At 36.3% G+C, this 72,089-nt stretch overlaps 1 protein-coding gene across 1 annotated transcript; it reads right to left on the bottom strand.

Moving 5' to 3' along the window:
• Positions 1-37,674: 37,674 nt before the first annotated feature.
• On the bottom strand, positions 37,675-38,525 carry LOC108465108 (uncharacterized). The gene is made up of 2 exons (XM_017765423.1): positions 38,123-38,525; positions 37,675-38,003 (listed from the first exon to the last, which is right to left on the bottom strand). Exons 1-2 carry the CDS (start codon positions 38,523-38,525, stop codon positions 37,675-37,677), a joined length of 732 nt encoding a protein of 243 aa, XP_017620912.1.
• Positions 38,526-72,089: the final 33,564 nt, after the last annotated feature.

Raw genomic sequence — 72,089 nt, 5'->3', positions numbered from 1 at the left:
ATGTCTTTGGAAGGGTAAGTGTTGGAACCTAAGTAGATTCTCAGAAGAGGTGAGTTGGATCAAGTCAAACGCATGGATTAAGGAGGGATAAGGGGAGAGATTTTAGGGATTTGAGAGAAGGATAGAGCTTAGCCGTTTGGAAGGGGTTAGAGAGGGGAATTCGGCAGAAGGGTATTAGGTTAGTAATTTCGGCATTAGGGTCTTAGCTGTGCCGTTTTCTCCTTTGTTTTAGTTTTTCTCTTCTTTTTCTTCCCTAGCTGAATCTACCATCCTTCCTCTCATCTTTTCTCCCTTTTCTTTTTCAAAATCCAGCCTATTACTTTCCTCTACTCATTTATTATTTCTTTCTTTAATCTCTACTTCACCAAATACAACAAAAAGCCGAAATCAGTGAAGATAGGTGGGTGCCGATTCTTTGTGACCAGCAACCTTTTCTTTCCTTTTCAATAGTTGGTGTTCAATTCCTTTACCTTTTAGGCATCCGAATTCAAGAGGAGGAAGACTGTGGTAAGTGTTCAAACTCTAAACAATTCCTAGTGTAACTATGGCCAAAAGCCAAACCCTCTAGTTTAGGAGGTGGCGAATGTGGGTGTAGGCCTTATGGGGTCTTTTTAATATTTTTGGTTTATTTATTGAAGGAGCAGCAAGGTGTAGTGTCGAATTGGAGTAGCTTGGATCACCGGATTGGCTAGACCTAGTCATCAATCGCGACAAAGGTAAGATTCCTAAGGCCATTATGGATGGTGGCCGAATGTGTAAGTATTAGTATTAGATGATTTGAGGTTTGGTTCAATTATGGGAAGCTGATTATTAACGATGGATTATAAGAGAAATCGTGTAGGAGATCTCGTCGAGGAATATCGCCAAACAGGTGTGTAACAAACCCTTTTCATAGCTTAAAGCGATAAATGCCGAAAAGCCAAAATGCCGAAATTCTGGCATTTCGAGGACTTGTGAGCAAGCAAACGCTCACTAGTTAGATAGAATCGATGAGATGATGATCGGGAATAATGGAAATGGTAAGGACGTGTTTTTGGCGTTCACGATAAGTTGGGCCTCGAGGGGCTGAATTAGGGCCCAATAGGCTTTCGGGCCCATTTGGGTAAATTTGGTAGGAAATGGAAATCTGTTAAATTGCATGTTAAAACTGTTAATAATGTTATGGATATAGGCTAAATGGGCATAGATGACAGAATCGGCTAAGTAGGGCCCATTAGGGGTTTTTGGCCCAATAACTCGTTTTCACTAAAAATGGGCCAGAATCATTGTTTGCACCCATGAATTGTTTGTAACCGTTAATAAACATGGAAACCCTAATTTTTGGTAAAATTACAAGATTACCCTTATAATATGAAAATGACCGTTTTGCCCCTAGGTAAAAATGACCATTATACCCCTAGGGTTTATATATGAACTTAATGCATGGGATTTTGATAAACATGATATGTATGATATGCACATGACATGTATGATATGCACATGATATGTATGATATGCACACGAGATATTCATAAATGCATTGGGTTGGGTTTTTATATGGATGGAGGAAGTGCAAAAGGGCTTATGCCCCAGTTATTAAAAGGGCTTATGCCCCAGTTATTAAAGGGCTTATGCCCCAGTTATTAAAAAGGGCTTTGCCTCAGTTATTAAAAGAGGCTAGGCCTCCAGTTATATGATAAAGCAGCTATGCTGCCAGTGGAGAGTTATGGCGGGGTGGGTCGAGTTAATCCCCACATGGTGTGTTGGTTGGTACGGGTGGAGAGTAGCGGATGGTGGGTTGAGTAGCCTCCCCAAATGGGTTGCATTCTTTCATTGACATTACATGTGACATAAAATGGGCCTTTGGGCGTCACATTCTGAAGAAAGGCTTGCCCAAGAATATGAAATATGAAAAGGCTTGCCCAGTGTTATGAATTATGAATATGAAAAGGGCTATGGCCCAAGACATGTTTGAGATTGGTTTGGGCTTAGACCCAACAAGCTATTATTGTTTTGGGCTCTGAAAGGGCTTGTTGCACACTGAGTTTCCAAACTCACCCCTTTCCTTAACCTTGCGGTGAGCCTTGATGTGGGGACTTGGGAGGAGGGATTGAGTAGCCACGGTGATTGTCTTTGGACTTTTAAATAAGCGTTGGTTTTCATTAGTTTCCTTTAATTGTTATTTATTTTGGGTTGTAATAAGGCCATTTTAACTTTCCTTTTATTTCTTTTGGGATTATTTTAATTTTAATAACTTCAAACCTGGTTGATAATTATTCAAATGGGCTAAACTTAGGACGTGTTTTCAAAAGCGATACTTGTTTTCAAAAGAGTTCAACACCACGATTAATCGATTTATCAAAGTCGTTCACTTAAACAAATTTAAACTCGATATAACAAAGTGTGGCTATGGTTGTGGGCATGTTTAGGATTGGATCCAATCAAAGAGCTTGGTACTTAAGCAGCCTTCATGGCTCACCTCCTCTATCTCGGATACCTACCTGGTGCCCAGCTTCCATACACCTTGTTAACTCAACAAAATATATGGTTTTTAAAACACTAAAACGGAACGTGGGTTTTCAACTCCAATGTGGCACGTCAGATTCGGCCATAACGTCTGCGCTGGGTTTGGGGTGTTACATATTTCATTAATGGTATAATTAAAACATAAGGACCTTTATTTTAAGGTTCTATAGCAATTAGATACTTTTAGCTAGTAGAACTCTACTTTTGCACTTTATGCAATTTAGTCCTTTTTACCCAATTGACTAACCAAACAATAAAAATTCTTTACGAATCTTTCACACAATCATTTAATCATGTTGCAAACATTAAAATATTAAAAAAATAAATATATTGACCTCAGATTTGTGGTTCTGAAATCACTGTTCCGATTTGACTAAAAAGGGGCTATTACAAGGAACCTCTGACTCACATATTTCTTTTTGAACTTTGTTTAGAAAAATTCCCAGTTTACTAGATCCTTTGGTACTATCGAAATCAATGTATTCCACCACTAACAAGCCGAGTCTTTCAACAAAGAAACAGCACATTTGAAACATTCGACCGGTGTACAATACAATTCATTAAAAACTCTTACTATGTTTTCTAACAAGAACTCAGCCCTCTCTGGATTGTCTTCGGCTGTACCATGGAACTCTTTAGCCCTATACTTTTATATTTTATCAACTAGAGGTTTACTCACTCGCACTGGTTCCAAACCTTGAGGAACTACGAGGACCGATTCAGGAACAGGTGAGGGTGGAGGTCGTTGAGCCATTGGGTTCCTTCACTCAAACTCTAAAAACCACTCGAACATCATCTAGAAGAAGGCTACTTTAGCCTTTCCTCCCTAGCCCACAAACAGAGGTCTACTACTAGTAGATGCTACTCCTTGAATGAAGGTGTGACACCCCTCACCCGTATTTAACTCCAAAATAGGGTTATGGAGCATTACCGAACATATAACACATATAACCATACTTTTCTCATGCATTCAATCAATTGATACAATCATAATTCAATCTTAATCTATTTGTCCCTTATAATAGCCAACGAGGCCTTAAACATGCTTTAGGAGCAGTTCGAGACTAAACCGATAACTTATAAAAGTTTCACGAAACTTTGAAATTTTTTCTCAAAACAGAGGACACACGCACGTGTGGGTAGGCCGTGTGTCTCACACTGTCACTAGACACGCCCGTGTCACTGGCTGTGTGAAAATAGGGGTACATACTAACTTGGGTCACATGGCCAACCACACGCTCATGTGTCTAGCCCGTGTACCCTGCGAAGTGGCCACACACGCCCGTGTTCTAGGCAGTGTGCTAGGCCCTGCTAAACCTGTAGGGTATACTTACTTGTACCACACGGCCAATCACACACCCTATGTGAGACCGTGTAGAGTATACAGTCTTCATTTTAATTTCAACACCAAGGGACACACGGCCATGTAACATGACCGTGTATCACACATGGCCGAGACACACGTTTATGTCTCTGCCTGTGTGGACAAATATAGGCTATTTGCAAAGCCAATTTGCCACCCTATTTTTACATACCTGCACAAGCATAAATTGTAACATTTTATAACTTAATAGGCAGCCAATCCATAACATTTCATACACATATTAAACCAGTTCAACTAAAATCATTTTCTATTCATATACCTATCACATATCAAGACAACATTGCATATTTCTATTTCATTTACTATTTGCCAAAACATACCATATTGAATACTTATACACAACCAAAACATTATATCAAGCTAAGCCAAATCACATGGCTTTATCTTATACCACAACATGTACCAAAATCACAAGCTCAAGTAGCCATAACTATCATCTTTATAACTAGCCTATACATGCCATATTTACATATATCCATAAGTTTAAAGGTACCAATCAGCAACTGGATAATGTGATGCGTAACTTCGACTTATCTGAATCGAGCAAGCTATCGAACCTCTATAAAACATGGAAAAGAAACGAGTAATCTTTATAGCTTAGTAAGCCCGTATAATTCAAAATTTAACATACCATTTATACATAATCAAACAATTAAACAAAGTATATCAAATTCACTTGCCAAATGCCTATACACGAGCATTCATCAACAAGTTAGTCACATAAGTGTATGTAATCATCCATTATCTCAATTTAATACTCAATACAATGTATCATATCAAGTTCATATATCACATACATCATTTGTAACAATTCACTCTCAATCATAAACAATAATTCGTTCGATAACAGTAATTCATCGGTATAAACACATAGCTTTTTCACATAACTAATAACAAAATTTATGCCCGGTAAACCTATTAGAATTTCAAGGGATACTCGGGTGATATGCATTATGTATACAAATCAGTCATCAATCAATTCATTATCATTTCTGCTTTTTCAAACTATGATCAGTAAGCTCCTCCTAAGCTGATGGATAGTAAGCTCTATTGAGCTGAAACGGTAAGCTTTGACGAGCTGAAAACAGTAAGCTCTTATAAGCTGATATATCGGTAAGCTCATTCGAGCTATGGTGAGTCTGCAACACATGCAGGATCTCAACCTAAACGGTAACCTTAGTGACATGTCACTCGTATCCTACGAATTTCTACGGTTCAAACGGGGCACGGTAGCCATCAGATTATATCAATAAGGCATTCGTATTTCAAGTAGATCAATTACTCAATTATATATATTCATTTCAAATAATTACAAGTGTTTAAAAGTTTAATTCTAATTATATGAACTTACCTCGAGTTGCTCGGATGGAAATTATTGACTATTTGTCCACTTTTCCTTTTCCCCGATCTAATCCCAATCTCGATTTATCTTGATCTATATATTATCAAAATTAGCTTATGTAATCAACTATTTATTCAATTTAGTCCAAAACACACATTAGAGATATTTTACACATTTTCCCCTAAACTTTCACATTTTTACAATTTGGTCCTTATCACAAAAAATTGCAAATTCATGCAATTTAGTACAAACCCATGCTTAGCCAAATTTAATACATGTTACTAGCAGCCCATATTTTCAATTTATTCACACTTTTACTAACATAATTTTATATTTTCACAAATTAATCCCTTTTTGATATTTTTGTCAAAAATCACTTTACAAAATTAGTTTATCTATCAATAAACCTTCATAATCTGTTATCAACATCAAATTACTCAAACATTCAACAATGGAAACATGATAAACCTTTAACAGTTTCAAAATTTAAGGTATGGGCTAGCTAGAATACGAAGCAACGATCTCAAAAAACATAAAATCATTAAAAACATATCAAAACACATACCTAATTGCTTGAATTTTGCTTAGTCGAATGAAGAACCCTATTTTTCTTCTTGTTCTTCTTTTATTTTCAGTTATAAGATGATAATGGGAACCTTTAATTAACTTTGTTTTATTTATTTTATGTTTAATAATCAAATTACATAATTAACCTTTAATAATAAACCATTTAATACATCTAAAATGTGTCCATATAATTCCACTAATGTTTCAAGTGGTTTAATTACCTCTTAAGGCCATCATATTTAAAAACCAAAGCCATTTGACACCTTTAACTAATAAAACACTAATTTTGCATTTTATGCGATTATGTCCTTTTTCCCGAATTAAGCATTCAAATGATAAAATTATTTCATGAAATTTTTAAAAGTAATACTAAAATAATTATTTTGACTTCAGATTTGTGGATCCGAAACCACTATTCTAATTTGACCAAAAACGGGTTGTTACAATTCTCCGACCTTAGGGATTTTCGTTCCCAAAAATCTTACCAGTGAATAGGTTAGGGTACTATTTTCTTATAGTTTCCTTGGGCTCCTACGTAGCTTCCTTGATCCCTTGTTTATGCCAAAGAACTTTCACTTGGACTATGCATTTATTTCTTAATTCTTTGATTTCACGAGCTAAAATCCTAATCGGTTCTTCACTGTACGTCAAATCAGTCTGTATCTCAATATCTATCAGAGAATTACATTTGATGGATTGGACCTGTATTATCGTAGCATATAAACGTGAAAGACATTATAAATCTTTTCATGTTCTGACGGTAAAGATAGTCGAAGCGCTACAGGCCCTATTCTTTTGATGATCTCATGCGGTTTGATAAATCACAGACTCAACTTTCCTTTTTCTCACTCATTTCAGTCCAGTATAGTGGCGTTTGATATTTGCGACCATATAAAGCTTTGTACGGTGCCCTCTTTATACTAGTTTAAAAACTGTTGTTATACGCAAATTTAATCAACGGTAAGTATTTTTCCCAACTGCCCTCAAACTTTAAAATACAACATCTGAACATGTCTTCCAGAATCTGAATAACTCTCTTGGTCTGACCATCGGTTTGAGGATGAAAAGAAGTACTGAAATTCAACCGTGTTCCCAAAGCTTCTTACAGTTTCTCCTAGAATCGTGACATAAACCTAGGATCTCTATCCGAAATAATAGATAGTGGCACCCCGTGCAATCAAACAATCTCAGAAATGTACAATTCAACTAATTTATCAAGTGAGTAATCTGAACTTACCAATATGAAATGAGTAGATTTCGTTAGTTGATCAACAACAACCCAAATAGCATCTTTCTTTTGTGGAGTTATGGGAAATCTTGACAAAAATCCATTATAATTCTATCCCATTTCCACTCAGGAATCATTACATGCTACAGTAAACCAAATGATACTTGATGTTTAGCTTTGACTTGCTGACAAATAAAATATTTAGAAAAAAACTTTGAGATATTTCGTTTCATGCCTTGCCACCAGTAAAATTATTTCAAATCGTTGTATATTTTAGTACCCCCCGGATGAACCGATAAGCAACTATTATGTGCTTCGTGCAAAATCTTCTAAATGAGTTCTGAATTTCTCGGTATACAAATTCTATTACGAAACCTTAAACAATCATCGGTTCCAATCTAAAACTCTGAATTAGGGATAGTGTCACATTGAATTCGTTTAACTTGCGATTCAAGGTTATCATTCTGAGCTTTACAGATTTGTTGAAGAAATACCGGTTTAGCTTTTAATTCAGCTAAAATAGACCCATCATCACAAATCATCAATTGGATATTCATTGCCCGTAATGCAAATAAAGATTTTAGGCTCAAGGCATCAACAACAACATTAGCTTTTCCCGAGTGATAGTCAATCACAAATTCATAATTTTTCAATAACTCGAGCTATCTTCGTTGTCTTAGATCCAAATCTTTTTGTGACATCAGATATTTTAAGCTTTTGTGATCCGTATAAATGTGGCATTTTTCACCGTATAAGTAGTGTCGCCAAATTTTCAATGCGAACACAATTGCAGCCAACACTAAGTCATGTGTCAAATAGTTCTTTTTACACGGTTTCAATTGTTAGGAAGCATAACCTATAACTTTTCCTTCTTGCATCAGAGCATATCCCAGACCATTTAATGACACATAATTATAAATCAAAAACTCTTTCCCCAATTTAGGTTGAACTAGAACTGGTGCTTCAGTTAACAGTACTTTCAACTGTTCGAAACTCTATTGACTTTTTTCTGACCATTCAAATTTCACATCTTTTTGAAGTAGTCGTGTCATTGGTGTCGCAAACATTGAAAATCCTTTCACGAATCTTCGGTAATAGCCTGCTAAGCCCAGAAAACTATGGACTTTAGACACATTTCTCAGAGATTTCCAATCAACAATAGCAGAATCTTACTCGAGTCAACTCTAATACCTTCAGCTGAAACAATATGCCCCAAAAATCCAACCTCTCGAAGCCAAAACTCACATTTACTGAACTTTGCAAATAATTGGTTAGCACGTAGAGTTTGTAACGCAACTTTCAAGTGCTCGGTATGTTTAGATTCATCTCGCAAATAGATTAGAATGACGTCAATGAATACAACAACGAATCTATCTAAATACGGTCTGAATATTCGGTTCGTCAAATCCATAAAAACTGCAAGAGCATTAGTTAATCCAAAAGGCATAACAAGGAATTCATAATGTCTGTACCTTGTTCTGAATGCAGTTTTCGGTACATCTGACTCTTTAACTCGCAACTGATAATAACCTGATCTCAAATCAATCTTTGAAAATACTGTAGCCTCTTTCAACTGATCAAATAAATCATCAATACACGGTAGAGTGTATTTGTTCTTTATACTCACTTTATTCAGCTGTCTGTAATCAATACACATTCTCAACATGCTGTCTTTCATCTTTACAAACAATACCGGTGCACCCCAGGGAAAAAAAACTCAATCGTGCAAAACCTTTATCTGTCAATTCTTGCAACTGAGCTTTCATCACTTTTAACTATGTTGGAGCCATTCTGTACGAAGCTATCGATATCGGTGTTGTTCCCGATACTAATTCAATACCAAATTCAACCTCTCTGTTCGGTGGCAAACCTGATAATTCTTCTGGAAATTCATCCAAGAACTCACAAACAACAGGTACAGATTCAATCTTTGATTCAGTTACCTTTGTATCCAGTACGTATGTAAGATATGCATCATAGCACTTTTTCATATATTTCTGAGCTAACATAGACAATATCACAGTAGATAATTCACTCGAATCATCAGACTCAACCCGAAGAATTTCTCCATTTTGACATTTCAATTCGATAATCTTCCATCTACAATTCACAACTGCATCATGCATAGTCAGCCAGTTCATACCCAGAATCACATCGAACGGTAGAAGCATCAAGTCAGCCAGAAAGTAGTAACCCCGAGTCATCAAAGGACAATTCTTACAAATTTTATCAACTAAAACAGACTTGCCTAAGGGGTTCGATACTTTAATTACAAACTTTGTAGACTCGACATGTAAACTCTTTTTAAATACTAAATTCATATAGATAAATGAATGGGTTGGTCTAGGATCTATCAATGCAATTATATCAGTATCGAAAAGAAAAAGTACCGGTAATAATGTCTAGCGATGATGCCTCCTCCAGTGCACGAATAGCATAAGCTCGGGTAGGTGCTCGTGCCTCAGATCTCATAGCAGAATCTATTGTAGTACCTCGGTTACCACTCATATTTCTTGTGTTTCGGGATGGTCTCCCTCTAGTAGCCGTATTACTTGCTTTCGCTGGTTGATCTCTTTCAGCTATAAACTTTTCTAGACAGTCCCAGAAATAATGATCAAGAGATCAACATTTAAAACAAGCTCCGCTTATTATTCGACATTCACTATAATGTCGCTTATTGCAGTGTTTTCATTTAGGTCCAACATTTCTAACAATACCCACACCAGCAATAGATATTATTTGAGGTTTAGAACTGAAATGTCTCGCATCTCTATCTCTAATCAAAATCCCCGCAGAAGCAGCAAAACAAGGATGATATTCTCTAGATTTCTTTGATGCTGACTGATGTGATTTGCCTGCAAATCTCTTTCTAAAGTCTCTAGCCTCAGATTTGGCTTTTCTTTTCTCTTTGCTAAGCTCTTTGACTTTGCAAGCTTTGTCAACTAGAATGACAAACTCTTTCAGCTCAAGAATCCCAACCAACAATCTAATTTCTTCATTTAATCCATCTTTGAATCTTTTACACATTATAGCCTCGAAAGAAACACATTCACAAGCGTATTTGCTGAGTCATACAAACTCTCTTTCATATTCGATCATCGACATACGACCCAATTTCAGTTCAAGAAATTCCTTTAGTTTCTAATCTATGAACCGTTGGCTGATGTATTTCTTTTTGAATTCAACTTGAAAGAATTCCTCAGTAACTCTTTCTCGCGGAACTATGGATATCAAGGTATTCCACCACTAATACATAGTGCCTCTCAAGAATGATACAGTACATTTTAAACATTCTTCAGGTGCGTAAGAAAGTTCATCAAATACCCAAATCATGTTCTCAAGCCAAAACTTGGCTCTCTTAGGGTCATCGTTAACAGTGGCTCTGAATTCCTCAGCCCCATGTTTCTGTAACTTTTCAACAGGTGGTTTATTTAGTCACAAAGGATCTATACCTCTAGGAACTCTAGGGATCGGTTGGGGAATAGGAGGGGTGGAGGTTGTTGAGCGGCCAAGTTCGTACGAATGTATTGAGTGAACCACTCGTTCATCATTTGAAAGAAGGATTCTTTAGCCTCACCTCTGTGACTACTAGACACGGGTCTAGATTCAGTAGGCGCTGTTCCTTGAATGGGATCAGGCGCATTACTCTCAACCTCATCAACTACAGCTCGATCAGGATCCATTTACTATATAAAACACATTTGAAAATGTCAGTAGTCATCACACTATCTCAATTTAAATATATAGCATGTATAGCTAGACTCACATATGCTACATTTGTAACACCCCTAACCAGTATCTGTCGCCAGAATAGGGTTACAAGGCATTATCGGTCAATACATATCGTTCAGATTCATACTTCATACGTTGATCACATATATCATCATATTTCATTCATTCATACTCACACTGTCCCTTATATAGGTCTACGAGACCTTAAAACATGCTTAGAAGTGGTTCAAGACTAAACCAATATCATTTGCAAACTTTAAGAAAATTAGAAAATTTTCAGGTTTTCTAGGGTCACACGCCTATGTGAACAGGCCGTTTGCACACACGGTTACCAGACACGCCTGTGTCATAGGCCGTGTGAAAACAGAGCATACATACTAACTTCACCGCACAGCCGAGGATTCGCTTGTTTGTCATGGCTGTGGGAAAATTAGGGAGCTTACTAACTTGGCCACACGATCGACCACACGCCCATGTGCCAACTCGTGTGTCACATACGGCCAGTAGACACGCCTGTGTGTCTAGGCTGTGCCAAATCTGCAGGGTATACTGACTTAACATCGAAGGGCTACCCCAGAGGATACATGACCGTATAACATGACTGTGTATCACACACGGCTGAGACACACACCCGTGTCTCTGCTCGTGTGGACAAAAATATGCTAATTGCAAAGCCAACTTGCCACCTTTTTCTGATGCACACCTAGCAATCAAAATAGTACCATTTCAAATACATATATAGGTAGCCAAAATATTCATTTCAATACACATTATAAGCCATTTCAAAATCAAGCATTCGTATACTCAAATCAATACCATTTGCAGATTCAAACACATACCAACTAGCATGATTCTTTCATCATTATTCACCTATTCAATCATACACCAAAGTACATATCATACATATCAATACAACCTATTTCAATATGTATTTTTACTACCATCAATCACAAACAAATCTTGACTCATAAATCATCTATTAGCCATTCATGTATTAAGACCAAATTAATGCTTTTCATAAGTAAATACTTATCATATACTAATTGACTAAATGATCATCTCGAACCATCACCAACAATACCAAATTATGCCATTACACAAGACAATTACACATTAAACATAAGTCATTAATAAGCCATATAAAATGGGCAAATACATCACCAAAACCTTTATAAAAAAGACTCAAGCCTATACATGCCATATAACCAAGTCACAACTATATAAATACCGAAATCAAAATGGGATAGTGTGATGCGATCCCCACCCACTTCCAACCCAAGCGAACGTTCGAATCACTATAAAACATTATAAAACATAGAAAAATAACACAATTAAGCTATAAACTTAGTAAGCTCGTATGGCAATAAACTCATATTTTTAAATAACTACATTTAAAACCATTATTCAAAACATGATATAATTCATATGATTGCACCATTCTATCTCGAATTTATACACATAGTTAATCAAGATTTTCATGAGTTTTTTCATTAAAAACACATATGGTTTGAATACTTCTTATCAATTCATTCACATCTTCAAATGCATAAGCAATCATATATATACACTTTATACAATTCAAATTCCATCACCTTTTCTTTAGTCAAGTGAATTATGTGAAATATCATCACTAACAGTATTTTGTACACTATGTGACATAGGAATATTTAGTTTAAACAACTATAACTCATATCTCACATATCATTCAATTCATACCTCATTATAGACAAATAAACATATTTTGGCATGAAACATACTGATACATAAATCTTTCTTATTTCATATACATGATACACTAAGAACTTTCCAAATTACCTTCATTTGATTCTCATATAGGTTTTGTACGTACCTGTATCACTTAATTCGATTGTACTTTCACTCTCGTCTTGACTTTACCCGTTGAACCATTCAGAATCGTTAAGGATACTCGGCAATCACATATAGCTTGAACAATGCCATATCCCAAACATGGTCTTACATGTTATCACATATCGATGCCACTGTCCCAGACAGGGTCTTACACAAAATTGATAAACGATGCCAATGTCCCAGACATGGTCTTACATGTAATCTCATCTCAGTGATCCTAATGTCATGACATTTGTATCCTATACTACTCCTAAGGTTCGTACGAGACTTTTAGATGTCGTAATTCTGTCGTTCTCGACTCATAATCATGACCATTCAACATTCAATTAAATTCAATAATATATAAGCATTTATAACACAATTTAAGTACGTTTATTAGCATACGAACTTACCTCATTCGTTGTAACGACGAATTGGATCGACTAGTCCGAAACTTTGTTTTTCCCTCGATATAGACTCGTACGAGGCTTAACTTGATCTAATCAATCAAATTCAGCTATTTCAATTCATATTCTATTCATTTTAACCCAGTTTCATATTTTAGTAAAATTACTATTTTACCCTTACACATTTAACCTTTTTACAAATTAGTCCCTAAGCTCGTAAAATGCAAATTTAATAAATTTCATCATAGCCCAAGCTAGCCAAATTTCATACATGCTCATAAGAACCTATATTTTTCATTTATTCAGACATCTAACCATGAATTTTAAACTTTTCCCAATTTAGTCCTTAATTGACATTTTTGTCAAAAATCACTTTATAAAACTTGTTAATCTAGCTTCAAACATTAATATTCTATCATAAAACATATAAGAAACCAAGCATTCAACAATGGCATCATTAAAAATCTATAGTAGTTTCAAAAACGGAGATACGGGCTAGCTAGATTAAGCTGCAACGAGCTCAAAAATTTAGAAATTATTAAAAATCGAATAAAAACGGGCTTACATGCATAAATGGAGCTTGGACGAACCTTTAATGAACAAAAATGGTGTTATTCTTCCTCCATTTCGGTGATGAAGATGAAAATTAGAAAGAATTTTGGCTTGTTTTATTAAATCTTTATTTATTACCTAAATTACCAAATTTCCCTTTCTTTAAAACATTAAAATCCCACTAGTTCATGCATGAAATGGTCAACTTGCATTATAAAAGGGTTAATTGCAGCATAAAAAACTTAACTAATTTATTTCATAATGATTTAGTGCATTTAACTAATAAATCTCAACTTTTATTGTACGCAATTCAGTCATTTTTATCAAATTAAGCAGTTAAACGGTAAAATTTCTTTACGAAAGTTTCACATAATAATTCTATCATGCTGTAAACCTTATTAAAATAATAAAATAAATATTTTGACTTTGGATTGTGGTCCCAAAACCACTATTCTAATTACTCCTAAAAACGGGCTGTTACAATGTTGTCCAAGAATCGACTAAACTGTAGCTCCGATACCAATAAATGTAACACCCCTAACCCATATTCAATGCCGAAATAGGGTTACAGAGTATAACTGGACTTATAACACATATAACCATACTTTTCTCATGCATTCAATCAATTCATACAATCATAATTCAATCTCAATCAATTTGACCCGACACAGGCGTGTGGCCCGACCGTGTGGATCGATTTGCATGCTAACGTTATAAACAAAGATTTACACGGCCTGAGGACATGGGTGTGCCAAAGGCACACCGGCGTGTGACCCTGTTCCATGGGAAAATTTTCTAAGTTTTCCTAAAACTTCTTAAAGTTCTCGGTTTAGTCCTGAATCAATCCCGATGTATGTTTAGGGCTTCGTAGGCCCGTGTATGGGACATTATGCATGTGTATGAAAAGTTTTTAATAAAAAGAAATTTTAGAGCCTGATTTTTGCATGTTTGTCAGCGATTAAGTGTGGTAATGCCTCGTACCCTGTTCCGGCTTCGGACACGGGTAAGGGGTGTTACACCTTGGGTTACCCTTCGAATTAAAGTTAGTATACCCTACAGGTTTGGCATGACCTAGAAACACGAGCATGTCTACTGGCCGTAAGTGGCACACAGGTTTGCACATGGGCATGTTGTCGGCCGTGTGACCCAAGTCTGTAACCTCCCCAGTTTTCCCATGGCAATGGCATACGGGCGTGTACTCAGCCGTGTGGTACAAGTCAGTATGTATGCCCTGTTTTCGCACGGCCTGTGACACGGGCGTGTCTGCAAACCGTGTGAGGCACACGACCTGTTCACATGGGTGTGTGACCTTTAAAAGTTTGAAAATTTTCTAAGTTTCTCAAAGTTTGTGAATGTTATCGGTTTAGTCCCGAACCACTTCTAGGCATGTTTTAAGGTTTCGTAGGACCTTATAAGGGACAATATGTTTGATATGAATGGATTTTGATTATGATTGCATATATGTATGTGAATGAGGTGTGTTATCCGGTAATGCCTAGTAACCCTATTCCAGAGTCAGATAAGGGTTAGGGTTGTTATAGGTGACACCCAATGGGAATTTTCCACACACTAGATAAATAAATCTGCATGTAACAACCCTAGCCCACATCCATCACAGAATTAGGTAATACGAGGCATTACCGATCATATTATAGAACATACATATACGCATTACATATTACAATTCGAGATTTTGATTACAACAATGCTCGTAATTTAATCAAAATCTAAAACTTAAAATCATATCATTTACCATATAGCATATTTAATGTTTAATCCAACATATAACAAAACAAGTATTGTGCATACAGGGCATATAACAAATCAACATTGTTGATAATTGAATACCAAACCTATTTACATAAGTTATGCTCATATACAAATTATACGTTATTTTTTAAAAACAAATTTCATTACTAACCTTTTATTTATTTATGCATCATTAATATATTAATGCATATGTAATTCATATGCTTTGCATATTAACACAAATTAAGAAGAAGCATCCGGTTATTAATAAAGCCCCTCTTATTCAGTTAACCACTCTGCTAACATAATTCAATTATACATAGTCATAAACTTACTGGTAACCAACGAATTTATATAGCTAAACATGTAAATATATCATCCTTAATATAAGCACACATATACGTATATACATATTATAATTTAACATGAAACATAGTTGGGTCAATTAAATACACTTATGAATATACAAATATATATATCATAGCCGATTTTTCGAACACCCTAATATATATATACCCATAAACCTCAACCAAATTCCAAACATATATTACATGAAAATGGTAACCGAATACCAAAATTAACATGATCAATTGTATGAACAAACATTAGCATTATAATCAACCACATTTCACAAGAATAAAAATATATATGCTGAATTAATATCCAAATATATATTCATTATCTCAATTCAACATTTGACCGAATGTACTTGTCAACCAAATAAGATTATTATTATTACAATTCATAGCCAAGTTATCTTAACCAAGAGTAACATAGCAATTATAGACCATACTTATAAGTACATTATCTAAATTGCCAATCAACTTCAATGCACAACAAGACACACATCACAAATTCCACTCATCCATAGCATAATATACCATAGCTAAAATAAATTCAAAACATAAGCAAACATAGCCGAAATCAAACATGGTAATTAAGCCATTTTCGCATGGCTCAAATTATACAGAACCAAAATCTAACTTTTCAAAAGATAAGCCTATACATGCCATAGGTTTGATAGTTCATTTGTAAAGGTACCGAAACAATCGATAGTGTGATAGACTTTGCTGATGATCCCCGAGCTCGTAACTTGAATCCAAAATCTCTAAAACAAAGTAAATTTGTACACATAGAGTAAGTTATCATAGCTTAGTTCATAAGAAAATAAACAAACTAACGATGTTATCAACTTAATTAAACTGAACCACATTATATTATCATTATACATTTAAACCCAAGCACATATAAGTTCATATTATATATATAAAATATTCATTACAAATATCACCTTGATCGAATGTCTATATAGACAAATTATCATATTAGCATTTAATTTCCAAAGCCAAATAGTCATTACAAATCTAATTCACATACACACAATTACTTAAGCTCACATGTCACCAAATAATTATGTATACATATATTGATTATGTGACCGAATATATAAATTCCTAAGCATATAATTAAGACCCATTCCAATAATATTCATAAGATTGAATACACATACCTAGTTCATATATATTCCTCATTTGTAGTACAGACAATTTGTAATGAGTATCAAATTACACACTTAGCTTATTTTAAATAAACATCAAGCTAATTCATACCTGATCATTTGGCTTGTTTTACACACTCAAACACAGCTTATCTTTGCCCGATGAACCATTTGGAATTGGATAAGACACTCGGATAATCACGTATATATCGTACAATGCCAACGTCCCAGACGTGGTCTTACATGTAATCACAAATCGATGCCTCTGTCCCAGACAGGGTCTTACTCGCACACATATATCGAAGTCACATATCGATGCCATAGTCTTACTCGCACACATAAATCGGAATCCTATGTCATGACATATGTATCCTAACTATTCCTAAGCTCATTCAAACATATTTTCATTCAATTTAGTCCAAAAACACATAAATGAGCAAATTACCATTTTACCCCTAACGTTTACACTTTTTATAATTTAGTCCCTATTGCACAAAACACAAAATATACAAAATTTCAACATACCTATGTTGGGCCGAATTTTAATACAAATCAATATATTTCATTTATTTCACATTTTAGTCCCTCAAATTATCTTTTTTATAATTTAGTCCTACTTACTCAAAATTATCAAAAATTCCAATACAAAACATGTTAATCTAAAATATATCTTTCATATTTCATCATCAAACCAAAAAAATCACAAGCTCTTAACAATGGCATAACTCAAAATATTCACCAAAATGAAAAATTCAAGTATGGGTTTTGTAGTACTTGAAGCAACGATCTGAAAAACGTAAAAATTATCAAAAATCGAGCTAAACACATACCTTGATTGAGCTTGATAGCAACCGAACCTTGTTTCTTTTTTCTTTTATTTGGTTTCGGCAAGAACAATAATAATAACACATATGTTAACTTTATTTTATGTTTTATGTTATATATATTATAACATATTATAACTTAAAGTTTAATTTACAAATATAACCTTAATGAATTATTATAAAAACTTTATATTATAAGCCTAATACCGTCCAACTAATATGTAAGTGGACTATTTACAACATAAAGGTTCCCATTAAAGAAGCCAATAGCAATTAGGTCCCTTTAAGAAATAACCACCAAATTTCCCTTTTACGCGATTAAGTCCTTTTATTTAATCGAATATCTAAACAAAAAAATTAAATCACAAAAATTTCACAAATATAAATTCACACAAAATAAACACAAATAATATTTTTTAAATAATTTTCTAACTCGAATTCGTGGTCTCGAAACCATTGTTCTGATTAGGGTCTAATTCGAGCTGTTACAACTCTCCCCCCTTAAGGATTTTCGTCCCCGAAAATCTTACTGGTGAATAGGTTTGGATATCACTCTTCCATTGTACCCTCTGGCTCCCATGTTGCTTCCTCAATTCCATGTTTTTGCCACAGTACTTTAACCAATGAAATTTTCTTATTTCTCAACTCTTTAATCTCACGAGCTAGAATGCAAATCGGTTCTTCCTCGTACATCATATCGGGCTTAACCTCAATCTCAGGCGGACTAATTACATGTGAAGGATTAGATCGATATCTACGAAGCATCGAAACATGGAATACATTGTGGATCTTTTCCAACTCAAGTGGCAACAACAGTTTATAAGCAGCTGGGCCAATGCATTCTATTACCTCATACGGCCTAATAAACCTTGGACTTAATTTGCCATTGCGACCAAATTTGATTCTTTTCTTCCACGGTGAGAATTTCAAAAAGACTTTATCTCTGATCTGAAACTCTATATCTTTTCATTTCAAGTCCACGTATGATTTCTGACGGTCTGATGCTGCTTTTAGACTTTCACGGATCACTTTCACTTTCTGTTCAGTTTCTCTGATCAAGTCAACCCTGTGTATCTTATTTTCACTAAGATCAGTCCAATACAATGGTGTACGACATTTACAATCGTAAAAAGCATCATAAGGTGCCACTTTGATACTTGATTGAAAGCTGTTATTGTAAGCAAATTCAATCAGAGGTAGATATCATTCCCATGTACCTTTGAATTCGAGAATTCAACATCTCAAAATATCCTCAAGTATCTGAAAGATTCGCTCAGACTGACCATCTGTTTGCAGATGAAAAGCATTGCTGAAATGTAATTTCATACCTAGTGCATCTTGCAGTTTCTTCCAAAACCGCAACGTAAACCTCGGATCTCTATCTGAAACAATAGAAATAGGTACCCTATGTAATCTCACAATCTGAGAAACATACAATTAAGCTAGCTTATCAAGCGAGTAATATGTACGTATCAGAATAAAATGAGCCTATTTAGTTAATCTATCACCAATAACCCAGATTGCATCTTTCTTGCTCGGTGTCAATGGTAAACTAGATACAAAATCCATAGTAACTCTGTCCATTTCCACTCAAGTATCATGACCGGCTAAAGTAATCCAGAAGGTACCTGATGTTCGGCTTTTACTTGTTGACAAATTAAGTATTTTGAAACAAAGTCAAAAATATCTCGCTTCATACCATGCCACCAATAGAGCTATTTCATATCATTATACATCTTCGTATTACCTGGGTGAATAGATAACCGACTGCTGTGAGCTTCATTCAAAATCATCTGAATCAACTCTGAATTTCTTGGGACACATATTTGGTTTCTGAATCTCAAACTATCATCATCATTAACTAAAAACTCTAAATCAACATTTAAACCACACTGAGCTCGTTTTGCTATCAACTCATTATCAACCTTCTGGGCATCACAAATTTGTTGAAAAATAACAGTCTTTCTTTCAATTCAGCTATTATCGAACCATCATCAGATATGGCCATATGCGCATTCATTGCATGCAAAGCAAGCAGTGATTTTCGGCTTAAAGAATCAGTCAACCACAAGCTCATAGTCTTTTAGTAATTCTAACCATCGACGTTGTCTCAAATTCAGATCTTTCTGAGTCAACAAGTATTTCAACCTTTTGTGATCAGAATAAACATGACATTTCTCACCAAACAGATAGTGACGCCAAATTTTTAATTCAAACACGATAGCTGCCAATTCTAGGTCGTGTGTTAGATGGTTCTTTTCATGTGGCTTTAACTGTCTCGAGGCATAAGCAATAACTCTGCCTTCCTGCATCAAAACACAACCCAAACCATTTAAAGATGCATCACTATAGATAATAAATTCTTTACCCGATTCTGGCTAAACTAGTACTGGAGCTTCAGTCAAAAGGGCTTTCAACTGATCAAAGCTTTTTTGGCACTTTTCTGACCACTCGAACTTAACATATTTCTACAATAGCTTTGTCATTGGGGTTGCTATCATAGAGAAACCTTTCACGAACTGTCTATAATAGCCAGCAAGTCCCATAAAACTTCGGACTTCAGAAATATTCTTAGGAGGTTTCCAATCAAGTATAGCTAAAATTTTACTTGGATCAACCCGAATACCCAATGCTGATACAACATGGCCCAGAAAACTGACTTCGTTTAACCAGAACTCACATTTACTAAACTTCGCATATAACTGTTTATATCGCAAAGTCTGTAACACCAGTCTCAGATGTTCAGCATGTTCAGTTTCATCATGGGAGTAGATCAAAATGTCATCTATGAACACAACTACAAACTGATCCAGATACTGTCTGATGATCCGATTCATCAAATCCATAAAAATAGAAGGTGCATTAGTAAGTCCGAAAGGCATAACCAAAAACTCATAGTGTCCGTACCTCATTCGAAAAGCATTCTTTGGCACATCAGAGTCTTTAACTTGCAACTGATAGTAACCTGATCTCAAATCTATCTTCGAAAACACTGTATCCCCTTTTAGTTGATCAAACAAATCTTCAATCCGTGGCAACGGGTATTTATTCTTTATAGTCACCTTATTGAGCAATCTATAATCAATGTACATTCTCATAGTTTAGTCTTTCTTTTTCACAAAAAACACTAATGCACCCCAAGGAGAGAAACTCGGTCGCGCAAAACCTCTATCTGTCAATTCTTGCAACTGAGCTTTCAATTCTTTTAATTCTGTAGGTGTCATTCTGTATGGAGCTATGGATATCGGAGTCGTCCCAGGCATTAACTCAATACCAAACTTTACCTCTCAAATAGGTGGCAAACCTGGTAATTCTTCAGGAAACACATCCAGATACTCGCACACAACAGGTATTGATTCAATGTTTCTTTCGGCCACTTTACTATCAAGCACATAAGCAAAGTAAGCTTCGCAGCCTTTTCTCAAATATTTAAGCTTCGCAGCCTTTTCTCAAATATTTCTAAGCTAACATCGAAGAAATCACTGCTAGTATTCCATTCAAATCATTATATTCAATCCGAATAATCTCATCATTCTAGCACTGTAAATCAATAGTCTTTCTTTTTGCAGTTTACAACAGCATCATGCAAAGTCAACCAGTCCATACCCAAAATTATGTCGAACTCATCAAATGGAAACAACATCAAATTAGCCGAAAAGCACGAATCTCGAACCATCAACGGATAATTCTTACACACTTTTTCAACCATAACACACTGGCCTAAGGGGTTTGACACTCTAATCACAAACTCAGTAGACTCAACAGGTAAAGTTTTACTGAATACTAATGTCTCACACACATAAGAATGAGTAGAACCAGGATCAATCAATGAAATTACATTAGTATCATAAAGAGTAAATGTACCCGTAATGACATTTGGGAATGAAGCCTCCTCTCGTACACGAATAGCATAGGCTCTGGCAGGAACACGAGCCTCAGATCTGATTGCTGTATCTTTAGTCCCTCTCTGACTGCCACTCGCATTACCTGCATTTCTGGATGGTCTACCTTGAGCTACAGTATTACCCAACCTCGTATTTTGCATTGGATTTTCTTCAGCTAAAACTGGGCAATAACGAATATAATGATCCATCGATCCACATTTCAAACAAGCCCGATCATGCAACCTGCAACTGTCGGGATGCCATTTGCCGTAATGTTTACACTCGGTTGATTTGATCTGACATTCTCCACACTAGCTACCGAGGTATCTCTTAAGCTCATAGGTGGTCTACTCTAATCCCGTCTAGAATAACCCGAAGTGTCTTTGGAACGGCTGAAATCATCTCGGAACTTGTTTGGTGCCTACTGAAATTACTTACCGGATGTTCTTTTACATGCATCTCTAGTTTCAAAGTCAGCTTTTCTTTTCTCTTTCTCGAGCTCTTCAGCTTTTCAGGCTCACTCAACCAGTACTACGAACTCTTTTATCTCCAGTATGCCAACTAACAGTTTAATGCCTTCGTTCAGTCCATCTTCAAATCTTTTACACATTATAGCTTCGATAGAAACACACTCTTGGGCATATCGACTGAGTCTCACAAATTTCCGCTCATACTCTGTCACGGTCATCCGACCCTGTTTCAGCTCTAGAAATTCTTTACGTTTCTGATCAATAAATCTCTGGCTGATATATTTCTTATGGAACTCAGTCTGAAAGAATTCTCAGGTTACCCGCTCTTTTAGAACCATTGATACTAGGGTATTCCACTAGTGATATGTTGTATCTCGGAGTAAAGATATGGCACATTTCAAGCACTCATCTGGGGTACAGAACAGCTCATCAAACACACGGATAGTATAATCAAGCCAAAACTCAGCCCGCTCGACATCATCATCATCATCAGTAGCTTTAAATTCTTTAGCCCCATGTTTTCTGATTTTATCAATAGGTGGCTTATACAATCTCAACGGATCAGTTACTTGAGGTACAGCAGGCATCGAAGATGGATTAGTTCGGGGTAGAGGTTGTTGTGCAATCAGGTTAGTCCAAATATACTGAGTAAACCAGTCATTCATCATTTGGTAAAAGGCTTGTCTAGCCGCTCCTTCCTGGTTACTCGAAATCAGTCAAGAATCAACTGGTGTTGTGCCTTGCGCGGCAGTAGGCACTACACTCTCGACATCATCAGCTTTGTTGGGATCCATTTACTATATGAAAACACATTTTCAATTGTCAGAAGTCATCACACTATCGCAGTATATAATATGGCATGTATAGCTAGACTCACACACGCTACGTGAGTCCTAGAACCGACTAAACTGTAGCTTTGATACCAATAAAATGTAACACTCCTAGCCCATATCCGTCACCAGATTAGGGAATATGAGGAATTACAGATCATATTATAGAACATACAAATATGCATTACATATTACAATTCGAGATTTTGATTACAACAATGCTCGTAATTTAATCAAAATCTAAAACTTAAAATCATATCATTTACCAGAAAGCATATTTAATGTTTAATCCTGTAACACCCCTTACCCGTTACCGTCGCCGGAACAGGATACAAGGTATTACCAGAACATAACACATACCATTAAACATAACCGAGATATAAATATGTCATCCAATTTGATAGTGCATCGTATAACATATGTCTTGAACAATATTAGCCAACTTTAATGGCTTGTATAAAGTAGCTGGTCGAGTACTATAACTAATATTTTAAACCTAGACAAATATGACACGTAACAAAATAATTAAGCCTACTATACATGCCATAATTCAAAACGTTTAGTTCAAATACCCTAAAGTATGATAGTGCGGGTAGATCTTCACGATCCTTAACTCCTGAGCAAGCTGGAGGACACTATAAGACAAAAGAGAGAAACAAAGTAAGCTTATAGCTTAGTAAGTAAGTATGTAAATACTAATTAAAGAATCTAACATGTTTACACAACAATTCAAGTATATCTACTTTAACTTCACTATTCATTCCACTTTGATTAAGATGTCTCTGTTGCGTCATATTCACTAAATAAATCATAACTCGAGTTACAAAACTCGAAATTCAAATCCGTAAAATTTCCCTGAATCTAGACTCATAAAAATTTTTGCTAATTTGTTTCTATAATTTTTGGTTCAGCCGATTAGTACAGTTTATTAGTTAAAGTTTCCCCTATTACACAGCTCGACTGATCTGACCTCTGTTCACTACGAATTGAATTTCTCTCAGTACACAATTCAAACAACCCTGAAGTCTGTTTCATTTAAAATTAGTCTCAATAAGGAATTTAGGCATGTAAACTATATTTCTTAATTTGCTTTGTACAATTTTTAATGATTTTTCAAAGTTGGAACAGGGGATCACGTATTCATCCTGAGCAAGTCACATACAATTGTAAATATCTCAAAATATAGAATTCCTTTGCTTGCTCTGTTTCTTTTACATGAAAGTAGACTGATTAAACTTTAATTTCACATATCATTCAACTTCTAATTATATTCCTCCTATTTTTGGTGATTTTTCAAAATCACGTCACTGCTACTATCTAAAAACAGTTTTAATGCTAATTTCACTCTTTCACACATTCTTTATGCTAACCTCATTTTATCTTATATATGTATATACCACAAATCATTTTCACCACATTTCATTCACCAAAAGTGTAGGTCCAAACCACAATATCACCACAAAACCATCCCGTTGAACAATTCGGATCAATCCTCGATATTTAATGATTTCAGCACACATCCCCACCATCATACTTCATTTAGTTCGGCTCTCTTGTACACATGGTGAACACTTAGTACCACTCATGCGACCTAGCCGATTTGTCTCGTAGCTCTCTTGTCTACATGGTGTCCTTCACTTGGAATCACGCATGCACCTAGCTACATTTATCTTTCACGTAGCTCTTTTGTCTACATGGGATACATCTCGTATCACACATGTGACCTAGCTACTACTGAGGTGTCTCGTAGCTTTCTTGTACACATGATGTGCACTCGGCATCATACATGTGACCTAGCTACGCTCCTCTATTTCATTCGATCTCTCCGAATGTTCAACCGGATCTCTCTCTATATTTATTTCCATTCTTCCAATAGTCGATTTATATTTTAACATCAGCTAGTATATTTATATAATAGGCTGAAATATAAGAATGTACATGAAATTATTGTAATATTTACATACAAACTTACCTTGGTGCAAAATGTGGAAATTTTGCAATTTAGTCCAAAACTTTTTCCTTCCCTGTTCGAGATCAATTCTGCGTCTTTCTTGATCTATAATAACACATTTAGCTCATTTAATACTCATACTATTTATTTCAATCCAAAAATCACATCATGGAAAAATTACATTTTGCCCCTAACTTTACAAAATTACAATTTTGCCCCTAGGCTCGGGAATTTAATTTCAGCCCTTATTCTTATGTTTTATGATATGCTGAACATTTTCTCTTCTACAACAACATCAAATTCTCACTCTATCATATAGTTATGAACAATAGGTATTTTACCGATTATCTTGCTTTTACTCGTTTTCACTTAAAACCGAGTAGCACAAGTTATTTAACATAATTTAAAACCTCATATTCTATCATAAAACATCAAAATACACAAATTTCACCTATGGGTATTTTTCCCAATATGAACCCTAGGTTAAATTATTACTAGCATAAGCTTAATCGAGCTTCCGGATTCCAAAACGTAAAGAACATTAAAAGCGGGCTTGAAATCACTTACTATGGAGCTTGAAAATTGAAGAAACCCTAGCTATGGAGAGAGGGAGAATTCGCAGCAACTAAGGAGGAGGATGATCAATTTTGTGTTATTTTTCCCATTTTATTTCATTTAATATCCAAATGACCAAAATGCCCCTCCTTACTAAACTTTCAAAAATTCCTTCCTTGTTCTAATTTTGTCCATGAACTTAAAATTGGTCAAATTGCTATTTAAGACCTCCTAATTAATATTCCAAAACAATTTCATACTAAAAACTTCCGGGATGCAAATTTTGCAACTTATTCGATTTAGTCCCTACTTTCAATTTAAGCACTTTAGGCATAGAATTTCATCACGAAATTTTCACACAATCATGCAATCATATCATAAACCCCAAAATAATTATAAAACAATTATTTCTATCTCGGATTTGTGGTCACGAAACCACTATTCCGATTAGGCCCTAATTCGGGTTGTCACAATTCTCCCCCTTTTGAGATTTTCGTCCCAGAAAATCTTACAGAAAGAGGTTTGGGTCTGTTTCCTCATAGCTTCCTCGGGTTCCCACGTAGCCTCTTCTATCCCATGTCTCGTGCCACAATACTTTCACTAAGGCTATACTTTTATTTCTTAACTGTTTAACTTCTCGAGCCAAAATCTTTATTGGTTCCTCCTCATAGGTCATATCCAATCGAATCTCAATTTCTGTTGGGGAAATCACATGTGAAGGATCAGAACGATAACATTGCAACATTGATACATGAAACACGTTATGAATTCTTTCTAACTGCCGGTAAGGCCACCGATATGCCATTGGTCCAATTCTCTCAAGAATCTCGATGCGGCCCAATAAAACGCGGACTCAACTTGCTTTTTCGACTAAATCTCGAATCTTTTCCATGGTGACACCTTCAAGAACACTTTATCACCCACACGAAATTCAATCTCTTTTCTTTTTAAATCTGCATATGACTTTTGTCGATCTGAAGCAGCTTTCAAGCAATCCCGAATTACTTTTATTTTCTCTTCGGTTTCTTTAACTAGATCAACTCCGTGAATCTGTTTCTCACTAAGTTCGGTCCAATATAAAGGAGTCGACACTTACGACCATACAAGGCTTCGTGACGGTGCCATTTGTATACTTGATTGATAAGCGTTATTGTAGGCAAACTCAATCAAAGATAGATATTTCTCCCAACTACCTCCAAATTCTAAAACACAACATCTAAGCATATCTTGAGTACGGATTACTCTTTCCGTTTGACCATCTGTTTGTGGATGAAATGCGATTACTAAAGTTCAATTTTGTACCCAAAGCTTCTTGTAACTTTTTCCAAAATCTCGAGGTAAATCTTGGATCTCTATATGATATTATAGACATAGGTACTCCGTGCAACTTCACAATTTCAGCAATATATAATTCGGCTAATTTATCAAGTGAGTAATCAGTGCGTCTTGGTATAAAGTGGGCTGACTTTGTTAATCTATCAACCACTACCCAAACAGCATCCTTCTTTTTAGGAGTTAAAGGCAAACCGGTTACAAAATCCATGGTAATCTTGTCCCATTTCCACTCAGGCACCATTACCGGTTGAAGTAATCACAAGGCGTATAATGTTCAAACTTTTACTTGTTGACAGATCAAACACTTGGTTACAAATTGAAATGTCCTTTTCATACCGCCACCAATCTGACTTCTTTAAATCATTAAACATTTTTGTGCTACCGGGATGAACGATAAATAGCCATTGTGCGCCTCATGTAATATTTTACGAATCAATTTATCGTTTTTCGTACACATATCCGTCTCGAAACATCAAGCAGTCATCCGGTCCAACTCAAAATCGAGTCGCAACTTTGATTCGCATTGAGTTCTCTTGATCCGCAACTCACTATCATTCTTTTGAGCATCACAAATCAACTGGAGAAATAATGGTTTAGCTCTCATCTCGCTAAGATTGACCCATCATCGACAATGCTAACCCCGTGTTCATGGCTCTCAAAGTAAAAAGAAATTTTTCGCTCAAGGTGTCAAGAACTACATTTGCTTTTCCGGATGATAATCAATCACTAGATCATAATCCTTTAATAATTCAAGCCATCTTCATTGCCGCAGATTCAGATCCTTTTGATTCATCAAGTACTTCAAACTTTTGTGATCGGTAAAATTCGCCATTTTCCTTTGTACAAATAATGTCGCCAAATTTTCAAGGCAAAAACAACAATGACGGTTCCAAATCATGTGTAGGATAGTTCTTCTCATGCGGTTTTAACGTCTCAAGCATAAGATACCACTTTACCCTCTTGCATCAACATACATCCAAGGCCTGTCAACGATGCATCACTATAAATTACGAACTCCTTTTCGACTCGGGCTATACTAAAATTGGTGCTTCAGTCAATCGTGCTTTCAACTTTTCAAAACTTTGTTGACATTTATCAGTCCATTCAAACTTAACATTCTTTTGCAACAACTTAGTCATAGGAGAGGCAATCATTGAAAATCCTTCAACAAAATGTCTATAATACGACTAAGCCTAAAAGCTTCTAACCTCGGATACATTCTTGGCGGTTTCAATCAACGATCGCAGAAATCTTGCTTGGATCCACCGAATACCATCACCGAGACTATATGTCCCAAAAATCGACTTCACGAAGCCGAACTCACTTTTACTAAACTTGGCAAGCAGTTTCTTTTCTCTCAAGATCTGCAATATAGTTCTCAAGTGTTTGGCATGTTCAGACTCATCTCGAGAATAAATTAAAATGTCATCTATAAACACTACTACAAACTTATCCAAATATGGTAGGAAGATCCGATTCATTAAGTCTATAAATATAGTGGAGCATTTGTTAAGCGAAAGGCATCACAAGAAACTCATAATGTCCATACCTTGTCCTAAAGGCGGTTTTAAATTACATCGACTCCTTAACTCTCATTGGTAGTAACCAAACCTCAAATCAATCTTTGAAAACACTGTGGCCCCTTTAACCGATCGAATAAATCATCAATCCTCGGCAATGGGTACTTATTCTTTATAGTCACCTTATTAAGTCGACGGTAATCAATGCAAAGTCTCATTGAACCATCCTTCTTCTTCTGAATAATACAGAGCACCCGGGAGAGAAACTCGGTCTCACAAATCCCTTGTCGTTAACTCCTGCAATCGAGCCTTCAATTCTTTTAATTCGATGAGCCATTCTATATGGAGCAATCGAGATCGGTGCGATGCAAGCAATAAATCAATGGCAAAATCTATCTCTCTCGTTAGGAGGCAACCTGGGCAATTCCTCCGAAATACATCCGAAACTCACAGACTATCAGTCTGATTCAAATTTCAGTTGAGGCAACTCAATATTCATTACATAAGCGGATAAGCTTCACACCCTTTTCTCATGTATTTACATGCGGACATGTGCGAAATCACCATAGGCAATTTATTTGATTCATCTGTTTCAACCCACGAATTTCTCCATTTTCACATTTCAACTCTAGTGTCTTTTGTTTACTATCTACCTTAGCATCATACAATGTTAACCGGTCCATTCCCAAGATAACGTCAAACTCACCAAATGGTAACAAACATCAAGTTGGCGGAAAGCAGTGACCTTGAATCATTAATGGGCAATTCTTGCAAACCTTGTCAACTAGCACATATTGGCCTAAGGGTTCAACACTTTAATCGTAAACTCGATAAATTCAACAGCAACTTTTTATTGGATACTAAATTCATGCAAATATAGGAATGAGTGGACCGGGATCAATCAATGCAATAACAATAGTATCATAGAGAAAATGTACCGATAATGACATCGGAGATGATGCATCTTCTGCACGTATAGCATAAGCTCTAGTAGGTGCTCTAGCTTCGATCTTGCCGTTAAATCTTTCATCACGGTTTACTACTAGTCCCACCTCCGTATTTCTCGGTGGTCTACCTCTACTAGCGGTGGTATTCATCTAGCACTCAAATCTTTCTTCTTTAACTTTCTCCGGACAATCTCTAATAAAATGCTCACGAGAACCGCTTTGAAACAAGCTCGCTCGGTCCCCAACACTCACCATAATGTTGCTGCCACATTCTTGACACTCGGGCTTTCTAGGTCACACATTACCCACACTTGCCACCAAGTAGCTTGAGCTTTAGACCCGAATATGCTCTACCACGATCTCGTGTGAATCCCCAATTGAAACTGTCATTCGAGGGTTTGTCTCTTTGGACCTCTTTGGTTGAGATTGAAATGGCTTGCTTATCATCTTTTTCGACATCTCGAGCCTCAATAGCAGCTTTTCTTCTTTCTTTGTTCAATTCCTCGGCTTTAAGAGCTCGATCAACCAATACTACAAATTCTTTCAACTCCAAAATTCCTACAAGCACTTTAATATCCTCATTCAGCCCATCTTCAAATCTTCTACACATAATAGCCTCGGTGGACACACATTCTGGGCATACTTGCTTGAGTCTTACAAATTCGCGTTCATACTCGCTATGCTGAGACATTTTCCCTGCTTCAATTCAAGGAACTCTTTCGGTTTTTGATCAATAAATCGCTGACTTATGTATTTCTTTCTAAATTCTTCCGGAAGAAATCCCAAGTAACTTTTTCTTTTGGCACCACTGCAACCAAAGTCTTCCACCGGTGGTGTCGAATCTCTCAAAAGTGATCTGATACACTTTAAGCATTCCTCGGTGTACATGAGAGCTCATCAAATACGGGTAGAATTTTCAAGCGAATTCCGCTTTCTCGGGATCATCATCGACCTTTGCTCTAAACTCTTGGCCCCTTGTTTTGAATCTTGTCAACCGGAGGCTTGTTCATTCTTACCAAATCTATACCTTGAGCATTCTGACAGAATCGCGAGGTATAGGAGGGGTGGAGGAGGTTGAGCATTTGGATTTGCTCGAATAAATTCAATATACCAATTATTCATCATTTGGAGAAAGGCATCCCGAGCCTCATCTCCTTGTCTCAATGTCTCAGTCTACTTTCCATGAGGCGGTCCCTTGTGCGGAGCGGCGCATTACTAGCAAACATCATCACCGCAGTTCCTTGAGGATCCATTACTATATTAAAACAAAACACAGTTTAGAATAATCGAGTCACCACACTATCACAATATTTTTATGGCATGTATAGCTAGACTTTTACACACACTTTATTAGTCCGAGAACCGACTAAACCATAGCTCTGATACCACTAAATGTAACACCCCTTACGAATTACCGTCGCCGAACAGATACAAGGTATTACCAGAACATAACACATACCATTAAACATAACCGAGATATAAATATGTCATCTAATTTGATAGTGCATCGTATAACATATGTCTTGAACAATATTAGCCAACTTTAATGGCTTGTATAAAGTAGCTGGTCGAGAAATCTTGTAACTAATATTTTAAACCTAGACAAATATGACATGTAACAAAATAATTAAGCCTACTATACATGCCATAATTCAAAACGTTTAGTTCAAATACCCTAAAGTATGATAGTGCGGGTAGATCTTCACGATCCTTAACTCCTGAGCAAGCTGGAGGACACTATAAGACAAAAGAGAGAAACAAAGTAAGCTTATAGCTTAGTAAGTAAGTATGTATATACTAATTAAAGAATCTAACATGTTTACACAACAATTCAAGTATATCTACTTTAACTTCACTATTCATTCCACTTTGATTAAGATGTCTCTGTTGCATCATATTCACTAAATAAATCATAACTCGAGTTACAAAACTCGAAATTCAAATCCGTAAAATTTCCCTGAATCTAGACTCATAAAACTTTTTGCTAATTTGTTTCTATAATTTTTGGTTCAGCCGATTAGTACAGTTTATTAGTTAAAGTTTCCCCTGTTACACAGCTCGACTGATCTGACCTCTGTTCACTACGAATTGAATTTCTCTCAGTACACAATTCAAACAACCCTGAAGTCTGTTTCATTTAAAATTAGTCTCAATAAGGAATTTAGGCATGTAAACTATATTTCTTAATTTGCTTTGTACAATTTTTAATGATTTTTCAAAGTTGGAACAGGGGATCACATATTCATCCTAAGCAAGTCACATACAATTGTAAATATCTTAAAATATAGAATTCCTTTGCTTGCTCTGTTTCTTTTACATGAAAGTAGACTCATTAAATTTTAATTTCACATATCATTCAACTTCTAATTATATTCCTCCTATTTTTGGTGATTTTTCAAAATCACGTCACTGCTACTATCTAAAAACAGTTTTAATGCTAATTTCACTCTTTCACACATTCCTTATGCTAACCTCATTTTATCTTATATATGTATATACCACAAATCATTTTCACCACATTTCATTCACCAAAAGTGTAGGTCCAAACCACAATATCACCACAAAACCATCCCGTTGAACAATTCGGATCAATCCTCGATATTTAATGGTTTCAAAGACACATCCCCACCATCATACTTCATTTAGTTCGGCTCTCTTGTACACATGGTGAACACTTAGTACCACTCATGCGACCTAGCCGATTTGTCTCGTAGCTCCCTTGTCTACATGGTGTCCTTCACTTGGAATCATGCATGCGACCTAGCTACATTTATCTTTCACGTAGCTCTCTTGTCTACATGGGATACATCTCGTATCACACATGTGACCTAGCTACTACTGAGGTGTCTCGTAGCTTTCTTGTACACATGATGTGCACTCAAAGCATCATACATGTGACCTAGCTACGCTCCCTCTATTTCATTCGATCTCTCGAATGTTCAACCGGATCTCTCTCTATATTTATTTCCATTCTTCCAATAGTCGATTTATATTTTAACATCAGCTAGTATATTTATATAATAGGCTGAAATATAAGAATGTACATGAAATTATTGTAATATTTACATACAAACTTACCTTGGTGCAAAATGTGGAAATTTTGCAATTTAGTCCAAAACTTTTTCCTTCCCGTTCGAGATCAATTCGCGTCTTTCTTGATCTATAATAACACATTTAGCTCATTTAATACTCATACTATTTATTTCAATCCAAAATCACATCATGGAAAAATTACATTTTGCCCCTAACTTTACAAAATTACAATTTTGCCCCTAGGCTCGAGAATTTAATTTCAGCCCTTATTCTTATGTTTTATGATATGCTGAACATTTTTCGCTTCTACAACAACATCAAATTCTCACTCTATCATATAGTTATGAACAATAGGTATTTTTACCGATTATGCCGTTTTACTCGTTTTCACTTAAAACCGAGTAGCACAAGTTGTTTAACATAATTTAAAACCTCATATTCTATCATAAAACATCAAAATACACAAATTTCACCTATGGGTATTTTTCCCAATAGGAACCCTAGGTTAAATTATTACTAGCATAAGCTTAATCGAGCTTCCGGGATTCCAAAAACGTAAAGAACATTAAAAATGGGGCTTGAAATCACTTACTATGGAGCTTGAAAATTGAAGAAACCCTAGCTATGGAGAGAGGGAGAATTCGGCAGCAACTAAGGAGGATGATGATCAATTTTGTGTTATTTTTCCCATTTTATTTCATTTAATATCCAAATGACCAAAATGCCCCTCCTTACTAAACTTTCAAAAATTCCTTCCTTGTCCTAATTTTGTCCATGAACTTAAAATTGGTCAAATTGCTATTTAAGACCTCCTAATTAATATTCCAAAACAATTTCATACTAAAAACTTCCGGGATGCAAATTTTGCAACTTATTCGATTTAGTCCCTACTTTCAATTTAAGCACTTTAGACATAGAATTTCATCACGAAATTTTCACACAATCATGCAATCATATCATAAACCCCAAAATAATTATAAAACAATTATTTCTATCTCGGATTTGTGGTCACGAAACCACTATTCCGATTAGGCCCTAATTCGGGTTGTCACAAATCCAATATATAACAAAACAAGTATTGTGCATACATGACATATAACAAATCAACAATATTGATAATTGAATACCAGACCTATTTTACATAAGTTATGCTCATATACAAATTATACATCTTTTTTTAAAACAAATTTCATTACTAACCTTTTTATTTATTTATGCAGCATTAATATATTAATGTATATGTAATTCATATGCTTTGCATATTAACACAAATTAAGAACAAGCATCCAGTTATTAATAAAGCTCCTCTTATTCATTTAATCACTCGGTTAACATAATTCAATTATACATAGTCATAAACTTACTAGTAACCAACGAATTTATATAGCTAAACATGTAAATATATCATCCTTAATATAAGTACACATATACATATATATATATATTATAAGAAAACATGAAACATAGTTGCGTCAATTAAATACACTTATGAATAAACAAATATATATATATCATAGCAGATTTTTCAACCACCCAAATATATATATACCCATAGACCTCAACCAAATTCCAAACATATATTACATGAAAATGGTAACGAATACCAAAATTAACATAATCAATTGTATGAACAATCATTAGCATTATAATCAACCACATTTCACAAGAAGAAATATATATATGCCAAATTAATATCCAAATATATATTCATTATCTCAATTCAACATTTAACCGAATGTACTTCTCAACCAAATAAGATTATTATTATTACAAGTCATAGCCAAGTTATCTTAACCAAGAGTAACATAGCAATTATAGACCATACTTATAAGTACATTACAGCCGAATCTTTCAAACCACATCTAAATTGCCAATCAACTTCAATGCACAACAAAACACATATCACAAATTCCACTCATCCATAGCATAATATACCATAGCCAAAATAAACTAAAAACATAAGCAAACATAACCGAAATCAAACATGGTAATTAAGCCATTTTCGCATGGCTCAAATTATACAGAACCAAAATCTAACTTTTCAAAAGATAATCCAGCCTATACATGCTATAGGTTTGATAGTTCATTTATAAAGGTACTAAAACAGTCGATAGTGTGATAGAATTTGCTGACGATCCCCGAGCTCGTAACTTGAATCCAAAATCTATAAAACAAAGTAAACATGTACACATAGAGTAAGCTATCATAGCTTAGTAAGTCATAAGCAAATAAAGAAATCAACGATGTTATCAACTTAATTAAACTGAACCACATTATATTATCATTATACATTTAAATCCAAGCACATATAAGTTCATATTATATATATAAATATATTCATTACAAATATCACCTTGATCGAATGTCTATATAGCCAAATTAATGTCACCAAATAATTACATATACATATATTGATTATGTGACTGAATACATAAATTCCCAAGCATATAATTAAGACTCATTCCAATAATATTCACAAGATTGAATAAACATACCTAGTTCACATATAATCCTCATTTGCAGTACACACAATTTGTAATGAGTATTAAATTACACACTCACCTTATTTTAAATAAACATCAAGCTAATTCATACCTGATCATTTGGCTTGTTTTACACACTTGAACACAACTTATCTTTGCCCAATAAACCATTTGGAACTGGATAGGATACTCGGATAATCACATATATATCGTACAATGCCAACGTCCCAGACGTGGTCTTACATGTACTCACAGATCGACGCCTCTGTCTTAGACAGGGTCTTACTCGCTCACATAAATCGGAATCCTATGTCATGACATATGTATCCTAACTATTCCTAAGGTTCATACGGGACTTTCGGACGTCGTAACTCGGTCGAAGCAAATTCAGAAATATAACAGCCAAACTTATTCACATTCGGCCATAGCATACATAATTTCATATATTTCATTCCAGCATGTGTACTTAGCATTTAATTTAAATTTAGTACACATATTTTCTTATTAACTTACCTCGGACGATACAGAATGGAACAGGGTAGCTAGTCGACAGCTTTCGTTTTCCCCCGATCTAAATCTGATTTCTTTGGTTCTTGATCTAAACATATTCAAATTAAGCTCATTCAAACATATTTTCATTCAATTATGTCCAAAAACATATAAATGGGCAAATTACCATTTTATCCCTGACATTTACACTTTTTACAATTTAGTCCCTATTGCACAAGACACAAAATATACAAAATTTCAACATACTTATGTTGGGTCGAATTTTACCCATACTCATACAAATCAATATATTTCATTTATTTCACATTTTAGTCCCTCAAATTATTATTTTTTTAATTTAGTCCTAATTACTCAAAATTATCAAAAATTCCAATATAAAACATGTTAATCTAAAACATATCTTTCATATTTCATCATTAAACAAAAAAAATCACAAGCTCTCAACAATGGCATAACTCAAAATATTCACCAAAATGAAAAATTCAAGTATGGGTTTTGTAGTACTCGAAGCAATGATCTCAAAAACATAAAAATTATCAAAAACCGAGCTAAACACATACCTTGATTGAGCTTGAAAGCAACCGAACCCTTGTTTCTTTTTTCTTTTATTTGGTTTCGGCAAGAACAATAATACTAACACATATGTTAACTTTATTTTATGTTTTATGATATATATATTATAACATATTATAACTTAAAGTTTAATTTACAAATATAACCGTAATGAATTATTATAAAAACTTTATATTATAAGCCTAATACCATCCAACTAACATGTAAGTGGACTATTTACAACATAAAGGTTCCCATTAAAGAAGCCAATAGCAATTAGGTCCCTTTTAGAAATAACCACCAAATTTCCCTTTTACGCAATTAAGTCCTTTTATTTAATCGGATACCTAAACGACAAAATTAAATCACGAAAATTTCACAGATATAAATTCACATAAAACAAACACAGATAATAATTTTTAAATATTTTTCTAACTAGGATTCATGGTCCCGAAACCACTATTCTGATTAGGGTCTAATTCGGGCTGTTACACCGCATACCAAGGGGTTGCATCTACAGCAAATAACTTCTCATCCGAGAATGCGTCAATAATTTGAAGCATGTTTCCATCTTCGCTGCCAACTTCCAATTGAGACAGATGATCTGCAACTTGATTCTTTGAACCCTTGTGGTCTTTTATCTCGGTGTCAAATTCTTGCAACAGTAAGATCTAGCGTATCAATCTTGGTTTTGCATTCTTCTTCGCAAAAAGATATCTCAACGTCGAGTGATCAGTAAATACGGTAACCTTTTCACTGACAAGATAAGAACGAAACTTGTCAAAAGCAAAGACTACAACCAAAAATTCTTTCTCTGTCGTGGTATAGGTGGTTTGCGCCTCTGGAAGAGTTTTGCTCCCAGAATAGATGGCGTGAAATATTTTTCCCTTGTGTTGTCGTAAAACAACACCCATAACAAAGTCGTTTGCATCGCACATGACTTCAAAAGGTTGAGACCAACTGGGTGCTACGACAATAGGTGCATTTACAAGCTGCATCTTCAATTGAATGAATGCCTCTAGACATGTATTGTCAAAGAGGAGTTTTCGATTTTGTTTCAACAATGAGCATAAAGGCTTTGTAATTTTCGAGAAATCTCTAATAAATCTTCGATAAAAACCCCGCATGCCCAAGAAAACTGCGAATACCTTTCACATTTATCGGTGGAGGTAATTTCTCAATGATTTCCACTTTAGCTTTATCTACTTCAATGCCTTGACGAGAGATATGATGGCCTAACACAATGCCTTTAGTTTCCATGAAATGACATTTTTCCAATTTAGAACAAGATGTGTGTTTTTACATCGCTGCAATACTTTATCCAAATTGTCAGCGCAATGATCAAAATGATTCCCATAGACTTAGAAATCATCCATAAACACATCTGAAGAGTCTTCAATCATATCCAAGAATATTGCCATCATGCCCCTTTGAAATGTGGCTGGTGAGTTGCAAAGACCGAAAGGCATTCGGCTAAAAATGATAGTACCAAAGGGACAAGTGAAAGTAGTTTTTTCTTAATCCTCCGATGCAATAACAATCTGATTCTATCCAGAATAGCCATCTAAGAAGCAGTAATAGGCTTTTTCAGCAAGCCTATCTAAAATTTGGTCAATCAAAGGAGTGGTCCTTCCTAGTGGCAGCATTAAGTTTGCGATAAGACATACAGACTCGCCATCCTGTAGGAATGCATGTAGGAATTTATTTGTCTTTTTCGTTGCTAACCACAGTGATGCCACTTTTTTTAGGAACACATTGCACTGGACTTACCTAATCGCTATCAGAAATAGGGTAAATAATTCCAGCATCAAGCCATTTTATAATTTCTTTCTTAACAACTTCCTTCATCTTATTGTTTAATCTTCTTTGTTGCTAAATTTATTGCTTGCCTTCATCCTCCAACTTGATCTTGTACATGCAAAAAGATAGACTGATGCCTCGAATATCGACAATACTCCAAGCAATAGCTCATTTATGTTGCTTAAGAATATGGACCAATTTCTCTTCTTGAGTTACATCTAACGTTGCGGAGACAATAACGGGGAGAGTAATGTTATCACTAAGAAATACATATTTAAGATGAGTAGGTAATGATTTCAATTCCAGAGTAAGAGCTTCATCAATAGATGGTTTGAAAATTGGAGGTGTTCTGTTATCTAAGTCTAAGGATTTGATCTTCCATCCATACTTCAGTTTAATATTATTAGCTTCAACCATACTGTCACAATCATCTATAAATTCATCATCAGAAGTCACTACAAACTCCTCAAAAAGTATTGTGCTTTGTTCGTTGAATTCTTCCGCAATTAAATCATTTAACACATTGATAGTATGGCATTCTTCTTTGTCCTCATATGAATAGATTCAAAAACACTAAAGGTAATGTGGTCATCATTAAGTCGCATGGTTAGTTCACCTTTGTAAACATCAATAAGAGTTTGTCCGGTGGCTAAAAATGATCGTCCCAATATTATGGGAACCTCAATGTCTGCCTCACAGTCAAGTATGATAAAATTAGCTAGAAAAATGAATTTATCCACACGAACTAAGACATCTTTAATTTTCCCTTCAGGTTGAGCTAAAGATCGATCAGCTAGTTGCAATGTCATTGTAGTAGGTTTGATGGGACCAATTCCCAACTTTTTAAAACTAGATAATGGCATTAAGTTGATGCTAGCTCTCAAACCGTATAAGGCCTTGCCCAAATAATGGTTGTTAATAGAACATGGGATAGTAAAGCTCCTAGGATCTTTCATTTTAGGGGGCAACTCATTTGTCAAAACAGAGCTACAGCCCTCTATGAGTGCAATAGTTTCCATATCACTGAGCTTCTTTTTCTTGGACAAGAGCTCCTTTATGAATTTCTTATAATTCAGAATTTTCACAAAGGCGTCTACTAAAGGAAATTGACCTGAAGTTTCTTCAATGTGTTCAGGAACTATTGGTACTACTTGTCATGTTCATTCTCCCTGAATCTTTGTAGGAAAGGTAAGGGTAAAGATATATCTAATTACCCCGACACCTTTGATTTCGTCAACAGTTTCGAGGGTCAAACATGAGGCATATGAGTGACAGTTTGTGGAACTTCTTTGTTTGGTACATCAACAGGCTCTTCAAATTCATCCTTCTTACCAAAGATCACTTCACCAATATCTTGAGGTGCTACAACAGTGTCTATAGTCGGCTCACCAGTTTGTTTACCACTCTTAAGAGTGATAACCTTTAGTGTTCTTTCCCTTTTGGACTAGGATTTTTTGTGTCAGTCGGTAGTGTGCCCGGTGGTCGAGTATTTAGATTCGAAGCAAGTTGTCCTAATTGTGCCTCCAATGCTCGAATAGAAGATGAATTCCCTTGCACAATAACTTCTGTGTGAGTCATATGCCCCCGCATTAAAGTCTCAAGAGTAGCTAATGGGTCAGAAGGAGAAGCTTACGTGTACTATTGTCGTTGATGTCCTGGACCATGATGATTCAGTATTGAAAAATGTTGTGGCTGCGTCTAGGTTTGGTTTGGATGCATTTGGCCTTGTTGTGGATGCATCTGAGTGTGTTGATTATAGTTATACTGTTGTTGATTGTAATTCCCTTGTCTTGAATTATAATTTCCTTTAGGAGATATATTCCCATATCGAAATTGAGCAGCATTTTGTCCAGAATTCTGAGTTCCCCAAGACTGTTGATTGCATGTAGAATTATTATAATAGATGCCATAATAATTGTTGCAGATGTTACTAACATAAAAGAAATTTTCTGCATGTTGTGGATAATTTTCAAAGCTATGGTTGTCACTGAAAATCTCACAACAAAAAGTAGGAACATCAACTTGTTGAGCGACTCGTATAGGTGCAACGTCACTAGTCCCATGCATATTTTTTATCATATTTACAAGAGAAGAAACTTGAGCACTAAGTGCAGATACTGCGTCCAATTCAATAACTCCCAGAGTAGCTTTTGCTTGTACAATTTTAGAAATAGGATATTCATAATCATTCTGAGAAATTCTCTCCAGAATTCCAATAGCATTAGTATAAGTACAATTATGCAAAGGACCAGACTGATGCGTCGTCAAGATTCCTCGTGTGTTAATTTAGCCCATTATAGAAAATCTCAATTTGTGTTTCCTGTTGAATGTCGTACATGGGACAACGTTGAAGCCAAGATTTATAACGTTCCCATGTAGTGTGAAAGATTTTCATTATCCAGTTGATGATAAGTTGTAATATCATTTCGTAGATGAACATTCATTGTCGGTAGGTTATATTGTAAAACAAACTATGTTGCTAGTGCATTTCAAGATGTAATTGATCTAGTAGGTAACCTAAAGAACGATGTAAGAGCTCTTCCCTACAAGGAATAAGGAAATAATTGCATATTTAAAGTGTCATCAGGAGCACTTTGTTGATTGAAGGAAACACAAATTATTAAAAATGATTTTAGATGCTTTTGTGCATCTTCATGTGGTAGCCTAGCATATTGCCCATTAGAATTCAGCATTTGGAACATTTCTGGCTTGAGTTCAAATTTTCCAGCTTGAATTGCTGGCCTAACAGCTCCTGGTTGAAAGTCACCTATGACAGGTAGTATAAAATCTCGTATAGTCCTGTTTTGTATTTGATCATCTTGTTGGAACGGTGGGTCATTAGCATTTTGGTTCTACATCAGAGGTATAACTGCATTGTTTCATGGAAAAGCCAAATTCCTTTGTTCTCAAAGTCTCCTCCAAACGGTTCTTTCAATTTTTGGATCAAAATCGGCAATAAACTTCAAATTACTTTGGGTCATATAACACCTAAAATAAAATGTGAAAATAATGGCAAAAATAAAACAAGTTAGTAGCAACTAAATATTATGAAAAAAAAAACAAAAAAAAACATCAAATGAATGCCATCCCCGGCAACAACGCCAAAACTTGATTGGTTGTTTCACGTCATAGCACTAATGTGCAAGCGTACACTATCGATACAAGTATTGTAGACAAATATGAGTCTGTCGGATATTGATCCCATAAGTATGGTTGTCTTTTGTCTATCAATGTCAGTGTAATAAATAGATAAAATGAGATAAATTTTGAGAGTAGGTGTTGAAGTAATAACTTGAAAATAACAAGATAAAATATGATAATGATAAACTGGGATCCCCAATGTGAATATTCAACAGAAAACTAAGTGCTCACAAGGTATAAAAGGATAGGTGATTGTCGGTGCGTTAAATTGCAATAAATATCTTACCAAACTTAACTTCTATATTTAATCAAAGACTTAAACTTGCACATTAACCCCGCCTTCCAATGCTGGTAATGGGACACTATTAAGAACAAGTGGATTAAATTCCTCTAATCTTAAGCAACTTCCATTGTCATCTTGTTAGCTTGAGCTGTCACCACACCTTTCAGTTTCAGCGACTGCAATAATGCTTTCATGCTAAGAGCATTCAAACCCAAAGATTAAACATCAGAAGCAAGATTGAATAAAATAACATTTAATCCAGAAACCATGTGTACTTTCATACTAACATAAAAAAAAGTAATCACCAGTGTTGAAAAAAGAAAAAAAATAAAAGAAACAAGTGGAGAATATTATTTCTAGACAACTCGACTTGAATTTCTCTACTACCTCTTGGGTTGCACTCAGGGCTCCTCGTCAAGAGCCGGACTACATCCCTTTCACGTTGGTTCACCCGTCGGAGCTGAAAGCTTCAAAGGATAGGTTGAAAAAGATGATAATCCAAAAAGCTCTTCTTTTATGTGAATATTTATATTTTTCCCAAATAGCCTAGGTGTCCTTTCCTTAGAATCATGCTACCTCTGTATATACAGGTTACTTGTACTAGACTGGACAACTCACACATTTTTGCTCCTATCAAGATAGCTGTCAGGTGCGGTGACAATTTTGGGTGCAATCTAAAATTACTCATGCGGCAACATTAGACCAAAATATGACCAAATTAAGGGAAGATAAGCTAAGATCCACTGAGTCATTAAATGTAACATCCCAATTTTGGGCCTAGTCGGAACAATGGTTTCAGGACCATGAATCTGACGTAGTAAAATTTATTTTTACTATGTTTTCATGGCCTACAGTTTTATGGAATGATTTCATGAAAATTTGTTTGAAAATTTTGACGTTTGTGCACTCAATTTAGCAAAAAGGACTAAATTGTAAAAAGTACAAAAGTTAAGTTTTACATGCTAGAGGTGTCTAATTATTATAAAATTTTAAATTCAAGGTCCTTAGATGGTAATTAGTCCATTATACTTTAAGTTGGACAAAAATAGACATGAGGTAAGATAATTTTAGTGTTTTAATAAAAAGGGCATTTTGGTCATTTAGTAATTAAATGAATTAAAAAGCAAAAATCAAGCCAAAATTTAGTCCATCTTCTTCTTGCTTGAGCCAAAATTTAGAAGGGAAGCTATAGCTAGGGTTTGGCCACTTTCAAGCTCGATTGTAAGCCTGTTATTGCCCCGTTTTTAAAGTTCTTTACATTTTTGAAGTTGTCATTCAATCTATCTATTTCTACCATTAATTTGGGAAATGATTAAGGTCTATGGTTTAACTCATGTTATGTATGCGTGTATTTTGAAGTCTAATGTAGAAAATGTGTGTTTGAGGTATGATAAACAACTTTTGCTAGGTGATTTTTGATGAAAATATCAAAAGGACCTATTTGTAAAAAGGTTATAAAATGAATGTAAAAGTGTGATTGAATGAAAAATGTGGGCTATTATAAGCATAAAAGAGGTTCAGCTAGGCTTGGGAATTGAATAAATTGAATCTATTTCAATTTACGAGCCTAGGGACCAAAGTGTAAAAATGTCAAAGTTTAGGGTCAAAAATGTAATTTTTCCCTAATATGAGTTTTGAGCTAAATTGAGTAATGTGAATAATAAATGAGTTAAATTTTCTTTTATAGATCAAGAGAAATGAGGTTCGAACCTAGATCGGGGGAAAAACTAAGTGTTTGACGATTAGGTCTCATTTCTATTATTTTTGTACCGAGGTAAGTTCTTATGTAAATAATGCATCATTTTAATTATGTTTTAAATGCTTTAATATTGTATGAATTGTGATTGACTCATGGACATTATTCGACAAAGTTACGATAAGAGTGAAATCCCGGTTGATCCTTAGGAATAGTTAGGATACAAATGTCATGACATTAGGGTTACTAAGACTATGTGTAAGACCATATTTGGAATATGGAATCTATATGAAACTTTGTGTAAGACCATATCTAAGATATGGCATCGAGATGAGACTTCGTGTAAGACCATAGCTAGGCTATTGGCATCAATACGAGATTACATGTAAGACCATATCTGGGATATGGCATTGGTATGGTACTGTGTGTACCCAAGTATCCTTTAGTATTCCAGGTGGTTTAACGGGTAATTTAATGAGTACGTGAAAGATGAATTGCGTGTAAATCCAATTCGAGATTACTGAGGTATGCGAGAAAAACTCATACGTGATGAGCACATTATGTGATGAACCCTCGGTAAGGTTATGATTGAGTAAGTTATGATTATAAGATCTTAATAATATTTATGCCAATTATCATCATGTTAATTGTATGTTGAATATTGGTTTATGATGCCTATTATTAAGATAGGGACTTACTAAGCTTCAAAGCTTACTCCCCTTTTATTTCCCTTATCTTATAGTGTCACCAAGCTAGCTCGGGGATCGAAGACTATCGGAGATCCACTCACACTATCAACTAATTATTTTGGGTACCATTGAATTTGACATTTTGTGTTATGGCATGTATTGGAACTTGGTTACTTTGTAATGTGTCATAATTGAATTGGCCAAATGTATTGGCTTTTGTTGGTTGATAATTCATTTTGTAAATGGCCATTGAAATTTGCCTAATATTGGTTTAGGTATTGTAATATCCTGAATTAGGGCCTAATCGGAATAGTGGTTTCGTGACCACAAATCCGAGATAGAAATAATTATTTTATGATTATTTTGAGGTCTATGATATGATTGCATGATTGTGTGAAAATTTCGTGAAGAAATTCTATGCATAAAGTGCTTAATTTGAAGTTAGGGACTAAATTGAATAAGTTGCAAAACTTGCATTCTAGAAGTTTCTAGTATGAAATTGCTTTGAAATATTAATTGGGAGGTCTTAAATAGAAATTTGACCAATTTCTAAGTTTATGGACAAAAATTGGACATGGATGGAATTTTTGGAAAGTTTAGTAAAAAGGGCATTTTGGTCATTTAGGGGTAAAATGAATTAAAATACAAAATTAAAAGCCAATTTTGCTCATCTTCTTCACCATGGACGTGTATACCAAGGCAGACTGCATGGCTAGGGTTTCCAAGCTTCCAAGCTCGATTGTAAGTTCGTTCTAGCCTCCTTTTTAATGATTTTTACGTTTTTGGAGTCCCGGTAACTTGATTTAGCTTATGCTAGCAATAATTCAACCTAGGGTTCATATTTGGAAAAATACCCATAGTTAAATTTGTGTATTTTGGTGTTTTATGATAGAATATGAGGTTTTAAATTATGTTAGACAACTTGTGCTACTCGGTTTTAAGTGAAAACGAGCAAAAGGGCTTTGTGACAGCCCAAAATTGACCCTAGTCGGGAAGTGGTTTCGGGACCGCTAAACCGAGTCACCGAAATGTTTGAACGTAATATTTATTGTCTAGAATATGTAATTATGAATGTGTGAAAATTTCAAGCTTGATTTAGCCGATAGCATGTGAATTGATTAGTAGGACTTGTGTGACACTTTTGAAAAGTGATAGGCTAATCTATAAGGACCTAATAGTGCATGTAGTCAAAGGGAGGACTTGCATGTCAAATTTCCCCCTAATAGTTAGTGGCGGCCATGACAAGAGATTATGGGTAAAAACATGTCATAAAACATGTTGGGACAATGGTGTATGTAAGAAAAAATAAAATAGTGAGCATGGGAATTTAATAATGAAAGGAACAAAAAAAAAAAAAAAAAAAATGGTGTCATGCATGCCCATTGCCGTGAGTGTGGAGAAAGAAAGAAGAATTTTTGTTCATCATTTTCATTTCCTTTGGGCTGAAAATTCTAAGGAAGAAGGAAGGAATTCTTGTTTCATGTTGGTTTGGAAGAGGTTTAGGAGGAGGTTTGGCCATACTTGTACCTAGATTAAGGTAAGTTTGATGTTTTGCCATGAGATTCATGTATATTTTAGTTGCTAGCTTGATGTTCTTGTTAGCCCATGGTTCAAATCTTTGTTATGTCGTGGGAATGAAATTCGGCCAAAGTGAATATGGTGTTAATGCCATTGCATGCTAAATATCAAGCTTGATAATGATTCATGTGATGGTGGATTGGGGATTCTTAGATTTTCTTTTAGCATTTTTGAATGAGATACTAAGTTCTTTGTTTAACCATGACCAAATTGAAACGGTATGGTGTTGTGGTATTCGCCATGTTATATCCATAAGTATGATTCATGCATGTTGCATGGTAAGTAAGATTTAAGCTTTGGATATGTGTGTATATTTGGATATAAGCCACTTGAGAATTGGCCATTGCACCTACATGAATATATGTTTGCACATGATGAATTGGTATGACATGCATACTATTTTAAGGTGTCTATTTGCTTGTGATGTTGTTTGGTTATGAAATAAATGAGAGATGTGTATAGAACTACAATATGTAATCGTTAATTAGGAAAATGTATGCTGTTTTTTGTGTAGTATTAAGTGTAAAATTGGCCTCCACATAGACATGCATATTCGGCCAAAGGAAGTAGATTGGTGTGCATGTATTCGGTTAGAGGCAACCATATTGAAGCCTTATCTTGGCTTAGATTGTTGACCAAATGGGTAATAAGTGAGGATGGTTGCGAATATACAAACATACATATGCATGTGTAATTGAATTATGAATGTTTAGCAAGAGGGTTAAACTAGTTGATTTATTGATTAAGATCAAGGAGTTAAAGAAGGAGAATCAAGCAAGGGAAAGACGAAGGTCATCGAGTAGCCGACTTGGACTGTTTTACCCAACACAAGGTAAGTCATTAAGCGTATATTTGGTGTTGATTTAAATGATCAATATATATATGCAAATGTGTTTAAATGAGTTGGTGTGTAAATGGAAATGTATGTGTATGGAATGATGCCATTGTTGAATGTATAAAGGCAGCAAAATACATAAGGTATTGGTCTCGGCACTAAGTGTGCGGGTATAAATGGACACGGTGACAAGATTGGCACTAAGTGTGCGGGTTTAAAATTGTACAGCACTAAGTGTGCGAGTTTGATTATATAGCACTAAGTGTGCGAGTTGAATACATATAGCACTAAGTGTGCGGATTCACTATATGCTCTTGCATTACAATTGGCACCGAGTGTGCGACATTATCGAGCTAATCCGGACAGCGGATCGGGTAAGTACCTCGAGCTCATGACGAATAGAAAATATGTTCATGCTCGGGGTTGAATTTGGTAAGCCTTAAATCTATGTGGTGATTGAAATTGTATGATTGTGGTGGAAATGAGTTAGTGTGTGAAAATGCCTCAAATATCTTGTTGTGTAGAATATGAAATGTGGATGTATGACTTGGTATAGATTCGATATGGATGAGTACCTAGCCTCGTTTATTGTTTCATGTTGTAGTAACTTTATCGATGGATTGATGAATGCTTATGACTTACTGAGTTGTAAACTCACTCGGTGTTTTTCTTGTCACCCATTTTAGGTCTCTCGGACTCGTATTGTTTGCGTGATCGGGACCGTCGTTGAAGTCATCACACCGGCTGAAATCTTGTGGTATTGTTTTTGTTGTTGAAGAACATTTGGCATGTATAGGCTATTATATTTTGTCGAATTGTGGGTTGTAAACTTTAAGCCATGTGAAAATGGCCTATGTGGTCGTCGAGTGGGATGCTAGAACCTATAGCCACGAGTCTTAGAAACTCAAATTTTGATAAGGTGGCCATAATTTGTGTCGTGTATGATGGATGATTAAGGCCAAGGAAAAATTCATGAAATTGGCATAGTCTACTGCAGTAACTGTTGCGGACAGCAGCAGTGAGATGAGATTGAAAAATCACTAAAAATAGTAGAAGTAGAATTAAATAGTGAGTAAATTATGGAACTGAACCTTGATGAATCTATTTTTATATGGACGAAACGAAACAACCATATGACCGGTATACTGAGAAATATTAAGGTTCTCGTGAGACAGGGCCAGAACGGTTTCTGGGTCCCCTGTCGGACTTTGAAAATTTACCATAAATTATCCAGAAAGAACTAGGAGTCATGCCTTATATGTAAAGATTCCATTTTGAGTCTAGTTTCATTAGAATCAAACGGCACCAGTATTAAAGCCCTGTACAGGGAGATATTCAAGTTGTAACGCGCGAAGGTCAGAGCAGTCAGTCCCTGTAACATGGGTGACTTTAACTAATAAACTGTACCAATTGGCCCAACCAAAAATTCTAAAAATAAATCCATGGATGGGTATATGAGTCTAAATTCAGGGAAAATTTATGAAACCAGTTTCCGAGTTTTGAAACTCGAGATATGATTTTTAAGGCGACGGTGACGCAGTTTTCCAGCCTGACTGGTAATGTCAAACCTGGTTGGTATCTTGAGAGGGTTTGGCCGTTAACCCTCGTGTCCGACAACGGCGTCGGTCACGAGTTAGGTGTTACAATTTTATTGGTATCAGAGCTATGGTTTAGTCGGTTCTAGGACTACCATAGCGCGTGTGAGTCTAGCTATACATGCCAAATTGTTAGCGCTTAATAATGTGATGACTTGACGGTTGGAATTTTTGTTTTGATTAGCAATGGAACCCGGGTAGAGAGACCCTTGGCGGATGACGTTGAAAGTGTAGCGGCTGCTCCTGCGCAAGGGACACCGCCGTTGAGCCTCGATCATCCGCGAATAATCAAAATGAAGGCGAAACAAGCCTTCTTCACCATGATGAATGAGTGGGTCGCATAATATGCCCGAACCAACCCGGCTGTCCAACCATTCCGAATTTAAATACTCCACCCCAAGAGCCCGCAATGCCTCCGATTCATCGATCTGTGAGGTGAGTAAACCACCGTGGACTTGATTAGGAAGCGTGGGGCCGAGGAGTTCAAGGCCATAGTTCTTGATGATGCCGAAAAGGCCGAGTTCGGATCGATAACACCATTAGAGTGTTAGATGAACTGTCATGCACACCGATGAATGTCTTAAGTGTGCTATATCCTTGTTGCGAGACTCACTTACTATTGGTGGAGGACTTTAATTTCCATAGTCCCAAATGAACGAGTTACTTGGGATTTCTTCCAATCCAATTTGAAAGAAATACATTAGTCAACGGTTCATCGATCGAAGCGTAAGGAATTCTTGGAACTCAAGCAAGGCCGGATGATCAGATCTCGAATCTGAACATGAGTTCGTAAGACTTAGTCGGTATGCTCGGAGTGTGTGGCTGATGAGGTTGCGATGTGCAAAAGATTTGAAGAAGGATTGAATGAAGAGTTAAAGTTACTAGTGGGAATTTTGGAGATAAAGGAGTTCGTGACACTAGTCGAACGAGCTGCAAGGCGGAAGAACTTGGGAAGGAGAAGAAGAAGGCTGAATTTGAAGCAAGAGATTACCGTAAAAGATCGACGAGTAAAGCTCCGTTCTCGGCTGTAAAGAGGTTCAGGAGGACACCAAGAAGTCGAGGACGATGCGGGAATTTCCATTAGAGCCAGACCATTGTGAGACTCAGAGCTACTTCAGTAGCTAGTGTGGGCAATAATCGTCAAGAGAGACTGAATGCCCCAATGTGGAAGACGACACCTAGGTGAATGTTGGGGTAAGTCATTAATAGGGCTGTTATGGATGCGGTTGAAGGACCACTTCATTAGAGATTGCACGGAGCTAGATGAGAGGAATAAGACGCAAGGTGCAAGACCTAGTGGAACGACGGCTGGAGGTAGGCCCCCGAGAATCTCTGGAGGTAGGGGTGGTAATCGAGAGGAGCCTCTAATCTGGCTGTCCGATCCGAGACCCGTACTCTGCTAGAGCATATGCCATCCGCACGAGAGGAGGCATCCTCCTTGACGTTATCATTGGTACTTTTACTCTCTTTGATCTTGTTGTGATTGCATTGATTGACCCCGGCTCTACTCACTCATATGTATGTGAAACCTTAGCATCCAAAGAAGACTCTACCGTTGAGTCTCTCGAGTTCGTAATTCGAGTGTCAAACCCTTTGGGTCAATACGTGCTCGTTGATAAAGTGTGCAAGAGATGCCCCTAATAATTCGAGAATCTGTTTCCCGCCAATCTGATGCTTCTACCATTTAATGAATTCGATGTTATTCTTGGTATGGATTGGCTGACCAGTACATGATGCAATGGTGGATCGCAAAAGGAAAACCATTGATTTGAGGAGTGCAAATAATGAGGTAGTCCGAGTCGAGTCTCTCGATTTAAAAGGAACGCCATGATAATATCTTCTATGACCGCTCGGAGGTATGTGAAAAAGGGTGTGAAACATACCTTGCGTATGTGTTTGGAAGTAAAGAGACGGAAAGGAAACTCGAATCTGTACGGTGGTTTGTGAGTATTCGGATGTTTTTCCGAGGAGTTGCCGGATTGCCACCGGTTCGAGAAGTGGAATTGGCATCGGTTGTACCGGTACTACGCCGATTTTAATAGCCCGTATCGTATGGCATTAACGGAATTAAAGGAATTGAAGGTTCAATTGCAAGAATTGACGGATAGAGGTTTCGCTCGACCGAGTTTTTCTCCATGGGGCACTGTATTGTTTGTGAAGAAGAAGGATGGAACCATGAGGTTGTGCATCGACTATCGTCAACTCAATAAAGTGACGATAAAGAATAAATATCCATTGCCACGAATTGACGATTTGTTTGATCAATTAAAGGGAGCCTCGGTGTTTTCAAAGATAGATTTGAGGTCGGGTACTATCGGTTGAGGGTCCGAGAATCGGACATACCAAAACCGCTTTTAGAACGAGGTACGGTCACTCACGAATTCTTGGTGATGCCGTTTGGGCTCACTAATGCCCTGCGGTGTTTATGGATTTAATGAATAGAATTTTCAGGCCATACTTGGATCGGTTCGTAGTTGTATTTATCGATGACATTTTGGTCTATTCGAGAGATGAAACGAGCATCTTGAACACCGAGGCTAGTGTTGCAAATCTTACGAGATAAGCGTTATACATAAAGTTCAAGAATGTGAATTTTGGTTGAAAGAGGTTAGATTTTTGGGGCACGTGGTGTCCGTGATCGGGTGTCGGTGGACCGAACAAAATTTTGGCCATAGTCGATTGGAAACCACCAAGGAATGTTACCGAAGTTAGGAGCTTTTTGGGGCTTGCCGGTTATTACCGACGATTTGTAAAAGGTTTCTCGACGATAGCCACGCCAATGACGAAGCTACTCCAAAAGGATGTTAAGTTCGAATGGACGGAGAAATGTCAGAAAAGTTTCGATCAACTGAAAGCTTATTTGATTGAAGCCCCAATTCTAGTGCAACCCGAATCGGGCAAAGAGTTTGTCATTTATAGTGACGCATCCCTACTTGGGTTGGGTTGCGTATTGATGCAAGAAGGGCGAGTTGTGGCCTATGCGTCGAGGCAATTAAAGCCACATGAGAAAAATTATCCGACCCATGATCTCGAATTGGCTGCCATCGTATTCGCCTTAAAGATATGGCGACATTACTTATTTGGTGAGAAGTGCCATGTGTATTCGGATCACAAAAGTCTCAAATATTTGATGACCCAAAGAGACTTAAATCTGCGACAAAGTCGATGGCTCGAGTTGTTAAAAGATTATGAGCTCGTCATTGATTATCACCAGGAAGGGCTAATGTGGTTGCGGATGCCTTAAGCCGAAATCACTATTTGCTTTGCGAACGATGAATGTACACTTGTCTATCCTACCCGACAATGTGTTAGTAGCTGAATTGAAAGCCAAACCATTATTGATACGTCAAATTCGTGAAGCTCCAGAAAGTCGACGATGAGTTGGTTGCAAAACGGGATGAATGTGTTCCGAACAAGGACTCGGAATTTCAAACCGATGATGACGATTGTTTGAGGTTCGAAGTCGTCGTGTGTCCCAAAGAATTTGAACTTATTCCAATAATTTTGAACGAAGCCCATTGTAGCCGAATGGCAATCCACCCGGGGAGTACGAAGATGTACAACGATTTGAAACGTCGGTTTTGGTGGCATGGTATGAAACGGGACATCTCCGACTTTGTTTCGAGATGCTTAATATGTCAACAAGTGAAAGCGGAACATCAAGTGCCTTCAGGATTGCTTCAGCCGATCACGATACCCGAGTGGAAATGGGATCGAGTCACAATGGACTTTGTGTCCGGGCTACCATTGTCGACTAGTAAGAAGGATGCGATTTGGGTTGTTGTTGATAGGTCGACTAAGTCGGCTCACTTTATCCCGTGCGCACGGATTTTCATTGGATAAACTAGCCGAATTGTGCGTTTCTCAGATTGTGAGATTACACGGGTACCGATTTCTATTGTGTCGGATAGAGATCCGAGATTTACCTCGCGATTTTGGAAGAAATTTCAAGAAGCTTTGGGTACCAAGTTGCATTTCAGACCGCCTTTCACCCCCAAACCGATGGTCAATCCGAACGGATAATTCAAATACTCGAGGATATGTTGAGATGTTGTATCCTTGAGTTTAGTGGTTCATGGAAGCAGTATCGCCTTTGATTGAATTCGCACAACAATAGCTTTCAATCAAGTATTAAGATGGCGCCTTACGAGGCTTTATACGGTCGTAAATGCCGTACCCCATTATTCGGACTGAACTTAGTGAAGGTAAATTCTTGAGGTTGATTTGGTTAAGGATGCCGAGCAAAGAGTTCGAGTAATTCGTGAAAGTTTGAAAGTCGCTTCGGATCGCCAAAAGTCGTATGCGGATTTGAAAAGAAAAGATATTGAATATCGGGTTGGAGACAAGGTCTTTCTCAAAGTTTCACCTTGGAAGAAGGTGCTTAGATTTGGCCGTAAGGAAAATTGAGCCCGAGGTTCATCGGGCCATATGAAATATCTGAACGAGTCGGTCCGATCGCGTATCGTTTGATTTTGCCCCCGAACTTGAAAGGATTCACAGCGTCTTCCATGTTTCGATGCTTGACGTTATAGATCGACCGTCACACGTAATTAGTCCATCGAGGTTGAAATTCAAGCCGATATGAGTTATGAAGAAGAACCGATTCAGTATCCTAGCTCGTGAAGTGAAGGAGTTGCGAAACAAAAGAGTTCCATTAGTAAAAGTGTTATGGCTCAAACACGGGATGGAAGAAGCTACTTGGGAACCCGAGAACTCTATGAAAGAGCGTTACCCAAACCTATTTACGGTAAGATTTTCGGGACGAAAATTTCTTAAGTGGGGAGAGTTGTGACAGCCCAAAATTGACCCTAGTCGGAAGTGGTTTCGGGACCGCTAAACCGAGTCACGAAATGTTTGAACGTAATATTTATTGTCTAGAATATGTAATTATGAATGTGTGAAAATTTCAAGCTTGATTTAGCCGATAGCATGTGAATTCAGTTAGTAGGATTTGTGTGACACTTTTGAAAAGTGATAGGCTAATCTATAAGGACCTAATAGTGCATGTAGTCAAGGGAGGACTTGCATGTCAAATTTCCCCTAATAGTTAGTGGCCGCCATGACAAGAGATTATGGGTAAAAACATGTCATAAAACATGTTGGGACAATGGTGTATGTAAGAAAAAATAAAATAGTGAGCATGGGAATTTAATAATGAAAGGAAAAAAAAAAAAAAGAAAAAATGGTCTCATGCATGCCCATTGCCGTGAGTGTGGAGAAAGAAAGAAGAATTTTTGTTCATCATTTTCATTTCCTTTGGGCTGAAAATTCTAAGGAAGAAGGAAGGAATTCTTGTTTCATGTTGGTTTGGAAGAGGTTTAGGAGGAGGTTTGGCCATACTTGTACCTAGATTAAGGTAAGTTTGATGTTTTGCCATGAGATTCATGTATATTTTAGTTGCTAGCTTGATGTTCTTGTTAGCCCATGGTTCAAATCTTTGTTATGTCATGGGAATGAAATTCGCCAAAGTGAATATGGTGTTAATGCCATTGCATGCTAAATATCAAGCTTGATAATGATTCATGTGATGGTGGATTGGGGATTCTTAGATTTTCTTTTAGCATTTTGAATGAGATACTAAGTTCTTTGTTTAACCATGACCAAATTGAAACGGTATGGTGTTGTGGTATTCGCCATGTTATATCCATAAGTATGATTCATGCATGTTGCATGGTAAGTAAGATTTAAGCTTTGGATATGTGTGTATATTTGGATATAAGCCACTTGAGAATTCGCCATTGCACCTACATGAATATATGTTTGCACATGATGAATTGGTATGACATGCATACTATTTTAAGGTGTCTATTTGCTTGTGATGTTGTTTGGTTATGAAATAAATGAGAGATGTGTATAGAACTACAATATGTAATGCGTTAATTAGGAAAATGTATGCTGTTTTTTGTGTAGTATTAAGTGTAAAATTGGCCTCCACATAGACATGCATATTCGCCAAAGGAAGTAGATTGGTGTGCATGTATTCGGTTAGAGGCAACCATATTGAAGCCTTGTCTTGGCTTAGATTGTTGACCAAATGGGTAATAAGTGAGGATGGTTGCGAATATACAAACATACATATGCATGTGTAATTGAATTATGAATGTTTAGCAAGAGGGTTAAACTAGTTGATTTATTGATTAAGCTCAAGGAGTTAAAGAAGGAGAATCAAGCAAGGGAAAGACGAAGGTCATCGAGTAGCCGACTTGGACTGTTTTACCCAACACAAGGTAAGTCATTAAGCGTATATTTGGTGTTGATTTAAATGATCAATATATATATGCAAATGTGTTTAAATGAGTTGGTGTGTAAATGGAAATGTATGTGTATGGAATGATGCCATTGTTGAATGTATAAAGGCAGCAAAATACATAAGGTATTGGTCTCGGCACTAAGTGTACGGGTATAAATGGACACGGTGACAAGATTGGCACTAAGTGTGCGGGTTTAAAATTGTACAGCACTAAGTGTGCGAGTTTGATTATATAGCACTAAGTGTGCGAGTTGAATACATATAGCACTAAGTGTGCGGATTCACTATATGCTCTTGCCTTACAATTGGCACTTGAGTGTGCGACATTATCGAGCTAATCCTGCACAGCGGATCGGGTAAGTACCTCGAGCTCATGACGAATAGAAAATATGTTCATGCTTGGGGTTGAATTTGGTAAGCCTTAAATCTATGTGGTGATTGAAATTGTATGATTGTGGTGGAAATGAGTTAGTGTGTGAAAATGCCTCAAATATCTTGTTGTGTAGAATATGAAATGTGGATGTATGACTTGGTATAGATTCGATATGGATGAGTACCTAGCCTCGTTTATTGTTTCATGTTGTAGTAACTTTATCAGTGGATTGATGAATGCTTATGACTTACTGAGTTGTAAACTCACTCGGTGTTTTTCTTGTCACCCATTTTAGGTCTCTCGGACTCGTATTGTTTGCGTGATCGGACTGTCGTTGAAGTCATCACACCGGCTGAAATCTTGTGGTATTGTTTTTGTTGTTGAAGAACATTTGGCATGTATAGGCTATTATATTTTGTCGAATTGTGGGTTGTAAACTTTAAGCCATGTGAAAATGGCCTATGTGGTCGTCGAGTGGGATGCTAGAACCTATAGCCACGAGTCTTAGAAACTCAAATTTTGATAAGGTGGCCATAATTTGTGTCGTGTATGATGGATGATTAAGGCCAAGGAAAAATTCATGAAATTGGCATAGTCTACTGCAGTAACTGTTGCGGACAGCAGCAGTGAGATGAGATTGAAAAATCACTAAAAATAGTAGAAGTAGAATTAAATAGTGAGTAAATTATGGAACTGAACCTTGATGAATCTATTTTTATATGGACGAAACGAAACGACCATATGACCGGTATACTGAGAAATATTAAGGTTCTCGTGAGACAGGATCAGAACGGTTTCTGGGTCCCCTGTCGCGACTTTGAAAATTTACCATAAATTATCCAGAAAGAACTAGGAGTCATGCCTTATATGTAAAGATTCCATTTTGAGTCTAGTTTCATTAGAAACAAACGGCACCAGTATTAAAGCCCTGTACAGGGAGATATTTACGTTGTAACGCGCGAAGGTCAGAGCAGTCGGTCCCTGTAACATGGGTGACTTTAACTAATAAACTGTACCAATTGGCCCAACCAAAAATTCTAAAAATAAATCCATGGATGGGTATATGAGTCTAAATTCAGGGAAAATTTACGAAACCAGTTTCCGAGTTTTGAAACTCGAGATATGATTTTTAAGGCAACGGTGACGCAGTTTTCCAGCCTGACTGGTAATGTCAAACTGGTTGGTATCTTGAGAGGGTTTGGCCGTTAACCCCTCGTGTCCGACACCGGCATCGGTCACGAGTTAGGGGTGTTACAGGCTTAATCGGTAAAAATAACTAATAGTCATAAGTACAAGTTAGAGTGAGAATTTGATGTTGCCATAGAAGGGAAAAATGATCAGCATGTCATAAAACATAAGAAAATAGGATGAAGTTTAATTTCTGAACCTTGGGGCAAAAGTGAAAATATGCAAAAGTTTAGGGGTCAAAATAAAAATTTTTAAAAATATGATTTTTGGACCCGTATGAATAGTGTGACTAATTATTAGGCTAAATGTGATATTATAGATGAAGGAAATCGAGATTTGGGCTTACATTGGGAAAATACAAGGTTATGGACTAAAATGGTAAATTGTTGTTTCTGGATCGAGGTAAGTTCGTATGATAATAATAATGAAATGTTATGTTTGAATTATATTTCTTGCTATTATTGCATATATTGTATGATTTAATATATTGGAAAAGTTGATGGAATGGTGTTTATGATGTGGAAATAGGACATGAAAGAATGTTACATGAAATGCAGGAAAATGATGATACATGACAAGTGATATATGAAATATGTGATATATGTTATGTAAATTCTTAAAAGCTGATTTGATATTTGAGTTGTGTCTTATTATACTATGAATGGACAATTGGTACTATGGATAGTGAGATCGACACTTGAGTAAATTGTACATAAATAATCTATCGATTCTTTTTATGTTATTATATTTTGATATCATATGAAATGTGGCTACCTATCAAATGGTTATTTGATGTAAATTATGAATTTAAATTGATTATGGACAATTTAGTAAAATGTTGAAAAGTGACGAATTTCCCGATTGAACCTTCGGAATAAAAACGATACGAATGATCTATTGTGAGGTCGCATGTGTAGTACTAAGTGCAGGCTACTATGCGTACCCGAAAACTGTGATCACGTGTGTAGTACTAAGTGTAGGCTACTACGTGTATTAGATGGTGAGGTCACGTGTGTAGTACTAAGTGCAGGCTACTACGTGTACCAGACTATTGGTTGCATGTGTAGTACTAAGTGCAGGCTACTTTGCGTACCAGATAACTTCGGCTACAAGTGTGGAAATGGGAAAATGTGCAGACAATTGTGTATCTGTTATTATTCCGATGAGTTCAACGGGAAATCGATTAAATGAAAATACATGTGAAAGTGATTATGTGATGAACAAGTGCAAGTATATGTTTATTTGAATTTATGAGTAATATGCTCAATATTTGAGCGAACCTCGGTAAAATGGAATGGATTAAGTGAAATTGTGTAAAAGTGAACTTTAGTAGTAAAACAGTATTAGACAGCAGCAGTGCATGAGTTTGAAAATTCACCAAAAATTGTGTAATTTGAATTAAATTTAAAACAAATTATGGAAATAAATGTTAATGAGTCTATTTTCACATGAAAGATACAGGGAAAGCAAAATAATTCTATATTGTGTGATATTTGAATTCTTGTGAAAAAGGGTCTGAATGAATTCGAGATCCCCTGTTCTAATTTTAGAAATTCACCATAAATTGTAAAAAAATTATTGAGAGTCATAACTTTCATGCATGGATTCCTTATTGAATCTAATTTTAAGGGAAACAAACGGAATGGTCTTTGGAATTCTATACAGGGAGAAATTCGGTTTGTAGTGCACAAGGGTCAGAGTAGTCATACCCTAAAATAGGGGAGACTTTAACTAATAAACTGTAGTAAATGGCCCAACCAAAAATTCTAGAAAAAAATTGGTAAGTATACATATGAGTCTAGTTTCATATAAAATTTATGAAATTTGATTTTGAGTTTTTTAACTGAAGATATGATTTTTTTTAACACCAGGACTCCAGAAAACAGCCTGTCCTGAATATGTGTAATTGTACAATTATAGTGTTTTATCTTGAAAAGCATAGTAGTAATTGCTTATTATTTCCATATGAACTTACTAAGCGTAAAGCTTACCCATCCTCTCCATTTCTTTAGTATTGGCAGGTCGGCTCAGGGTTGGAGATCATCGGAGGCAAAATCACACTATCAAACTATCATTTTTGGAAAAATTAATTCAAATATTAGAAATATCAAGTGAGTGGCAGGTATAGGAAGTTGGTTTGTGATATGTATTTTTATTATGATTTTGACCATACGTATCAGTCTGCATTGAGTTATCGTATAAAATCATGAGATGTGGTCCTTATCCATTATGGTTTATAAGTTTAATTAATCGTGCCATGTCCTATGTTTTGATGTGATGATATAGTTAGCTTTGTTTGTTATGCATGTGTTCGAAAAGTTTTGAATTAAATGAAATTTTATGGCCCGATTTTCATCTATGTGTATTGTTAAGTCTAGTAATGCCTCGTACTCTGTTCCGGCCTTGGATACGGGTAAGGGGTGTTACAAGTATATATACATGTGATGATGTTTTCATGGATGTGGAAATTTGGATGGTTTAAGTTGATAAGTATGTGATGATTGTATGTGGTAAATGGTAGCATATGAATGATGTGTGGATGTGTTGATTGTGGCTGAATTGGTTGAATGTAATTGCTTGGATTGGTATTATGTTTTGCTGTGTAGGTGTGTGCATAAAAGGGTGATAGCATGGCTTGGTAAATAGCCTTGTTTTTGTCCACACGGCTTACACCACGGGTGTCTGTTCCGGCCGTGTGTCCTTGTACCTTAATTGTTGCAAAATAGAATGCTCAGAATTGAGCACATGGGCAGAGACATGGGCATTGTCTCAGCCGTGTGGATGACACTGCCTCAAGCACAGGCATGTGCCTTGGGCATGTAAAGTCTGCACATATTTTATAAAAAATCATAAATTTTAAATCGACCACACGGCCTAGCGCACGGCCATGTGACTTGGTCGTGTGACTTCAATTCGTTCTTGGGTGACAAACAGAGAGTTACACGGGTTAGGGACACGGGTGTGTGTGACCACATGACTTGCCCATATGGGCATGTCCCAAGCCACACGGGTGTGTGGCTCTTGAAACATGAAAAATTTTCTATGTATTGAGAAATTTTCTAAATTTCACGGTTTAGTCTCGAACCGCTCGTAATGCATGTTTTGGGACCTGTAAGCTCATTTTAGGGAGGATATAGACGTATATGAAAAGTTTTAAATTTGGATGGAAATTTACGTCTTGATTTTGTATGATTGCTTGTGTATAAGTCAGTAATGCCTCGTACCCTGTTTCGGTATCGAATACGTGTAAGGGGTATTACGTTTAGTGGTATCAGAGCTATGGTTTAGTCGATTCTCAGACTAACGTAATGTGTGTAAGAGTCTAGCTATACATGCCATAAATGAACTGTGATAGTGTGATGACTCCTGATAATTTTAAATTGTGTTTTTGTATAGTAAATGGATCCCAATCGAGCTGAGGCTGATGACGTTGAAAGTAATGTACCGACACCCGCTCAAAAGGCAGCGCCGTCTGATAGTAGACCCTCAACAGTTGGTCAAAGAGAAGAGGTTAGGGAAGCCTTTCTCCACATGATGAACGAGTGGTATACAATGTTTGTTCGAACAAACCCGAATGCCTAACCTCCTCCACCCCCACCTATTCCTCGACTGGTTCCCGTAGCTCCACAAGGTATGGAATTTGTAAGAATAAATAAGCCCCCTGTTGATAAGATCCGAAAGCATGGGGCTAAAGATTTTAGAGCTACTATGGATGATAATCCCGAGAGAGTTGAGTTTTGGCTCGAAAACTCCATCAGGGTATTTGATGAGTTGTCTTTCACACTAGATGAGTGTTTAAAGTGTGCCATCTCACTTTTGAGGGATTCTGCATGTCATTAGTAGAATACACTGGTATCGGTGGTACCGAGAGAGAGGGTTACGTAGGAATTCTTTCAAAAGGAGTTTCGAAAGAAATATATTAGTTAGCGATTCATCGATCAGAAACATAAGGAATTTCTAGAGCTGAAATAGGGTCGAATGTCAGTGACAAAATATGAGCGAGAATTTGTCAGACTTAGTAAATATGTTCGAGACTGTGTTTCCACCGAAGCTATCATGTGCAAGAGATTTGAGGATGGATTGAATGAGGATATTCGTGTGTTAGATGGGATCTTAGAACTAAAAGAATTTGTGGTGTTAGTCAAACGGGCTTGTAAGGCCGAAGAGTTGAATAAAGAAAAAAGGAAAGCTGATAGTGAAGTTAGAGATTTGAGGAAAAGACCAACGAGTAAGTCACTTCCATCTCAATCAAAGAAGTCTACAGAAATGTATTCTCGTTTGAATGTTTCAGCTGGGTATTCACACAGAGATCGTAGGAAGCAATACTCTGGTTCGAAATCTCAAGCCACTTCACTGGCAAGTGTGGGTAATGTAAGGCCTAACAGACCTGAATGTCAGCATTGTGGAAGGAGACATCCCAACGAGTGTAGGATGAATGATCAGGCTTGTTTCAAGTATGGCTCCCAAGAGCATTTTATCTGAGATTGCCCTGAAATGGCTGAGAAAGAAAAATTTCAGAGTGCAAGGCCGAGTAATACTAGTAATAGAGGTAGGCCACTGAGAAATACTGGAAATAGGGATAGTAATAAAGGTGTGACGAAAGATACAACTATGAGATCCAAAGCTCGGGTGCCTGCTAAGCCTATGCCATTCGCGCTCGCGAAGAAACGACATCTCCTAATGTTATCACTAGTACTTTTTCTCTATATAATACTAATGTAGTTGCATTGATTGATCCTGGATCAACCTATTCTTATGTTTGTGTGAAATTGGTAACTAGTAAGAGCTTGCCTGTTGAGTTTACTGAGTTTGTGATTAGAGTGTCAAACCTCTTAGACAAACATGTATTAGTTGATAGAGTTTGCAAGAATTGTCCCTTGATGATTTGAGGTCACTGTTTTTCGACTGATTTAATGTTATGCCATTTGATGAATTTGATGTTATTTTGGGTATGGATTGTTGACACCGCATTATGTTGTAGTGAACTGTAAAAGAAAGATTATTGAACTGAAATACGAAAATGGTGAAACTCTTCGGATTGATTCAGATGAGTTACCTATTGTCGTTTCTTTGATGTCTACCCAAAAATATGTAAGGAATGGTTGTGAAGCTTATCTTGCTTATGTGTTGAATACAAAAGTGTCTGAATTGAAAATTGAGTCAGTGCCGATAGTTTGTGAATATCTGGATGTGTTTCCAGAAGAGTTGCCTGGGTTACCACCAGGTAAAGAAGTCGAGTTTGGTATTGATTTAGTACCAGGGACCTCGTCGATATCTATTGCTCCGTATAGGATGGCCCAACTGAATTGAAAGAATTAAAAGCTCAATTGCAAGATTTGACAGATAAGGATTTTGCGAGACCGGGTTTTTCTCCATGGGGTGCTTCAGTGTTATTTGTAAAGAAGAAAGACGGATCCATGAGGCTTTGTATCGATTACCGATAGCTCAACAAGGTGACTATAAAGAACAAGTATCATTTACCGAGGATTGATGACTTGTTTGATCAATTGAGAGAAGCGACGGTTTTCTCGAAAATTGATTTAAGATTTGGCTACAATCAGTTGATTGTCAGAGAGTTGGATGTGCCGAAGACCGATTTTAGGACAAGGTATGGGCACTATGAATTTCTTGTTATGCCTTTCAGACTAACTAATGCACCTGTTATTCTTATGGACTTATGAATAGAATCTTTCAACCATATTTAGATAAGTTTATGGTTGTGTTCATCGATAATATTCTGATTTATTGTCGAGACGAGTCTGAGCATGCCAAGCACTTAAGAACTATATTGCAGACATTTAGAGATAAGCAGTTTAAATTCAGTAAAAGTGAGTTTTTGCTCCGAGAAGTTAGATTTTTGGGGCATATCATTTCAGATGATGGTATTCGGGTTGATCCAAGTAAGATTTTGGCTATCGTTGATTGGAAACTGCCGAGGAATGTATCTGAAGTTAGAAGCTTTTTAGGCTTAGTCGATTATTACTGTAATATCCTGATTTTGGGCCTAGTCGGAATAGTGGTTTCGTGACCACAAAATTCGAGATATAAATAATTATTTTATGATTATTTTAAGGTCTATGATATGATTGCATGATTGTGTGAAAATTTCGTGAAGAAATTTTATGCATAAAGTGCTTAATTTGAAATTTGGGACTAAATTGAATAAATTGCAAAACTTGTGTTCTAGAAGTATTTTGCATAAAATTGAATTAGATTATTAATTAGAGGTCCTTAAAGAGTAATTTTATCAATTTCTAAGTCTATGGACAAAAATTGGACATGGATGGAATTTTGGAAAGTTTAGTAGTAAGGGCATTTTGGTCATTTAGGGTAAAATGAATTAAAATACAAAATTAAAGCCAATTTTGCTCATCTTCAACCCCATGGCCGAATATAGCAAGGAGAAACCATGGCTAGGGTTTTCAAGCTTCCAAGCTCGATTGTAAGTCCGTTCTAGCCTCGTTTTTAATGATTTTTACGTTTTGGAGTCCCGTAGCTCGATTTAGCTTATGCTAGCAATAATTTAACCTAGGGTTTATATTTGGAAAAATACCCATAGGTGAAATTTGTGTATTTTGGTGTTTTATGATAGAATGTGAGGTTTTAAATTATGTTAGACAACTTGTGCTACTCGGTTTTAAGTGAAAACGAGCAAAAGGGCTTAATCGGTAAAAATACCTAATAGTCATAAGTACATGTTAGAGTGAGAATTTGATGTTGCCATAGAAGGAAAAATGATCAGCATGTCATAAAACATAAGAAAATAGGCTGAATTTTAATTTACGAGCTTTGGGGCAAAAGTGTAAATATGCAAAAGTTTAAGGGCAAAATTGTAATTTTTCCAAAATATGATTTTGGGTCAATTTGAATAATGTGAGTCCTAATTAGACTATATTTTAAATGATAGAGCAAGGAAAACTGAAATTGGGCTAAAATGGGGAAAATACCAAGTGGTGGACGAAATGGTAAAAATAGCCATTTTAGCATACGAGGTAAGTTCATATGTAAATGTTGGTAACATAGTTATTATTTTAAATGTTTTAATGTTTTTAAATGATATGATAATTATTATGAAATATTATACTTGTGATAATTGTTTGATAATATGTCAAATTATGTGATATACTTGGAAAATATGAAATACTACCGAGTATCGGTATCGGCATTCCGTAGAAGATGGTTGAGACACATGATTGGGAAAAGGTCCGTTGAACCTTAGGAATGGATTAGGATACAAGTGACATGTCACTGGGATATTTGGGCATCCGAACTCGTTGAGTTGAGTCCGAGTTCACTTATGGATGCGGCGTCCGAACTCGTTGAGTTGAGTCCGAGTTCGTGAGATGTAACTAGGCATCCGAACTCGTTGAGTTGAGTCCGAGTTCACTTATGGATCTGACGCCGAGCTCGTTGAGTTGAGTCCGAGTTCACTTATGGGCGGGTTACATGGTAGCTTGGCTACATATGTGGCACTTATGTGCAAACTTTCCATGTATCCGAATTATATTCGATGTGTTCAACGGGTAAAGTTCTACTCAAATGGAGGTATACTCAAGATGAAAGGGACGTATTGGTAAGTGTTGTGAAATGGATAATTTGAACAGGTATGTACTTAACCCTCGGGTTGAAAACTCGATATAACAACAATATGGTAAGATGATAAATGAAAAGGTGATATGAATGTCTTGGTGATGATTATGCAAATGATGTTTTATGTTTGCTTATATGGTTATGTTACTTGCTATTTGCATGTGAGCTTACTAAGCATTTATGCTTACTCCCTCCTTTTCATTCCTTGTAGTGTTGACAAGCCAGCTCGGAAATCGGAAACGGTCGGAGGCACGCTCACACTATCCTATACCATCTTGGCATAATGGCTTGTATATTTTGAGTATGGCATGTATAGCATTATAATCATTTTGTATATATGGTCTTATGATATGGTTATTGAGTGGTATGGAAATAGAAATGCTTGGTAATGATTAGCCATTGGAATGGCTAATCATGATCATATTTGGTATTATGTATGTCAAATTGCTAGCTAATCCATGGAAACCATGAAATAGGTAAAATTTACCATAAAATAGATTCAGACAACAGCAGTGACGTGAGTTTGAAAAATCACTAAAAATAGTAGAAATGGAATTAAATAATGAATAAGTTATGGAATCGAAGCTTGATGAGTCTATTTTCATATGCAATAAGCGAAACAGGTATATGAGCTATATTTTATGAGATGTTTAAATTTTTGTGAAACAGGGCCAGAGCGATTTCCGGATCCCCTGTTCTGACTTTGGAAATTCACCATAAATTTTAAAAAGATAATTAGAAGTCACGCTTTATATGTACAGATTCCTTATTGAGTCTAGTTTTATTAGAGACAAACGGCATAGTCATTGAAGGTCTGTATAGGGAGATATCTGATTCGTAATACACAGAGGTCAGAGTAGTTGAACCCTGAAACAGGGGAGACTTTAACTAATAAACTGTACTAATTGGCCCAACCAAAAATTCTAGAAAACAATTAGTAGATATATATATGAGTCTAGTTTCAGGAAAAATTTACGGAATTGGATTTCGAGTTTCGTAACTCGAGATATGATTTTTAAAGCGACTGTGATGCAGTTAGCCAGCTTGTCTAGAAATTTTAAAATGAATTGTATGAGCTGTTTAATTAATGAATTAAGTCTGTTAACACCTCGTGTTCGACTCCGGAAACGGTCTCGGGTACGGGGTGTTACAATTACCGACATTTTTTCAAAGGATTTTCGATGATTGCTACTCCTATGACAAGTTGTTGCAAAAAGATGTTAAGTTTGAATGGTCCAAAAAGTGTCACCAAAGTTTTGAGAAGATGAAAGCATTATTGACTGAGGCATCGATTTTAGTATAACCTGAACCGGGAAGGGAATTTGTAATTTATAGTGACACGTCACTGAATGGATTGGGATGTGTGTTGATGCAAGAAGGAAAAGTGATAGCTTATGCCTCGAGACAGTTGAAACCGTACGAGAATAATTATCCGACGCATGATATGGAATTAGCTGCCATTGTGTTCACTTTAAAAATTTGGAGACATCATTTGCACAGTGAGAAATGTCATATCTTTACTGGTCATAAGAATTTAAAGTACTTGATGACTCAGAAAGATTTAAACTTGCGACAACGGAGATGGCTTGAGTTATTGAAAGATTATGAGCTAGTAATTGATTACCACCCGGGTAAGACAAATGTAGTCGCAGATGCATTGAGTAGAAAGACTTTGTTTGCTTTGAGAGCGATGAATACACAGTTGACTTTGTCTGATAATGGTTCGATCCTAGCTGAGTTGAGAGCTAGACCATTATTTCTTCAACAAATTTGTGAAGCTCAGAAATGTGACAGTGATTTACGAGCCAAAAGAGTTCTCTATGAATCGGGTAGTGATTCAGATTTTTATATCGGATCTGATGATTGTTTGATGTTCTGAGGCAAAACTTGTGTACTGAAAAGTGATGAACTTATTCAGAAAATTCTTCATGAAGTGCATAATGGTTGTTTATCTATGCATCCGGGTAGTACGAAACTATATAATGATTTGAAGAAATGGTATTGGTGGTCAGGTATGAAATGAGATATTTCAGAGTTTGTTTCAAGATGTTTGATTTTTCAACAAGTGAAAGATGAACACCAAGTGCCTTCGGGTTTACTTCAACCAGTGATGGTACCTGAGTGGAAGTGGGATAGGATTACTATGGACTTCGTAACTGGGTTACCTTTAACTTTGAAAAAGAAAGATGTCGTCTAGGTTGTTGTTGATAAATTAACGAAATCAGCTCAGTTTATTTCGATATGTATTGACTACTCACTTGATAACTTAGCTGAATTGTATATTTCAGAGATTATGAGATTTCTCGAAATGCCTATGTCTATTATTTCGGATAGAGATCCAAGGTTTACTTTGCGGTTTTAGAAGAAGTTACAAGAAGCTTTGGGTACGAATTGAACTTTAGTACCACATTTCATCCACAAACTAATGGTTAGTCTAAATGCATGATTCAGGTAATCGAAGATATGCTTCGATGTTGTGTTCTAGAATTCGAGGGTAGTTGGGAAAAATATCTGCCATTGGTCGAATTTGCCTATAACAACAGTTTTCAGTCAAGTATAAAGATGGCACCTTATGAGGCATTGTATGGCCGCAAGTGCCGAATGCCTTTGTATTGGATAGAACTTAGTGAGAAACAGATTCACGGGGTTGACTTGGTGAGAGAAACTGAAGAAAAAGTGAAAGTAATTCATTACTGTCTGAAAGTAGCTTCAAATCGATAGAAGTCATACGCGAATTTGGAAAGAAAATAGATTGACTTTTAGGTTGGTGATAATGTACTTTTAAAAATATCTCTGTGGAAAAAGATTCAGAGATTTGGCCGTAAAGGCAAGTTGAGTCCATGTTTCATTGGGTCGTATGAGGTTATCAAAAGAATAGGGCCAGTGGCATATCGGTTAGCTTTACCGACAGAATTGGAAATGATTCATAATGTGTTTCATGTGTCAATGTTGCAACGATATCGTTCGGATCCTTCACATGTGATCTCTCCAATGGATATTGAGTTCGACCGGATATGACTTATGGTGAAGAACCGGTTTTAGCTCGGGAAGTTAAACAGTTGAGAAATAAGAGTATAGCCATAGTGAAAGTTTTATGGCAATGACATGGGGTCAAAGAGGCTACCTGGGAACCCGAGGAGGCTATGAGAAAATAGTACCCAACCCTATTTTCTGGTAAGATTTTCAGGGACAAAAATCCCTAAAGGGGGGAGAGTTGTAACAACCCGATTTTGGGCCTAGTTAGAACAATGGTTTCGGGACCACGAATCTGACGTAGTGAAATTTTCTTTATTATATTTTCATGGTCTAAAGTTTTATGGAATAATTCCGTGAAAATTTTGTTCGAAAATTTTGACGTTTGGGCACTCAATTTAGCAAAAAGGACTAAATTATAAAAAGTGCAATAGTTAAGTTCTATATGCTAGAGGTGCCTACTTGTTATGAAATTTTAAATTGAAGGTCCTTAGATGGTAATTAGACTATTTTACTTTAATTTAGACAAAAATAGACATGAGGTAAGAGAATTTTAGTGTTTTAAGAAAAGGGCATTTTGGTCATTTAGTAATTAAATAAATCATAAAGCAAAAATCAAGCCAAATTTTAGTCCATCTTCTTCTTGCTTATGCCAAAATTTAAAAGGGAAGCCATAGCTAGGGTTTGGCCACTTTCAAGCTCAATTGTAAGCCCGTTCTTGCCCCGTTTTTAATGTTTTTTACATTTTTGAAGTCGATATCACTCGATCTATCTATTTTTACCATTAATTTGAGAAATGATTAAGGTATAGGGTTTGAACCATGTTAGGCATGTGTTTTTTTTATGTCTAATGGTAGAAAATGTGTGTTTGAGGTATGATAAATAACTTTTGCTAGGTGATTTTTTATGAAAATGTCAAAAAGACCAATTTGTAAAAATGTTATAAAATGTGTGTAAAAGTTTGATTAAATGAAAATGTGGGCTATTATAAGCATAAAAGAGGTTCAGCTAGGCTTGGGAATCAAAGAAATTGAATCTATTTCAATTTATGAGCCTAGGGACCAAAGTGTAAAAACATTAAAATTTAGGGACAAAAATGTAATTTTACCCTAATTTGATTTTTGAACTGAATTGAGTAACGTGAATAATAAATGAGTTAAATTTGCTATTATAGATCAAGAGAAACGAGGTTCGGACCTAGATCGGGGGAAAAACTAAGTGATTGACGATTAGGTCTCATTTCTACTATTTTTGCACTGAGGTAAGTTCTTATGTAAATAATGCATTGTTTTAATTATGTTTTAAATGCTTTAAAATTGTATGAATTGTAATTGACTCATGGACATTCTTCGACAAAGTTACGACAAGAGTGAAATCTCGGTTGAACCTTAGGAATAGATAGGATACAAATGTCATGACATTAGGGTTGCTAAGACTATGTGTAAGACCATATCTGGGATATGGCATTTATATGAGACTTCATGTAAGACCATATCTAGGATATGGCATCGACATGAGACTTCATGTAATACCATAACTGGGCTATTGGCATCGATACGAGATTACATGTAAGACCATATCTGGGATATGGCATTGGTATGGTACCGTGTGTACGGAACTCCCAAGTATCCTTTAGTATTCCAAGTGGTTCAACGGGCAATTTAATGAGTATGTCAAAGATGAATTGTGTTTAAATCCAATTCAAAATTACTCAGGTATGCACGAAAAAATCATATGTGATGAGCCCATTATGTGATGAACCGTTGGTAAGGTTATGATTGAGTAAGTTATGATTATAAGTCTTAATAATATTTATGCCAATTATCATCTTGTTAATTGTATGTTAAATATTAGTTTATGATGCCTATTATTTGCACGGGAACTTACTAAGCTTTAAAACTTACTCTCCTTTTATTTCCCTTGTCTTATAGTGTCACCAAGCTAGCTCAGGGATCGGAGACTATCAGAGGTCTACTCACACTATCAAGTGATTATTTTGGGTATCATTGAATTTGACATTTTGAGTTATGGCATGTATAGGGACTTGGCATTCTGTCATGTGTCATAATTGAATTGGTCAAATGTATTGGCTTTTGTTGGTTGATATTTCATTTTGCAAATGGCCATTGGAATTTGGCTAATATTGGTTTAAGTATATATGCATGTGATGATGTTTTCATGGATGTGGAAATTTGCATGGTTTAAGTTGATAAGTATGTGATGATTGTATGTGGTAAATGGTAGCATATGAATGATGTGTGGATGTCTTGATTGTGGTTGAATTGGTTGAATGTAATTGCCTGGATTGGTATTATGCTTTGTTGTGTAGGTGTGTGCATAAAAGGGTGATAACATGGCTTGGCAAATTGGCTTGTTTTTGTCCACACGGGCATGTGTCTAGACCGTGTGTAACACACAGCTTGCCCCATCGGCATGTGTTCTGGTTGTGTGTCCCTTACACCTTAATTGTTACAAAATAGAATGCTTAGAATTGAGCACACGGGCAGAGACACGGGCGTGTGTCTCAGCTGTGTGGATGACACGGCTTTAGGCATGGGTGTGTGCCATGGGAGTGTGAAGTTTGCACCTATTTTATGAAAAATCATAAAATTTAAATCGATCACATAGCCTAGCACACGGGCGTGTGACTTGGCCGTGAGTCTTCAATTTGTTCTTAGGTGACAAACAGTAAGTTACACGGGTTAGGGACACGGGCATGTGTGACCACACGGCCTGCCTACACGGGCATGTGGCTCTTGAAACATGTTTCTAAGTGTTGTGAAATTTTTTGAAGTTCACGATTTGGTCCCGAACTGCTCCCAATGCATGTTTTGGGCCTCATAGGTTCATTTTTGGGATGATATGAATGTATATGAAAAGTTTTAAATTTGGATGGAAATTTACATCTCGGTTTTGTATGATTGCTTGTGTATAAGTTCGGCATTGCCTCATACCCTGTTTTGACGTCGAATACGGGTAAGGGGTGTTATATAAAATGTAAATTACTGAACTGAAAATACTAAAATATGTGGTAAAGATAACTAAATGGGAACAAATTAACCAATAAGTAGGGAGAAAACATATGTTCTTTCTAGGACTATCAGTTCTGCTCAATCATCCATTTCATCTTAGACATCAAGTAGCACGAATGTGGATGCCATCATGGAGAGGGCATTGAAGGTCATTGCTGATGCTGATTCAAGGGTGCATGTGGTGGTAGCAACCGTAAGAGGTTGAAGACTGAAGGGGGCTCTCAAAGTACCTTTGAGAGCGGTGGCAGTAGGCTAGTTCACCGCCATTGAAGGAAGAAACTAGTCAACTCAGAGAGAGAGCTTACTCCATCTATCCTCTCGACTCATCCAACGACTCCAACTGAGTCAACCACGCTTGAGGATGTTACTCTCCTCTCACATAGTTCGCCTAATGAGTTCACTCCCCAAATTGACCCTTCTACACCGCCATCTCTCTGTATTAGACCAAGGTGACCTCTCACTTCTTCTAGCGGGTCATTATGTTTCCTCTCATAGAAGGGCCAATTTGTTGTGGGGGCACCCTCCCTTCTCCCCAACAAATATTTGCAGACAATAAGAGAGGGACTTGCCCTAATAACTAAAGAATATACTTTCCCCTCTTCCTCCGAAGCTCATAAACTACCTCTTTTTGAGTTGATAGACTTCTACCAAAACATGGTGGAGGAATTCGATTTGCTAGGCTGGGCCCTCCGCAACTGATGTCACAAATGTAAAACTAAATGGGCTCAATTAGATGTAACCCTAGTCTCTCAAAATTAAGAACTAGTTCATCTTCGCTAATAAAAAGGTCCACCAAGTTTAAGAGTTTGCTAAGTTTGCCTCCAGCTGGGAGTCTAAGTAGAACTCCCTAAAAAGGGAGTCTAAGAGTAGGGTCCGCCAGTTGGAGGACCAGATCAAAACGTAGAAGGAAACCACTTGGAGACTTAGAGAGGATCCAAAAGGAAAAAAATGAAGCTCTAAAGCAATACAAAGCAAAGACTTTGGTGGGAATTGTGGATTATCTTCCCAAGCTGAGGTCCAATTACATCCTTCATGCCCAAGTTACCATGGGCCGCATCGATGTGATTTGAGTGGACTTCGACTGTTTGTGACAATACATCAATGAGAATTTGGGCTTCAATGCGATAAACTCTTCTACTCTTGAGTGGGAAGAGTTTTAAAAGAAATGGATAGATTTTGACATTTTCTTCTTCCCATTTGAGCTTGAACCGACCACTCCTCCTCCTATAGAGGACGCTAATGATATAGGAGAGGAAACAATAGAGGAAATGACTGATCCACCAATTGGGGATAATGCTTAATCCTCTCTTGTATTTGTACTAAATTCCTTGTAGTAATAAAAATTCCTATCTTTTTCCTTCCTTCTATTTCCTACACTATAATTGTTGCCAATCTGACTATGATCCGCCAAACATGCACTTACTTTCTCATAACAACTCTTGAGGGTCTAAGTCAGATCTAATGTAACATATACATAAGGCCTAAATCGAAGCTCTGATACAACTCAATTTGTAACACCCTCTACCGAAGCTGATTGCCAGGTCCGGGTATCAGATGCTACACTAACCAAAATTATTTAATACAATTTCTATTTATGATTTAATTATATACTTAAATAACCTGAATTTAAGAATCTAACTAAAGTTTGCGACTCGTATTGAAATAGTACTAAAACTTTAGGACATTGAGTCTAATAATCGTTTATAAATTTTTGACAAAGACTCAATAACGTATATAGAAAACTTAAACCCTAAGGTGATACGTCTACAAGAGCCCCTCTATACACATGAATAGTAGTCGTGTTTCACCTAGTTCCTAGCAAAATTTGGCTCGATCCTTCTTGATTTCAGAATCTTCTTTATAACTTCTAGAGTACTTAGTGATCCACAAAAAGAATTTTATGAAAATTTGAAATTTCCAGCTCAGAATTAAACTTCCTGATAGTTACATTCATTATCTCTGACGGGCGATGTTTGGCAACTACCCTAGAAAACCACTACCATTACCCAAGATAATCACTACGTTGGAGTTCTAGTGCTCACCAAACAACACCTTAACACTCGTTTTATCAATCTATTTCCCAAGGAGGCTTATCTGCTATTTACTCTGGTTATGCCTGACCTTCGCTGTCCACTATCCTCTAACGGACATTTCTGGGGATTTAGCCTTGCGCATGCATTTCCTCCCACTGAGAACCTTATCTACCTATTAAACCCTTCGATTTACTTTTTTTCATCCTATAAGCTATGATTTCATCTTAGTAGAGTTATTATGTGTCTGCTTCAACCATGTGGGATCCACAACTTCCCTAACTGACTCGCCTTGTCATACATTATATATACCACCTCATCTAAGGAGTCTCATTCTCTTTTCACCCTATCTAAATTGAGACATATCCTTAGCATCCCTCATTATTATCCTTCACAAATTTTCTTATTATCCTAGAGGTCTATGTTCCTTTGACACACTAGCTCATTCATTCTAATGACTTGTCAACCCAGTCACACCCCGCACTTCGCTTAATTCGCTTGGCGTCCTTCTTGATCTGCAAACTTTCCAAATGTGATGCATATATTTTACATCCTATCAGACTTTCTTGTGCTTACTGTCCCAACAGACTACCTTGTGTTTATTGTCTCAAAGGACTACCCTGTGTTTACTTTCTCGATAGAATACCCCGTGTTTACTATCCAGTAGACTATATTGGTTACCATAGCCAAGCCATTGTCTTACACAGTAGACCTTATTTTAGGTGTCACCCTATAGGACCGTACCGCCATCGCGATGCCACCCCATAAAGCTTGCTAACCACCATCGTGGTGATACTCTATGGAACTTAAATATCATTGTTACGGTGTCGCCCCAAATGACCAGTCGATATCATTTCTTTTTTCATTTTACCTTGATGCTCGAACACCAAAGTGCCTCCCCCATAAGGCTTGGAGCTTTGCACATAACGGTTTGCTCCTAGCAATCCCGAATGGTAGAGTCTTAACAGAATTCCAATTTCCCTATTCCTCCACCCATTCCTCCATTTCACCATTCCTAACCTTAATGCTCGAACACTGCAATGTCCCCTTCGCAAGGCTCGGAGCTGTGTACCTCACGATTGGCAATTAAGAACACCAAATAAAGGTATCTAATGGTCACCCATTTTTCCATTCTAACTTCATATAACCTGTTAATAATTTTTCCATCACAAGATGCACACAATAATCAAGCATAACATACAATTTACCATTTAACAAACATCTCACCAGATTATCTATCATTATCTACCATTCAGCAATCAGTATTCAACTGGTGAAAACTCACAATATCAAACATGCACAACCTTCTCTTTATTCAAGCATGATATAC

The sequence above is a fragment of the Gossypium arboreum genome, chromosome 3, assembly GCF_025698485.1.
Source record: "Gossypium arboreum isolate Shixiya-1 chromosome 3, ASM2569848v2, whole genome shotgun sequence".
NCBI classification, from domain to species: Eukaryota; Viridiplantae; Streptophyta; class Magnoliopsida; order Malvales; family Malvaceae; genus Gossypium; species Gossypium arboreum.
Note: the sequence above shows the minus strand (reverse complement) of the source record. Positions and strands in the feature narration are given on the sequence as shown.

Excerpts from the sequence above, each read along its gene's own strand:
- LOC108465108 (XM_017765423.1), bottom strand. The coding sequence starts at position 38,525 with ATGGAAACTATTGCACTCATAGAGGGCTGTAGCTCTGTTTTGACAAAT. Across the intron at positions 38,004-38,122 it reads TCTTATTGATGTTTACAAAG|AATTCAACGAACAAAGCACA; the intron begins GTGAACTAACCA and ends TAATTGCGGAAG.